The sequence below is a fragment of the Quercus robur genome, chromosome 8, assembly GCF_932294415.1.
Source record: "Quercus robur chromosome 8, dhQueRobu3.1, whole genome shotgun sequence".
Lineage (NCBI taxonomy): Eukaryota > Viridiplantae > Streptophyta > Magnoliopsida > Fagales > Fagaceae > Quercus > Quercus robur.
This window is the reverse complement of record NC_065541.1, coordinates 30,892,572-30,964,660: the sequence shown is the minus strand read 5'-3', so window position 1 is coordinate 30,964,660 and position 72,089 is coordinate 30,892,572. Positions and strand designations below refer to the sequence as shown.

General features: G+C 36.8%; 1 protein-coding gene across 3 annotated transcripts; it reads right to left on the bottom strand.

The window, feature by feature from the left end:
* Positions 1-31,365: 31,365 nt before the first annotated feature.
* LOC126695189 (desmethyl-deoxy-podophyllotoxin synthase-like) lies at positions 31,366-35,973 on the bottom strand. Of its 3 annotated transcripts, none has more exons than XM_050391854.1 (3): positions 35,869-35,973; positions 32,259-35,579; positions 31,366-32,182 (listed from the first exon to the last, which is right to left on the bottom strand). In XM_050391854.1, the coding sequence occupies exons 2-3, from the start codon at positions 33,174-33,176 to the stop codon at positions 31,565-31,567; spliced, it is 1,536 nt and encodes a 511-aa protein (XP_050247811.1). In that variant the 5' UTR covers positions 33,177-35,579; positions 35,869-35,973; the 3' UTR covers positions 31,366-31,564. The 3 variants fall into 3 exon arrangements, with proteins under 3 accessions (XP_050247811.1, XP_050247812.1, XP_050247810.1); XM_050391855.1 differs by having other exon boundaries at positions 32,259-33,092; positions 34,816-35,967; XM_050391853.1 differs by having other exon boundaries at positions 32,259-35,967.
* Between the last annotated feature and the right edge of the window lie 36,116 nt (positions 35,974-72,089).

The window sequence follows — 72,089 nt, the reverse complement described above, 5'->3', positions numbered from 1 at the left end:
ATAAAATGATCATTTTTTAAGTTAAGGGTACAACATGCTTACTAGTGTTAAATAAAGATTAAATATTTTACCAAAATAAAATAAAAAAATAAAGATTAAATAATAATGGTTATGAACTATGAACCTTATCAACTTCACATAATACTCCACCTTGACTAGATGAAATTTTGCTCTTGATCGTTGGATCAACTTTGATGGTCAAAGTATGTTCATCAATGATTGTTTATTACTTGATTAATTGTACATTACTATTCATTTGTTTTAGGTCACCATTCTGGAAAAATTATTAACAAGAATAGAGGATACAAGTACAAAAAATCTTACTTTATCTTGAAGTACCTACCTACAGTAAAACCTACTTATCAATAAGGAAACTTAGCTTCAATTCCCAATTGGATTACTTCTTGTAGGAAACTTTTTTGCACAAATCTTCAATTCGTGACTAACACCACAGCAATCGCTTGATAGATGTAGTTTTTGCAAAGTTCTTTAATACATTCTTGATGAAGTAGTAGCAAGCTTGGTAAAAAGAAAAGAAAAGAAAAAAAAACCCTAGGCACATAGTATGCGTGTAGCTCTTTGTGTAATTGATGACGGCCATAAAATATTGTTTTTATATGTTTTGGAATCCTAGTGCACGAATTCCAAGACAGCCCAATTTATTATGAACTAAAACTGAAATTATTGTTTAATTTTCCCATAACTCGATAAATTGAAAGATGTCAAGATAGGTATCGAAATTCATTTATTCTCGATAGATCAATAGGTATCAAAGTCTTGTTTTTGGCAGGTTTTCTGAGCAATTTCTTTTGCAATCTTGAGCCTTTGAATCATACCACTTTTTTGTTGTTCTTAAATACTAAACTCAAATACATATAAAATGTGTTTTATCACATGTTTGCCAATTTACAAAAATATGACCCTAACAATGATGCTTGATGTTATGGTGGGGATGTTAAGTTGGAGCAATTGAGTGACTTGCATGGTGTTATAAGGTAACTACATTAATATTGAGAGTGTTGATTACTTTATGTATATTTTTATGATTATTGAAAACACAGTTGTCAAAATGTGAATCGTATCATGACCTTTTTTTTTTTTTGGTATCGAATTGTAACGTGTATCATAAGATACACAAAAACCTAATAAAATTATTTAAGAAAAAAGTATAGATATACATATATAAAAGTTATATTTATTATAAATCCAAAATATATTCAACTAACAACCAATTTAATCATTGCTTATGTAATAATTGTGTAGGCCCAACCCAAAGTACTTAGTGGCCTTTGAGGTTGGGCTCCCAATTTATTTGTTTAGAGTGGGTAAACAATTCCCTACTATGGGTAAATCCCTTTAAGGCTAACCTAACAGCCCAAATGAAAGAGTTTGTGACCTAACTTGATTCTTTCCCCCTCTGTGTGTTTCCCGTGGAGTCTCAGGGCTATGTACCGAGCTTCCTTCTCTTTAACTATTTCTCTCTTTTTTGCTCTCGCATATCACTCTCTCTCTTCCCCTAGATTTTCCAACCCCCTTTCACACCATCTATTCCCCTTTTTATAGTCTTCCTTTAGTGGGTTTGTCATCATGAGTTGCGGTTTTTCCCAAAAAGGTAGGCCCCATTTTGACCTATATTCTTGATCGGATGGTACCCGTTGCACATTTCTGAATTGACCACATTAGAACTTGTGCCAACCTCCAAATCTATGCTAGGCAGGCGAATATCCCTAAGGCAATATGTAATGTTCACGGTGATGCCTTGGGTTGGTTTGTACTATACCATGCTTGGACCCTCCATCACTTGTTCAATACGACTGGGGTGGGCCTGACTTATGTGGGCCTTGGCCTTGGGCAGGTATTTGATTTATGGATCGTAAAATAGCCCCCCACGATTTCATCTTTCGGCACGGAATATTAGATTAGGGCCATTTTTCCTTTGCTGAAGCTGGGTGATGTTCCGAGCTGCCGTTTGATTTATTGGCTTTAACAGCCTGCATTGATGTGACCATTGTCCCCCCGGGGACATCAAGCATTAGGCAATTAATGCCTCAGACTTGGTAACTGACGCACCAAACATGCGTTACGATAGCTATCTTGATAGATTGTTGACGATTCAGGGACGTTTCAATTACCAAGGCGCATGTGTGAAGGTAGTTTTGGGTAGTTATCGATCCCTTCGCCTATGCATTTAATACTCATTACCCTATATATATGTGCCGATCCCTCAAACGAAGTTTTTTATTTACATTCTCACAATCCTTAGAGTTTTCTTCAGACCAAGGAGTCCTTCTATCTAAGAATAGACGCTTCTGCCAAGAAAGCAACCTTCCAATAAGTTCTTTTTCCTATGTCTTCCCTCATTTTCACTTTCGTTTATTTTAGGATGGGTTTCTCCCAATTAGTAGATATTGAGGCGAGTGTAGCAGCCTTTAAGGTTCAATTCAATTTTCCTTAGGATGTAGATATAGCGTATTGTCCTGAGGACAATATTGAAGACGAAAGGATGTCGAAGGTGATTTTTATTCCCTTTATGGCAATCCCCAAGGGTGGGGTTAGGTTCCCCTTAGATCCCTTTCTCCTTAGGACCCTTAGTTTTTATAGTATTTGTCCCAACCAGGGTCTTCCCAATTTTTATAGGATGGTAAGTTGTGTTAGCTGACTACATAGACTGTACAACTTGAACCTTACCCACCATGACATAATTTTTTTGTACAATTGTTGTGATAGTCTTTATAACGGGTATTACCTTAAGGTTTGAGACCCTCGGTTTAGGATGATATCCTGTCTCCCGAACTCCAATAGAAATTCCCAAGGGGAATTTCTAAAAGTGAGTGGAAACTAGCTGGCCGATGAGCTAACTTACCCAGTGTCACCTCGAAATGTAGGTCGGTATCCCCTAAAAACTTGTTCGGCTTACTTAACCATTACCCCTTTATCTCTCTCTCTCTCTCTTTTAATTTTTTTTTTTGAATTTCAAAACACACACCTTTTTTTATTTGCTAAGTGCAGTTTCTCGGTTGTTGTTTTACAGATTCCAAACGTATCAAATCGAACATTGCCTTGGTGGAAGTTCAGGATCTTAATTTTGTTCTTTGCTTGAAGATATTTGTACATTACGACAGTCAACTCCAGGCATCACACCTCATTTTAGGCTGCACTCCTTCGTACACTAGCTACCAAACTCCAGGGCTAGCCTTACTTGCATCAAACCCACTGTTAACCTACAAAGATGTCCAAATACCGGGTTTCCTCCCTAACATTTTGGCAAATGAAGCTCGGAAAAAGGGATCTCACCAAGCAAGGGATAGTTCAAAAGAACTAGTTATGGACGGTTCAAGTGACATCGTTTTTCATGGGTGACTACAACATATTCCTATGAATGATCTCAAAGAAGAAGAAGAAGATATGGTTCGTTGGTGCAACGTTAAGATCAGGCACTACTTCCTTGAGGGCAACCAGCGGCAGGCAACTACAAGAGGCAGAGGACATCGAGTGGCTCGAGGAGCCAGACCGAACCCCCATCCTAACAACAAACTCCTTTTGCTACCCCGGCCACAGCAGAGCCACCTGTTCTCCTTACAGTTGGAGTGGCTCCAAGAATAGAGGGTCGTCCTGCCACAATAGCGGTCGGTAGGTCTTCTTCCACTCATACTTCTCGGGACTAGCAACACACCTTCAAGCTGGGTAAAGGTCCCATTCCCTTGAATGTGCATCTGGGAATATGGAGGCTGGTTTCCTTGTCGACAGCCCGACAGCCTTGGCAAGGCCTTACTCCTACCTGATGACATGCGCTTTTGGAAGGACTGCAAGGACAAGGATGTCTTTTTGAACCTCAAGTGGCACTCCATTGCGGTAAACATCCCCTATCTTTACTACTGTATTATAAGTGTAACTTCGACTGTGTTTTGCCCAGTACTTAGTTTTTTCAATTTTCTTTCTCCTAGGCGCATAGATGACCCATATCCTAGAGGGTCGGTTGAAGAATGCCACGGAGGAGACTGAAGGGGAGAAAGCTCTAAAGCAGGTGGCAGAGTCCACCATTGAGGAGAAAAACCTAGTGGTGGCCAAGGCAGAAAGGAGGGCCACAGTTGTCGAGAAGGACAGGGACTCCTTCCAACACAAAGTTGATGTCTTGGAGGGAAAGCTTGAACATTTTGATACTCAAATAGCCCAGGCCTTGAGCATAATTTCGGCTAGAGATAAGGAACTAGAAGTGATGAACACAAGGAAATCAATAAGACTGAATGTCTCGGGCGTTGATGATCTCTGTGTTACTTGGAATATCCTAAAAAAATGAACAAAAATCAGAGGAGACCAGGGAAGACCAGCCAAGAATCCTTTGATGGTAAAGTTAGTATTTTCAGAATTCCAATTTGTATGGAAATGTCTCAATGCCTTACCTTCTCGTAGAAGAGCCCTTATATAGTGCTTGTCTGAGGCAGTTACTTCTCTTACCGTTGTGGAGTTCGGAAGACTCGGAGGTAACTTCCATAACCGTCATGGAAGTTACCTTATTTGGCCTTTGTTTTCCACAACTGCTTACTAGAGAAGCGGTTTTGTAGCTTGACAGGAAAACAAAGGTCGTCTTGAGTACGTATTCAAGGATCACGTTCAGGATGCAAGGTGCTCGTCCAACCTACTTCACGGATGGACGAGCTTATCCTTGGATGAACATGATCTAAGCAATTCAACTCTTCCTTAGGATGAGCCATATGGACGAGTTTCAAGTGTTGGTCTATTTCATAACACCATCAGTTGCCCCCTCGTCCATATGGATCGTCTAAGGGAATGTGTAACTTGGCATCATTTCCCTAGACATACGCATTTAAAGTCTACAATTAGATGTGCCACGTGCCGTTATTTTATTGGTGATCCATCTCGTCGATTTATTTTTTTGAGGGGTAAGCCAAGTGTCATATCCTGGTTGGTTGTGTCGTTTCGAATACCCAGGTCAGATGTCTATAAATAGTGGAATTCCTCCTCTACCCTTTACATTTATGAAATTTCCCTTCGTCTAGAGTCTCGTCTAGAAGTCTTTCCGCGTCCATAGTCCTCCCTCGTCTAAAGCCAGGTATTCTCTTCCTTCTCGTCTTTAGGTTTTTGGTTTCCAAAAAATGTCTGAAACTGTTATTTCTTTGTCTAGCAATAGTACAGAGAAAGCTATAGACAAGTATTATGATACAACCAGTGATAGTGGTTCTAGTAATAGTAGCCATAGTAGTGAGGAGAGTTCTACGGACGAGGGGTATACCTCTAGTGTCCCTGGGCTTCCTTTAGAAGTTATCCAAGATTAACTTAGGAAAGCTTCTGATTCCCAAGCTGGCACCTCGTCCAATGTCCCTCCGTCTAGTCCTTTGGACGAAGAGGAGACCGTCTATAGTTGTGCAGTAGGTATTCATTCCAAAACGAGTGAGCAAAGGCTTAACAATCTTAGGACATGGTACCAGATCCCAGATGAGCTTAGCTTAGGTTGCCTGTCCGTGGAGAATGGTGCTGCAATCCCCGTTTTAGGGTAGGCGTCAATGAGGCTTATTTCTTGGGGGTTTTAGGTTACCATTGAACGCATTTGCTAGAGAGTTATTGGTTAGGTTAGGTTTAGGTATATGCCAATTCAACCCTAATGCGTGGAGATTAGTTTTCTCTATGCAAATTATGTGGAAAGAAGTATTTGGAGGGGACTGTCCTCCTATTGCGGACGAGTTCCTCTTTCGTTACAAACCTTCATAAATAAATCAATTCCTTGGCTTTACCAATTCACAGCTAAGGGTAAAGATTGTAGATTAATCAAGTCCCTGGCCTCGTCTAACAGGAATTGGAAGACAAAGTTTATCTTTGTCTCTGGTTTTTGGGCAGGGAACCCTGTGGACGTTGGCAGGAACCTTTTTGCCCCTTATTCTGGGGACATAGGGAGCCTTCATCCTGAAGGTACGTCCCTCCCCTTTTTCACCTTTCTCTTTCTTTTATCTTATTTTTTATTTGTTTTTAACCTTTGTTTATTATCTGCTTTACAGGTGTTAAACGACCTTCCTTAAGTAAATTTCACCGTGACCGCGTCCACAGGGCTCATCTTTACGTTGATAGGGATTTTCAATCTTTGGTTACCCTACGACATCTTGCTAAGTGGGGACTTGGTCCTGAACCTTCAGACGAGGCTATTGCCCACGAAGTCACAGGCTATTGAACATCCTGTCATACTTCCTGATCTATTTATAATTCATCACTTATTGTTATTGTTTTTTGCTTTAGGAATGTCAACAATGAAAGAAAACAAGGAGAAATAAGTTGTAGGTGAAGAGAATCATCTTGAGACTCAATCTCAAGCTCGTCCTTTGGTTGGGGACAAAAAGAGATCTTTGTCTAAAAATCTGGATTTGGGAAATCTCCCCAACTGACAAGGCAAAAAGGCCAAGCATGGGTCGTCCCAAACAGTCAAGCCCAACCTTCCCTCGTCTCAACTGCCCGTCAAAATAACGTGGACTCGTCCACTCCAATTGAGACCACTCCACCCAAGACGACTATGCCTGCCACATCCCAGCCTTCCCAACGGGTCCCTTCAAATATTATTGAAAATGAAGACCTGGCTTGGGAGCATTTTCAAAAAGCTGTTTTAGACGAGGACATAAATACTTGCTATGACATGTCCTTAAAGGATTTTGAACATTCTGGTGTTCATGATCTTTTTAAGGTAAGTAATCACATTTTTTCCTTGTCTTTGCTAAAAGATATAATTATATGTATTTTCATCTATCTTTCATTTTCATTCATCCATTTTTCATCTCTATCTTCTTCTTTTTTTTTTTTTAGGCTATGTCAAAATTTATTGCAGCATCCAGGCAGGACATAGGATTGGACAAGACGAGGGTCTTGTTAGAGACGAAGATTCAGGAGGTGAAAGAAGAATCTAAGAAGTGGGCTGGGGTAGCTGCCAAGGCTAAGGAGAAGACAACGGAGCTACAAAACTTGATTGAGGAATTAAAAACTGATGTAGTGGAAAAAGATACTCGTCTTGATCATCTACAAAAAAAGAACAACGAGCTGAGTACTCTTCTTTCCAAGGCTAAAGAAGATGCAGTGACTGAGTTCACGGCATCCAAGTAATACACTGATCTTCTGGACTCCAATTATGCAGCAGGGTTTGAGGATTTTAGAATGGATGTTGTGGAAAACTTCCCTGAAGTGGACTTTAGCTCCATTAAACTCAACCTGACTGCTACTACCAGTTCTCTCCTTCAAACTAGCTCCAAGAATGTTAATGTGGAAGACGATGCTACTACCCAACCACTTCAGGATGACCCCAATTCCAATGCCCCTTCTTCATAAAGACGAGACCTTTGTATTTAGATTATCCTTAGTATTTCTATTTTTTTTTTTTTTTTTGGTTTGATCCATTGTTTTGGATCTTTTTATTGTAACCCAAGTACATTTTATATTGTCCATGCTTTTAGGATGGGCTTCTAAACAATTGCCTTTTGGGCTTTTTATTTTAGCAAGGGTTTTTTGGATTATGAATGTTTGTTTCCTTTCTATCATTGTGTGGACAATTTTTTTATTTTTATTTTAACAATTGATTTCATTCTTGACTCGTCCATGATAAAAGTTGTATTCATTCATCCTTTTGAATTTTGTGAGTTATTTTATAAGTATAGCTCGTCTTTGGGGATGGCAACACTTTTTCCCTCAACTTTATTCGTCCTGAGACTTGGTAGCTGGTTTTACATTCCATCCATAAGCCTAACTTTTTTCTCATCCTAATAATTGGATTGTTATAGTTGGCGTCCGGTTTGACATGAGATATTCATGTATGCATTTCCTCGTCCATGGGTAGGACTAATGTATTAAGGGCTTTACTTCGTCCATTATCTGGATGAATATGCCTTATTTTTCCTTGCTTTACCTTTGGGAAAGCTTATAGACGTTACATCTCCGCGTCTAGAGATTTTACTTGTCTTGGGCTTTTAGCCTTCTTGTTGATTATTTTGAATAAAAACAATATAAATACTAAAAATATACACAACATTATGTATATAGCATAAACATTGTTCATAGGTGAGGCATGTGCTTAGAAGCTAATGCCTTTAGGGAATTAATAAATACAACTCCATAACCTCGTCCATTGCTCATGACACAATTTTAAAGACTAGTATAATTTTAGGAAATTAACACATGCACAAAGCTTATATTTAAACAGACTTCGAAACAAACTTTTAGCTGCTCATCCTAGGTAATGCTCGTCCAGGCTGGGACTTTACTGGTAATACCTTCTCAGGTGTTCAACATGCCAAGGGTGTTCCAACTTCCTCCCGTCCAAAGTTTCCAAGTAGTAGGATCCTTGCCTTTTGCAATTGATGACTTTGTAAGGTCTTTCCCAATTAGGTCTCAGTTTCCCATGAGCCGAGTTCTTGGTTGCTAAAGAAACCTTTTTCAAGACGAGGTCTCCTATGTTGAATCACCTTAGCTTCACCATTGCATCATACTGCCTAGCCAGTAGGTTTTTGTACCTTGCCATCCTATATTCTGCGTCCGTCCTTACCTCATCTATTAGATCGATGTTTAAACAGAGTTGCTCCTTGTTATCCTTATCCTACTACATCATCACCCTGTGGTTGGCCATGTACACTTCTGCAGGTATGACTGCTTCGTTTCCATACGCTAGCTTGAAAGGAGTTTCCCATGTAGGGGTTCTCACTGTCGTCCTGTACGCCCATAGAACACCTGATAGCTCATCTGGCCATACTCCCTTTGCCCCCTCAAGTCGAGTCTTGATGATTTTCAACAAGGATCAATTTGCAACTTCGGCCTGACCGTTTGCTTGGGGATGGGCGGGCGAGGAATAATGATTTTGAATTCCGAAGTGTTCACAGAAGTCCCTGAAAAGTGCATTGTCAAATTGTCATCCGTTGTCAGACACTAATACCCTAGGCACCCCAAACCTACACACAATATTCTTCCAGACGAAGCTCTTGACATTTTGTTGCGTGATACTTGCTAAGGGTTCTGCTTCTACCCACTTGGTGAAATAATCAATACCCACTACCAGAAATTTCATCTGCCTCGTCTCAAGTGGAAAGGGACACAAGATGTCTAACCCCCATTGTGCAAAAGGCCATGGGGCCATCATTGGGGTGAGATATTCTGATGGTTGTTTGGGAACGTTACTAAACCATTGGCATTGATCGCAGATCTTGACATATGCCTTGGCATCAGCTTGCATATTGGGCTAATAGTAGCCTGCGCGGACGACTTTGTGGACAAGTGATTTAGCTCCTGAGTGGTTGCCACATGCTCCTTCATGAACCTCCCTCAATACATAGTTGGCCTCGTCCAGAGCTAAACACCTCATATAAGGTTGTGAAAAACCCATTTTCTATAGTACCTCGTTTATGAGGACGTATCTGGCAGATCTGACTCTAAGCTTCCTGGCCTCGTCTTTTCCTTCTGGAAGCTTTCCATCCTTCAAGTATGATACTATTGGAGTCATCCAATTTTCTTCACCCTCTATCTGCTGCACCTCTGGAAAGTCTATGCTGGGCAGGTATTGAATTTCATCAAACTCATCCATTACTTCGCTTGCTGAGGCTTTTTTTGCTAAAGTATCTGCATCCATATTTTCTTCTCTTGGGATCTGAATGAAATCAGCTTCCTTAAACTTCTTTACAAGGTGTACCACCTTATTAAGGTACTTCTTCATTCGTTCTTCTTTGGCTTCACATGTCCCATTTACTTGGCCTGTGACTAGCTGAGAGTCTCCCAGGTTGAGTATCGATTCTGCTTCCACAGATTTAGCCAACTCCAACCCTTTAAGAAGGGCTTCATACTTAGCTTCATTGTTGGTTGTTTGATACTGCAGATGAACCTTGTGCTTCAATTTATCTCCCTTCGGGGATAGTAAAACAACTCCTATTCCTCCTGCATGCTGTGTAGATGATCCATCCACATGGACGATCTATTTCTTTCTATTCTCCACCTTGCTTAAGTCTTCATAACTCAGAGTGAACTCTACAATGAAATCTGTCAGGGCTTGAGCTTTTATTGCAAGCCTTGGTTGATATCTGATGTCAAATTCACTAAGCTCGACAGCCTATTGGATCAGTCGTCCTGCAGCTTCTAGCTTGTTCATTGCTTTCTTGAGCAGATGATCGGTCATGACATTGATGGCATGAGCTTGGAAGTAATGCCTTAGCTTCCTGGAAGTCATTATCAATGCAAAAGCCAGCTTCTTTATTAGCAGATATCATCCTTCTACTCCCCTTAGTGCTCTGCTTGAATAGTATACGGGCTTTTGCACTCTTCCTTCCTCCCTTATCAATGCTGAACTAACAGCATGTGGGGTAACTGCTAAGTACAAATACAACTCCTCTCCCAGCACGAATGGACTTAGTAAAGAAGCCGTAGTGAGGTAGATTTTCAAGTCTTGAAAGGCTTTTTGACACTTGTCCATCCATTCAAATGCCTTTTTAAGTACCTTAAAAAATGGCAAACATTTATCAGTAGCTTTAGAGACAAACCTGTTGAGGGTAGCAACTCGTTCTGTAAGAGACTATACTTCTTTGATATTTCGTGGAGGTTCCATGTTCGGTATCGCTTGAATCTTGTCTGGATTTGCTTCAATCCCCCTATATGAAACCACAAACCCCAGGAATTTCCCGAATGACACTCCAAAAGCACACTTGCTGGGGTTCAACCTCATGTTATACTGCATAGGTGTGTCAAACATTTCCTGCAAGTCGTTCAGATGCTTTCCCTCATCCTGACTTTTCACCAGCATGTCATCTACGTAAACTTCTACATTCCGCCCAATTTGTGAACGAAACATATGGTTAACCAACCTCTGATATGTTGCCCTAGTGTTCTTCAAACCGAAGGGTATCACCTTATAATAGAATAAGCCTTGAGTTGTAACAAAGGATGTCTTTTCTTGATCTGTGTCGTCCATCCTTATCTGATTGTATCCGGAGAAAGCATCCATAAAGCTAAGCAGCTTGTGACCTGCAGTGGAATCTAACAATTGGTCAATGCGTGGCAATGGGTAGCTGTCCTTAGGGCAAGCCCTATTCAAATCGATGAAGTCTACACACATTCTCCACTTACCGTTTTCCTTCTTGACCATTACTACATTGGCCAACCAGTCTGGATAATAAACTTCTCAAATGAACTTCGCTACGGTCAACTTCTGCACCTCCTTTTTAATAGCATTGTCTCTCTTAGGAGCAAACACCCTTTTCTTCTGTTGTATAGGCTTAGAGGAAGGATACACATTTAGATGGTGGATAATGACACTAGGGTCTATACCCAGCATGTCCTCATGACTCCAAGCAAACACATCAATATTTTTCCTCAGGAAACGAACGAGATCCTTCTTAATCTTCTCTTCTAAATCTGCTCCAACTGAACCTTTCAGGGTTTTTCTCGTCTAAAGAAATATCTTCCAACACTTCAATGGGTTCAGCCACCATTCTCTTTTCTTCAATATTCATCGTCTGAACTTGCTCGTCCATGGCCAACATGGCCAGGTAGCATTCTCTTGCTGCCAGCTGATCTCCCTGTACTTGTCCTATCCTATGCTCCGTTGGAAATTTGACTGACAGGTGGTAAGTAGATGTAACTTCTTTCCAACTATTTAAAGTTGGTCTTCCAATTATGGAATTGTAGGAGGATGAACAATCTACCACCAAGAAATTCATGTCCCTGGCTACCTGTTGTGGGTATGCCCCCACCACGACAAGTAATGTAACAGTGCCTACAGGCTGTACCTTCATTCCATCGAATCTTACCAAGGGTGAGTTTACTGGACGAAGTTGGTCTCATCCGAGCCTCATTTGCTGAAAGGCAGGGTAATATAAAATATCTACTAAACTTCCATTGTCCACCAACACCCTTCTAGTTGTACAATTGGCAATAAGTAAAGTAATAACGATGGCATCATCATAGGGGTGGTGAACTCTTTTAGAGTCCGCGTCCGTGAATGTGATTGCTTGCTCGTCTAAGGTCATCATCCTTGGAGATCGTCCAGAGAGTTGAACACTTTGCACTACTTTCAGATATGTCTTCCTGGACTTGGACGACTAACTGGCTGAGCTTCCTCCTATAATAACTCTTATCTCTCCAAGCGGGGGGCGCGATGACTCTTCTACCTTCCCTTTCAACTTCTCATCCTTATGCTCTCATCCAAGGATATTTCTCAACTTTCCTTATCTTATAAGATTTTCAATCTGCTATTTTGGATCTTAACATTCGTCCGTGTCGTGCCCATGGTCTCTATGGAAGTAGCAATACTTGTTTCTATTGCGCTTATTGGGATCTCCCTTCATTTTCTCCGGCCATTTCAAGGAAGGATCGTCCTTGATTTGCATAAGGACCTGCTCGAGTGGTATGTTCAGTGGCGTGTATTGTTGACTTCGTTCTGAAGGACTAGCCGTCTTACCATCTCGGTCTTTTTTATCTTCCGCCTGTCCCTTATTTGGACGAGGGCCTTGCTCGGAGTGGCGCATGGGGTTTGCTTCCATTCTTTCAGCTCTCTTCCTCTTCTTGGCTATGATTGCGTCTTCTGCATTCATAAAATTCTAGGCTAAATGGACGAGTTCAGCCATGGATTGAGGCTCCTTCTCATAAACCTTGTGGATGAATAAATCAGAATTAGCCCCGTTGTGAAAAGCTGCCAATAGTAGCTTATCATCTACCTCATCCACCGTCAAGACTTCCCTGTTGAAACGAGTAATAAAGGACTGCAGGCTTTCATTCTCCCCCTGTTCTATGGTCAACAGGCTGGACAAAGAACGCTTGTGTCACTGTCCCCTAATGAAGTTATTAACGAACAACTTGCTCAATTCTTCGAAAGAACTTACCGAATTCGGGGTTATTTTACTGAACCACACTCGTGCCGGACTTTTGAGGGTGGTAGGGAAGGCTCTACACATAATTTCATCTGGGACCTCCTGAAGGTGCATTGTAGTCTTAAAAGTAGCAATGTGATCAAACGGGTCACGCGCTCCATCATACGAATCGAAGGAAGGCATCTTGAATTTTGGAGGCAAAGGGTGACCATTGATGGAAGCCGTGAAAGGGGAATCTGTTCAATGAACTAGATCCTCTACAGGATTTGTTCTTCTCATGTTCTCCCTCATCTCATCCATAACCTTCCTTATCTGGTCGATCTCTCTCTCCAAGTGTGGCACCCTTCTTGATGTGGTGCCCCTTGATTGACTTTTAGGCACAGCATTTCTTCCATCTCCCTGGCTCTGGTCTTGTTCTTTCTCATATGCCTTATGCCGTTGCCTCCTAAGATTAATCTCCTTTGTTAGTTCTTGGTTCTGGCAAGTTAACTCTATCATAGCGGCTACCATGGATTACACATGTTGAACTGAGGATGGTTGCATGGCAGGCGTAGATTGACGATCGTGATGGGGATGGCTAGAAGCATCCCTACTTTCTTGATGGCCTGGGCTAGTAGACCTCGATCTAGTCCGAACCATTGTAGCCTTTTTGTCAGAGAAAGGAATTGTAGAACTCAGATAAAATCTAATAAAACTTTCCCACAGGCGGTGCCAACTGATGAACACAAGGAAATCAATAAGGCTGAATGTCTTGGGCGTTAATGATCTCTGTGTTACTTGGAATATCCTGAAAAGATGAACACAAAATCAGAGGAGATCGGGGAAGACCGTCCAAGAATCCTCCGATGGTAAAGTTAGTATTTTCAAGAATTCTAATTTGTATGGAAATGTCTCAATGCCTTACCTTCTTGTAGAAGAGCTCTTATATAGTGCTTGTTTGAGGTAGTTACTTCTCCTATCGTTGTGGAGTTCGGAAGACTCAGAGGTAACTTCCATAACCGCCGTGGAACTTACCTTATTTGGCCTCTGTTTTCCACAACCGCTTATTGGAGAAGCGGTTTTGTAGCCTGACAGGAAAACAAAGGTCATCTTGAGTACGTATTCAAGGATCACGTTCAGGATGCAATGTGCTCATCCAACCTACTTCACAGACGGACAAGCTTATCCTTGGATGAACATGATCTAAGCAATTCAACTCTTCCTTAGGACAAGCCATATGGATGAGTTTAAGGAGTTGGCCTATTTCATAACACCATCAAGAAGTGCTCAAGGCCAATCTAGAGGAGGATGAGCAAAAGTTTTACAATGAGGGGTTTGATGATGCCAAATGCTTTGGTCGGAAGGTGATTTTTGACACCTGGTGGAAGGGCTTCCTGGAAGGGTGGATGGCCGCCGTCGATGCCTTAGACCTACCCTCCTCCTTTTCCTTCAGGGACCCAGGCCAGGTTCCTTTACTTGAAGATCCTGTGGAGGCTCCCGTTGAAGAAACCTTTATGATGGAGGAGGACAGCTCGACTATGTGGGAACTGGTTGAGTAGATAGAGGCCCACACCGAGTTGATTGACTTAGACAATCTGGCTTCTCCTAACACTTCCGAGGTCCCCGAAGTTGCAGGGCCTCAACCTAACCCAGTTCCCCTAGCCGTTGAAAAATTATAGCCTATCGCCCCCAATGAGCCAGACACCATGCAAGTTTAACCACGTTTCCCTACTTTTAGTTTTATTCATTTTTAAAAAATAAAAATAAAAAATGTATGATTGGCATAGCGTTTGCCTGCCTTTTTTTGAGGACCATACTTTATTTCATTTGAGCTTGGATTTTTCAGACATTTTTATTGTTGTACTCGTTTTAGTTTGGTTTTAGTCTATTTTATTTATGCATTGTTTCTTGTTAATTCCCTTTTGTTCTTGGGCCGCCCTATGGGGCCTCAAATTGATTTTACCTTTTAACATGACGATTTGTTATCCTAAGTGTTTCTAAAAGGGGTATTAATTTGTGCCGAGATAGAGCCTTTACGTTCCTCGATGCGGTTTGTGCTTTATAGATAGGTTTTCATCTAGTCAGTGACCTCAGGCCAAGGCTAGGCTTTTGCCCTTGGATAAATTCGTTAAGGTTTCGACCTAGTCGGTGACTAGGGTCAAGCCGAGGCTAGGCTTTTGTCCTTAGATAAGTTCGTTAAGGTTTTCACCTAGTCAGTTACCGAGGTTAGGCCGAGGCTAGGCTTTTGTCCTTAGTCCCTTTAGAGTAAAGTCGTGTAATGTAGTCAAAAGAATACATGCCATAGTAAAGGGAAAAACAATCATTTCTATTCCATTTTTTTTAGACAGTTACAACATAAGACACTCATCATAACAGTTGCACCTAATGGTAGTTCTTTTTCAAATTGCTCACATTCCAAGGTCGGAGGAGTGGTCTTTCCTCCATGTCTTCCAAGTAATACGCTTCAACTCCCACCATTGCAATGACTTGGTAAGGGCCTTCCCAGTTTGAGGCCAGCTTTCCAGCACCTAAATCCCTCATATTTCCCATCGCCTTCTGTAATACTAGATGCCTTGCAACGAACTCTTTTGGTCTTATGCCTCAGTCATACCTTTGAGCCAGTTTTTGCTGGTAGTTAGCCAACCTGATCAAAACCATCTCTAGTCACTCTTCCAAAACGTCCAACTGCATGGCCATGCTAGCATCATTACTCTTCGAGGTGAAATTTGAAACCCTCATACTAGATAATCCTATCTCTACGGGAATAATCGCCTCGGTTCTATAAGTAATTGAAAAATGTGTTTCACCTATAAACCTCCTAGGCATTGTGCGGTAAGCCCATAGCACATTCAAGAGCTCTTCAACCCATCCACCTTTAGCCCTTTCTAGCCTCTTCTTCAATTCGACAACTATTGCTTTATTCATTACCTCTGCTTGCCCATTGCTTTAAGGGTACACGAGGGTTGAATATTTGTTCTTGACCCCGATCTCACTACAATATTTTCAGAATGTCTTGCTGTCTAACTGTAACCCATTATCCGAAATCAGTATTTCTGGGAACCTAAACCTTGTAATAATGTTCTTCCAAAAAAATTTCTTTGCATCCACATCTCAAATATTTGCCAAGGCTTCAGCTTCGACCCATTTCATAAAATAATCTGTAGCAACTATGAAAAACCTTCTATTACCAGTGTTCCGAGGAAAAAGCCCCACAATGTCTAAACTCCACTGAGTGAAGGGCCATGGCAAGAAATCGGGTTCAGGGTCCTTCTTGGTTGATGGATATTCAAGGAGTGCTTTTGATGTTGATTTCACTTCTTTACATACTCGGCAACATCCCTTTGCATGTTTAACCACTAGAAACCTCGTGTCATTGCTCAATGCGCCAATGACCTCCTTCCAGTATGACTCCCACAGATTCCTTCATGCAACTCAATTAAGAGACTGTCCACCTTCTCGGGGTGGAGACATAACAAATACGGTCCCCCAAATGACCATTGGTACAACCTCTTGTCTCTACACAACCAAAACCTAGCTGAAATTCTTTGTATCTTTTCGGCCACTTTTGCTTCGTTTGGCAAAATGTTGTTCGTTATGAACGCTACAATTGGATCCATCCAACTTGGGCTGGGCACTCATAATACAGACACATTTAGCTGACGTTCTTTACTCTACTACTTCAGTACCTCCACTAAAATTATCCGTGGAACAAATAGTCCATGGATGAGTCTAGGGTGGCCAAAGAATCTGCATGACTGTTCTTTCCCCTTAAAATCTATGACACCTTCACTTTTTGAAAGCTAGCCAGTAATGCGCCCACCATCTTCAAATACTCGGCCATCCAAGGATCTCTAACCTCAAACTTCCTTCCACCTGACTTACCACCAAGTGTGAATTTGAAAAAAATCTCAACCACTTTTGCATATATCTTTTTAGCTACTTTAAGCCCCACTATCAGCACCTCATATTCGGTTTCGTTGTTGGAAACCCTAAAACCCAACCTCAACAAGCACTCTAACCTTACACCTTCAGGTGATATGAGCACAATACCTATTCCGACCCCTTGGGCATTAGACGCCCTGTCTACGTATACTTGCCAAGGCCTTAACAAGACTTGACAAACCCAATCCGCACTACTCATCACAGGGGTAAACTAGGCCACAGAATTCACCAATACCTGTCTTTTAATAGCATTCCTCGTTTTGTAGCTCACATCAAATGACCTAAGCCTCATTCCTCATTTTCCTATCCTTCTTGTGAAATCAGATCTCCTTAACGGTGATTGTAAGGGGTGCTTGGTTAACACATAAATCGTGTGAACTTGAAAGTAGTGAGGCAACTCCATCGTCGCATGGACCAGAGCCAAGCCAACTTTTCCAACGGCAAGTATCACGTTTCCGAATCCACCAGGGTCTTGCTGATATAATATACCGATCACTACACCCCCTTTTGAATTTTCAGCAACACCACGCTTACCGCATGGTCAGAGACTGCCAGGTATATATACAGATCTTCCCCAGGCTCAGGACTGGATAAGATAGGCGGGCTCATCAAACAACACTTCAAATCCTGAAATGCTTCCTCGCACTCCACGGTCCACTAAAACACTTTCCACTTTTTCAGTAATTGAAAGAATGGTCTGCATCTGTATGCCAACCTTGAGACAAATCAGTTCAATGCTGTAATCATCCCTGTGAGTCTTTGCACATCCTTTAGGTTGCTCGGCGGAACTAGCTATTGTATGGCCCTAATCTGGTCTGGATTCACCTCAATGCCTCGATTAGTGATCATGTACCCTAAGAACTTTTTGGCACCTACCAAATGCACATTTGTTGGCGTTAAGGTAGAGCTTGTGTCACCTAAGGATCTCGAAGTTTTCGTTTAAGTCTGTCACGTGCCTTTCCTCCTTCCTACTGATGACCACCATGTCGTCAATATAAACTTCCATTGTGCTCCCAATTTTATTCCTGAACATTCTTGTCACCATCCGTTAGTAGGTGGCCCCCGCATTTTTCAACCCAAAGGGCATCACCATGTAATGATAATTTCCCTCAGGGGTTATGAAAGATGTCTTCTTTTAGTCCACAAGGTCTAAAGCAATGATGGTATTCCTGAAAAGCGTCTAAGAAGCTCATCCTTGAGTGCCCAAAAGTGGTGTCAACTAATTGGTTGATCTTCGAGACAGGGAAAGGGTCCTTTGGGCATGCTCAGTTCAGATCGATAAAATCCACATAAACTCTCCACTTCTCGTTCTTGTTCTTCACTACCACCGTATTTGACAACCATTCTAGGAAGAACACCTCTTTAATAGCCCCAACTTATTTTAGCTTTTCTACTTCTTCCTTCATGGCCTCCACATGCTGCTTAACAAACCTTCTTGAATTTTGCTTTTTGGGCGGGGACAGGGGGTCCACATTCAATTTATGTGTGATGAAGTCTAGATCAACATCAGGCACCTCGTATGAACTCCCCGCGAAAATATCCAAATTCTGCACCAAGGCCAGAAGTACGGCAACTTGGTCCCCCGATGGTAGACTCTTTCCAATCTAAAAATATATTATGGGAAGATTCTAATTTGGATCAACTCTTCTGCACTATTAGCCCTGGTGTCCATTGCGGGATTCTAGTAATTACTATAACGATTCTGGCTCCACTTGCTTCTTCAGTTTGATTTCATGGTTGATCACAGTGACCAAGCATTGTCATGCAACTTGTTGATCTCCTCTGACCACAGAGATTCCATCCTCAGTAGGGAACTTAACCTTCATGTGTAGTGTGAACGGCATTGCTCCTATGGCATGAATCCATGATCAACCCAGAATTGCCATATAAGGAGAGAAAGTATTGACCACAATGAAACTTATCATCACTTCCTTCCCTTCAATCATAACAAGGAGCGATATCTGCCCCTCGGGCATCACTACTTTTCCGTCAAACCCCACCAAGGGCATGTCATATTTGATCAAATTTTCTAGCTTCAAACTCAAGCCCTAATAAAGGTCGGGATACATTATCTCAACCCCACTCCCTTAATCTATTAATACCCTTTAAACCAAAAAACCCCCAATCCTTGATGCCACGACTAGAGTGTCATCGTATGGTTGGGATGTCTGCTCCAAGCCATCATCCCCAAAAATGATCAGCTCTTTGCTTGGCCTTAGCCTCTTCTCTGGCCGATTGCCAGCTTCCAACCCTTGTTGCGGAGTAATACTCAGAACCCCTTTTCGATGGCTCGTACTTGTGCCGATGGAGGCTGCATGAATGATTTCAATAATTCTCAAGGGCGGAGGGAGTACATTCCCTTGGTCCCCTAACGCTTACCCCACCGTGTTACCACCTTGTCTGACCATAAACTCCTTTAAATGCCCTGCCTTGACAAGTTGCTTCAAATGATCCTTGAACACTCTACACTATTCGGTGGTGTGCCCTTTCTCTCAATGATAGGTGCAATACAGGCTATGATTGCTCCTAGATAGGTCCCCTCCCATCTTACTCGGCCATTAAAAGTATGGTCATTTTTTATCCACTCAAGAATCTTAAGAACTGGTTCCTTAAATGCCACATTTACACCTCCTATTCGAACCTCGGTCTTTGGTGCCTTGGATTCCCTCCTTGGCCTCTACTAAAAGCCTCTTGGTTGCGGGTCTCTATTATACTAGGAGATAGCCGGAGCCTTTCCCTTACTCTGTTGCTGGTCATCTTCCAGCCTTTTATGTTCCTCAATCCTCCTTATGAGTTAATGCATGTTCTTGGGAGGTCGTATAGTCAGGGAATCCTTTAATTTCGATTCTTGGGGGAGCCCCAGTCTAAATGTGCTCATTGTAACCTGCTCATTCCCCCCTATCTCATTATATAACTCCCAATACCAGTTGGCATAAGATCGGAGAGTCTCCTTACTACCCATCCTCATAAACAACAATGCGTCAATGGGTTGGGGGATCAGACTACAGGTGATAAATCGAGCCCCGAATGATTGAATCAATTATTTGAAGTTGTGTATGGACCCTTTCCTTAAACTGTTGAATTACCTTATCGTCGTGGGCCTAAGGCTGGACGGGAACACTTTGCACATCAATATGTCATTTCGGGAATATAAGGACATCAGCTGGATATAATGGCTCATGTGTTCCACTGGGTCGGTTTTGTTGTCTTAGCAGGTAAATGGTGGACAATTGAAACGCCTCGACAGATCAGTATGTTCTATCTCGTTAGAGAATGGTGATTGAGTAGCTCTTCGAAGTGCCCGGCTCATGGCATCTAGGGCTGTATTGGGGTACCTGTGCCTGTCCCTTTTCGGCGTGTCAGAATGACGCCCTATACTTTCATTGGACCTGTCTCTCAATTTTCGTGAATGACTTCGGTGGGAAGACCCAGCCATGCTGCCTCTAGTATAGTCGAGATCTCTAGAATATCCCTCACGATCCCTCCTTCGATGTCGGCCCCTGATCTCTATTTCCAACTCTCTAACCTACTTCCGCAGGTTTTCTATCTCCTGGTCTCATTCACTATGGTACAAATGCTCGGGAATGTAAAAGACCAATCTTTCTCCCTATGAAGATCCCTCATCCGAATCGAGCCTTATCTCATGCTCATCTTGCATGCGGTCTCGCTCCCTTTTTCATTCCCTTTCTAATCTCCTTTGGCCAGAGATGAGACCTTTGAACATTGCATCCAGAGCCAACCGATCTCTTTCCTGCATGTGGCTCCTCCATCCTAGGCAGTGATAAACTAGCTTTGGATCTTTAGTCAAGTAGGAGATCGCCACAGACGGGGCTAATTGTGTTGCCCTGCCCAAAGTACTCAATGGCCTTTGAGGTTGGACTCCCAATTTATTTTTTTGGAGTGGGTAAAGAGTTTCCTACTATAGGTAAATCCCTTTGAAGCTAACCTAACAGCCCAAATGAAGGAGTTTGTGACCCAACTTGAATCTTATTCCCCTTTGTGTGTTTCCCATGGAGTCTCGGGGCTATGTACTGAGCTTCCTTCTCTTTACCTATTTCTCTCTTTTTTGATCTCACGTATCACTCTCTCTTTCTCTCCCCAGATTTGCCAACCCCCTCTCACACCATCTCTCCCCCTTTTTATAGCCTTCCCTTAGTGGGTTTGTTATCATGAGTTGTGGTTTTCCCAAAAAGGTGGGCCCTATTCTGACCTATATTCCTGATCAGATGGGACTCGTTGCACATTTGTGAATTGAGCCCATTGGAACTTGTGTGAACCTCCAAATCTATGCTTGGCTGGCAGATATCCCCAAGGCATTATGTAATGTTCTCGTTGATGCCTTGGGTTGGTTCGTACTATACCATGCTCGGACCCTCCATCACTTGTTTGGTATGACTGGGGTGGGCTTGACTTACGTGGGCCTTAGCCTTAGGCCGGTATTTGATTTATGGACCGTACAATAATATTTAAAAAATTTGACTAATTAAATCAAATTAACATATGTTTATAACACACACATTCAAATTGAACTTAAAAGTATTAATATATGATATATGAGTCATAATAATAATTTCTTTTCATCATCTTACCTAATCAACTCCATCTAAGTCAATGTTATCATCACGTTTATCATATTGCAAAATTATTTCTTCATTGACATTTTCTTTATTGTCATCAACATTTACTATATTTTTTCTTGTTCTTTTATTCTAGTAATTTTTTCTTTATATTTCTTCTTGACATTCTAGCTTCTTACACTTATAAAAATAATAACAAAAATAAAAATAATCATATTTTCATTTAATACATTATGCATAGCATAGAAAACAAATTTGCAAACGTGAAAGTATAGTATCAAGTGTGTAGTCCAAATTTTGTAGGAGAATGAGAAGAGGGGAAAAAAGAACCTCATGGACATTTTTTTTATTAGACTGAATTAAACATCTCAATAATTTTGTTTGTTTTTTTTTTTTTTTGTTTTTTGTTTTAAGTCTAACTTGTTTAAATGAAATAAAACCACAAATTTTAACCCAAAAAAAAAAAAAAAACTCATTTTAAATTCTCATATCTAAGTATCGTACGATTTATAAGTACTTACAATACGCCCTTATAATACAGAACTTTTTATACATGATATGATACATATAATATATCGTATGATACAACTATGATTGAAATATATATAATTATATATAATGCTTTGTGTATAAGGTCCTTTGGGTATGTGTTGCTTGGTTAATTGGGTGGTTTATTTGTGTTTACAACCTTATTGCAGAAATTGCTTTATGAGAAATTTTTTAGGATAACCAAAATGTGATGGATTGTTTATGGCTTGAATAATCATCTTCTAATATAGTTTGGTTATCTTAAATTCATAGTTCAGGACAAGTACTTGTGTAGAAAAAAAAAAAAAAAAAAAAAAAAGAAGAAGAAGAAGAAGAAGATTGTCAACTATATATGTATTTTTTGGTTTTTTATTCTCTTCTCCAATATTTATGGAGAAAAAAATGGTTATTATCTATATGTGTGTGTGTAATGGTAGCTTCTCCCCTTTAGGGGCAACGAGGAGGGTTAAGAGAAACGTTTTGGCACAATTCAGATTATATGAGAGGATAATGTAATTCACTGGGTGCACTGACTAATTTCACGAAGTGAGGTTGTAATTTCAAAATTGATTAGGTTTGTGTAACTTACCAATAAAAAGAAAATGTTCTTGTATTTGTATATGTATCTATTCAAATCTCTTTGCAATAAAAAGAAAATTGAAAAATTCATTGCTTCTAAGTTGGCTAACATTTTTCCCCAACCAAAAAGATTGGTAATGATTTTTTATCCAATTTTTGAATTGGATGAATTGACTACTTGTAGTAGATTGGCTGATGTGTAATTAACTAAAACAGTTTAAATTGCTCACATACTTGAATTGGAGAATACAATGCATGCAAAATTCAAGATCATGTGCTCTAATATTACTATATATATATATTTTTTTTTGAGAACGAATATTCTAGTTATTTGATTTAGATCATATAGTAAAATTTATGATACTTAATGCTGCGGAGGGTTGTTGAGTTACACATAAATGTGCATAATAACACTTGAAATTATATTTCTCTTTCTGAAACTCAAATTTTAGGAGTTGTGGTGACTTAATGCAATGATGTTATTAGTTCAATGTATTGTTAAAAATGTTTCGTATATTATTATCATAATTAATGTTTTTGTTATTCGGTCTTAATGTTGCTTTTTTTTTTTACATTTCTGCCGATATGAGATTGGTGGCATAAAGATTTTTTTTTTTCTTTTGAACTGCTTGAACTCATTTTTATTTCTGTATTGTTATAAGATAGTTTTCTTACTTTATGTAATTTTTGTACTTGTGTTGTGAAGAAGTTACTTGTATTTGTAAATATTATAAATGTCTTTTATTTACTTTTGGGTTGTATGGATGGTTTGTTTCTGGATGTGTTCTCTAAAATGAACAAGGTACAAAATAATGTTGTAATGACAGTTAATGTACTGAAACAAATAAAAGAAAAAAGCATAAATCAACTAGAAAACAATTGGCAACAATATTTTTCGTCACCTAATAAGTTTAGATATGAAAATAAAAAACAATTGGCTACGAAACCTTTTGTCACCTAATAAGTTAAAATTTTAAAAATAAAAATAATTGGCAACTCAATTTTTTCCCTCCTATTAGGCTAAAATTAAAAAGTTAAAAGTATAAAAGAATTGGTGATGAAACATTTCGTATCCTAGTCTATTAGAACAAAAATAAACAATAAAAAAAATAAATAATGCTCTATTTGTTTTAGCATTAACGTTTTCTAGAAAATTGATCATTTTCCAAAAGACATTTTCTAGTGTTTTGTATGCTCAAATTTTTTATAACATTTTTATATAATTTAAAATATGTATAACATGTGTATTGTGTATACTCAACTAATGTAATCAATATAAACAGTTAAAAAAAAATAAAAATAAAAAAGTATTGTGGGGCCCAATAATTTATGGGCCAGGCCCACTTGCTCATGGGGAGTCCAAAGGCCCAAGCCGAAGAAGGTTATGGCCCAAGCTCAAAAATATAAGGCTCAAAATGGCCCGGAGATGCAGTCGAGGACAGTTTAGTCCTCGGCAGACCCAAGGCTCCATTGAGAAGAGGGGTAAAAAAGGTATAGGAACAAACTTGAAAGAAAGCCTAAAATATCTCGGGAGAGCTGCCCTTACTACCCTTCCCAGATAAGACTCTGCACCTAACAAAACCGGATTCTTCGGCTTTTTCGACCATCCCCAACGATTCTGGGATTAGACTGACGGGACAAATATCAGTCTTGGACAGGTTGACCCTATGGGGAAACCAAGTACACAAAGAAAAAACTATAAGTTTTGGACAGAACCAAGGCCTTGCATGGTCCTCGGACTCAAGCCTATGGGGAAACCAAGTACACAAAGAAAAAACCATAAGTTTTGGACAGAACCAAGGCCTTGCATGGTCCTCGGACTCAAGCCTATGGGGAAACCAAGTACACAAAGAAAAAACCATAAGTTTTGGACAGAACCAAGGCCTTGCTTGGTCCTCGGACTCAAGCCTATGGGGAAACCAAGTACACAAAGAAAAAACTATAAGTTTTGGACAGAACCAAGGCCTTGCATGGTCCTTGGACTCAAGCCTATGGGGAAACCAAGTACACAGAAAAAACTATAAGTTTTGGACAGAACCAAGGCCTTGCATGGTCCTCGAACTCAAGCCTATGTGGAAACCAAGTACACAAAGAAAAAATTATAAGTTTTGGACAGAACCAAGGCCTTGCATGGTCCTCGGACTCAAGCCTATGGGGAAACCAAGTACACAAAGAAAAAACCATAAGTTTTGGACAGAACCAAGGCCTTGCATAGTCCTCGGACTCAAGCCTATGGGGAAGCCTATGGGGAAACCAAGTACACAAAGAAAAAACCATAAGTTTTGGACAGAACCAAGGCCTTGCATGGTCCTCGGACTCAAGCCTATGGGGAAACCAAGTACACAAAGAAAAAACTATAAGTTTTGGACAGAACCAAGGCCTTGCATGGTCCTCGGACTCAAGCCTATGGGGAAACCAAGTACACAGAAAAAAACTATAAGTTTTGGACAGAACCAAGGCCTTGCATGGTCCTCGGACTCAAGCCTATGGGGAAACCAAGTACACAGAAAAAACTATAAGTTTTGTACAGAACCAAGGCCTTGCATGGTCCTCGGACTCAAGCCTATGGAGAAACCAAGTACACAAAGAAAAAATTATAAGTTTTGGACAGAACCAAGGCCTTGCATGGTCCTCGGACTCAAGCCTATGGGGAAACCAAGTACACAGAAAAAACTATAAGTTTTGGACAGAACCAAGGCCTTGCATGGTCCTCGGACTCAAGCCTATGGGGAAACCAGGTATACAAAGAAAAAACTATAAGTTTTGGACAGAACCAAGGCCTTGCATGGTCCTCGGACTCAAGCCTATGGGGAAACCAGCTACGTGGATGGGGAAAGTCCTCGGCTCAAATACTGTTAAAGGATAAGGCTAGTAAGAGTGATAAGAAGATGGCGAAACCCCCCACTGTTCAGTAGCCTAAGGAGGCTGTTCATTTTGCGGGTGATATGTCTTCGGATGGTTATTTCCTACACCGCATCGAGCACTCAGTTCTCGTCTCGGCTAGTTTTGGGGTAAGTATCGTTCTTCACAGGTCGGCATTGTTGTGCCAAACAACTCTATTAAAGTTATGGTTACACCTATTTCTTAGCAAGTATTTTGGTCCTAGTTGTCATTGATTCAAATGCTATATTTTTGTGCCGAACAGCACTTATAAATTCGTAAAAACGCCTTTCTCTTTGATAAGGAGTTAAGGACCCAAGTATTGTACTCTAAGGTTGGCAGTATTGTGCTCGGCCGATTTAGTAAGCTCATCATAATATCCTTTCTATTCCTGCCTCAGGGGAGTTTCAACCCTAAGAATCATTTGTTCGATTCAGTACTATTGAGCAGGATTATTTTTATAAACAGAGAGCAAGATCTTTTTATTAGCTGGAACTTTAGTCCTAGACGTCGGTCACGGTTTAAAAATAAAAAGAACTTACAAGACTGTATGTCTATGCATTGCGTTATCATTTTGGAAACATAGAGATATAACATGCAAAGTAAAATGGTAACAATTTTTATTAATATAAAGATATATTACAACGTACAAAAAGGGGCTTAAATAAGCCTATACAAAAGGTAAATTGCCGAAGTAACGATAACACCAGTAATACAGATAAGTAAACCGTCAGGTGTCTTTTAAACTCGTCTTCAAAGTCTCTCCAATCTCTGCCTCAGTATCACCCATATTGAGAGAAGAACCTTCTTTAGAAAAAGATGAAGGAGAGGGAAGAAGAAGATGAAGGAGAAGGAAGAAGATGATGAAGGAGAAGGAAGAAGAAGATGGAGGACACGAATGAGGAAGATGGAGGAGATGAATGAAAAGAAGGAGGAGAAGAAGAGAGAAGAGATGAAAAGGAAGAAAAAGGAGCAAAAGAGGGAGAAGGAAAAGCACCAGGAGGGATCTGGTGGTGGAAAGAAGAAGAAAGAGAGGCAAAAGGAGGCGCCAGTGAACGAAGAGAGGAAGAAGCAGGGTCACTTAGTCCCTGCCCCAGTCCTGACTCCTAACACACTGGTGCCATGTTAGATATGCTCATGAGAGAGCGGGTGATACTGATAATGGGTGTCCACAACTCAGTCACGCCGAAAGTGGGTCGTGACGAGTCCCTGCTTCGGATTTTGGCTGAAAGGAAGGTGAGACAAATCTTGAGTCTCCGCCATCCTTGCCCTGACCGAGCCATTTCGAGCTTTATTATAACATGGTGTTTTTGGGAGGGGAATGGCTTCTTCATTGCTTATTACTATGGTGAACGTATTATCGGATGAGGTATAACCAGAGGGAAAAAGTGAACTCTGGGAGGAATCTAAGGGATTCAGGTATGAGAGAACCAACTCTTGTCTTTTCTCTTTATATGAGGGACGAAGAGGAGGGTACTTAATGTGTTCACATCTCCAAGGAAATCCACCAACCAGAATATGCCCGTTCCGCTCCCCCACGCCATCAATAACCATTAAATCTGAGAGGTCTCGTGAAGGGAAGATATTAAAGACACGCTTCGGATAACCAAACGGCATAAGCGCATCGTGAACAAATTAAGAGTAACATCTCGTAGACCGGTACACTTCCTGGGCAGGTGAAGAGTCGCCAGCGTCAGTCAAAGGCTAAATTAAATGAGCCATAATAAAGGCTCGGTATTACCAAAACCCCCCTCTCCAACCAGGAGGTCGGACAGTAGGGTTTTGAGGGGCTATTGTAGGGCCCAATAATTTATGGGCCAGGCCCACTTGCTCATGGGGAGTCCAAAGGCCCAAGCCGAAGAAGGTTATGGCCCAAGCTCAAAAATATAAGGCTCAAAATGGCCCGGAGATGCAGTCGAGGACAGTTTAGTCCTCGGCAGACCCAAGGCTCCATTGAGAAGAGGGGTAAAAAAGGTATAGGAACAAACTTGAAAGAAAGCCTAAAATATCTCGGGAGAGCTGCTCTTACTACCCTTCCCAGATAAGACTCTGCACCTAACAGAACCGGATTCTTCGGCTTTTTCGACCATGCCCAACGATTCTGGGATTAGACTGACGGGACAAATATCAGTCTTGGACAGGTTGACCCTACATGTGGACGAAGGATAGCGAACGTAGGCCAGTATAAAAGAAAAGGTAAGTAATATGGAGAGGGGGATGGCCAAAAAAGCAGAGTCTCCCATCCCACCTCCAGGAGAAAGACTCCAGGGGTGAAAACATTTTAACGATGCATGCACGTTGCAAAAAATCCACCGCCGGGTAACCAGGGGAAGAGCCCAATGCTCCTCGGACAAAGTCTGAGGAGTCCAATCCCTCAGGTTACGAAGCTGTAGAGCATGGATGTTCAGATTGAACCCCCTTTCTTACATGAGCTCGCCTAAACTCAGGACCGGACCGTCGCCCCGTGATCAAAGGCAAGCCTTTTAAACCCACTCTCTACAAATCATATTGTGAGGGATCTTTCATGTGTGAGCCCAACGTTATTCTTGGGCCGTTAAATAATCGTGTCCCTACAAGTATGAATTTGGTTTTCAATAAAATTTTGACAACTAATACAATTAAAATTAGTTTTCCAATTTTCATAATCTCTACCACTCATCTTGCTCATATATTATGAATGGTAACATACACACACATATATATCAACCATACTTCTCATAATTCAAAATAACCATAAGTTCCATTTTAAATAGTTCAAAATGCCACATAGGCTAAATAGTTCAACTTGCAAAATAGTCTAATACAAAGTGTTTGATAAATACCAAAATGCCAAATTGTCCAAACACTTGATTTATATATGCTTTTAAGTTTTAAGAAGCCGAGCACTGGATTTAATGTTTTCAAATTTTCTATCAAGAAGCATTCTATAGTCAAAGACTCAAGGTTTCTAATTTTAATTTTTTTTCTTCTTCTTCTCAGCAAATAGTTAGTTGATTACTTTATTTATGTGGCAAATCAATAAGAGTGGACCCATAAGAGACTGCAAGGACCGCCCTTTACTGACACCAACCAATAATTCCAATCCACGGTGGTCTGTTTTCCAGCGAGCTATCACAAGTCACAACAGTTGGAGGGAAACTTGCGAAGCTTGAAATATTGGCTTCAACTACTGTTGCACAATTCATAAGACAGTTGGGCTTCTCTCCAATGAAAAATATTTCTGTTTTACTTGATGAGGTTTGACAAGTTTGCCAATCTATGGGAAGAGAAGAGAGAAGAGACTAGAGATAGAAAAAATATTGTTTCCTGCGACTAAAAGAATAAGAGTTGTAAGCCATGCAAGATAGAGATTGTTTTTCAAAAAAAATTTATAAAAACAACCTATAGAAAATAAGCCTTATTTTTATTAGGGTTTTCTGTTGACTAAAAGATAGTTTTCCATTTATCAATTTTTTTTATGTTACCAAACACTGGAAAATATGAAAAACTAAATTTACAGAAGGTATTCTTGCGAAACAAACAGAGTGTAAATAAAATTAGTGACAATTTGTTTATCACATAATAGGTTGGAATAAAAAATTTATTAAAAAAAAAAACTCTTTTTCTAGGGTGAAAAAAAAAACAAAAAAACAAAAACAAAAACAAAACTTTAGCGACAAAATTATCTTGTCACTAAATACGGCATTTATTGAGGAAAATATTAGGTGACAAAAGCATATGATTTTTTTTTCAAAAACAATTAAATGATTTGGCAACAAAAGTTTTTGTCGCTAAAACATTTGGCAACGAAAGGTTTTCCCGTTAGTATATGTCTTAGGCGACCAAATTGAGAGGTTTAATGATGAAATGTTTCGTACCATAGGCATTGTTCAGTGTATATTGTTTATTGAAATTTAAGCAAAAACATTTTATAGGGCATTTATTTATTTAATAGCTATACATTTTTCATCATTTAATTAAATGTTCACTTCTAAAACATGTTCTACTGTTTACTGACTACTATTTTTACCATTGATAAATGTTTTGCAAAATTAAATATTTTACTTATTGTGGGGTCAAAAACACAAACTACTAAAAACGGTATGTAGAACTCCTTATCAACACAACTAATTTCTATACAAAGGGGGGTAAAACTCCACAATAGGAAGATTGAACAGATGATTGACGGCACTAATGAATGAAAAAAAAGACTTTGATTAAGAAAAACCAATTCCCAAGATACAAAGAGTGAAGCAAAGAAAAATACAAGTTCTTGCTTTCTCTCTCTTCTGCTCTAATTTTTCTAAATTTCCTTTTCTATTGGCTCCCCCCTTTATCCCTCCTCCGATCCACTTTTCTAGCTATTTCTCTCTTAGCTAGATTTGTGGGGATACTTGTCCCATCAGACTCCTCTCTTGCCATTTCTTGATCATGAAGACAGACTTTTGAGGTGTCTTCACTGTTTAGCCCAGTCATTCAATATTTAATGAAACTGACATTAAGTAGGAATAGCTAATTAATGTGGAGGTGACTGCTACATTAGACTTTGTGTTGTCTTCTTCGTGTTCCTCAAGAAAGAGGGAGGGGGGAAGGGGGGGGGGGGGGGAGACCAAAGTTGCATCTTCGGTGAATCCGTTGATCTCTTTTCAATTAGGTCATTGTATCTCAGGGTAAACTAGTTCCTCAGATTACCTTGGCAGTTGATTTAGAGGAGCTATCTTCTCTTGGGCTTGGGCTTTTCTAAGTTGGGACATGGACCAAGGTGTTATTTCGGGAATGTCTCTTTGGCCTTTCCTCTTCAACCCAAAGTCCACGGGGGGCTATGTTCCAATCCCCCACACTTATTATAATATGTATTTTACTTGAGAATATCATGTAATGTAGTCTCTTATTGAGCTTTTAGCTCACCCCACTCCCCACCCTTCTTAAGAAGTTAGTGCCTCAAAATTTTCAAGTTTTAAATTGTTGTCATGTTCATATTAAGCTAAGTTTAGTGCTTTCTGGCAAGGCATGGGTTTGGGTTCATGGACTGGAGAACAAAAATAAAAGATAAAAATTCAGTGTAAAACTTAGAATGTTTTTTTTTTTTTTTTTTTTAAAGCAAAGACTTATTTTTTATTTTTTAAAGCAATTAATGTTAGATTTGGGCTAATGTATTATTTATGGTATAGACAAATAATAATACAAAACTATTCCACTGCTTCACTGTGTTTGATGATTAATTGCAAGTCTCTCTTCCACTGCTTCCATCATAGAAAGATTCCCCTGTCCCGCTGGGGTTGATAACAATTGTGTTAATTTGGATGTGTCTGGTGCTCTTCGTGAAGAAATCAAAGATCAAAAAGAGGCACAAAAAAAAAAATGGTGATTTAAGCGAGAATTGAAAGAGTGAAAGAAAAAGTGAAATTAGGAAAGCAGAGAGACTTGGAGAAAATTATATAACTGTGTGATTGTATAAACACTCGATTCCTAATTTCTCAAATACAGATTAAATATATCTCGTCTAACTGCTTCACAGAATTTCTTGGATCTGTAACAAATTCTGGTGACAATACGGAAAAACATCGTTTGGTCTTTTACTATAGCTGCGTTTGGTTTGGTTTGGTGGTCTCTTCTCACTCTCACTCTCACGTTTGCGTGTTTCTGTTTTTATTAATAATGGCTCGTGAGTGAATCAGTCAGACAATGAAACCACACCATTTGATTTTGATTTGAGTCAGTCACTTCAAACAAAACGTGGTTCTTGTGGGAATCATCCGGTTTAAGTTTAACAGCAGAAAATTTTATTAACTTTCTTTCCTTTTTAATTTTTTTTTTTTTTTAATTCATGTCTTTAGCAATCTTAGGTTGCAGAAATGTGTTAATCCTTAGGATTTTGTTTATTGAAAATGTATAGAACACTAAGAAAATCATGAATTGAAAGATTATATTAATGATTAAGAATTTATGTTGCCAGTGCCATCACGGTGACTATGGAAGGGGGGGGGGGGGTTCAAAATTGAGCTTTATACTTAGTTTAATCTTATTAGAGAAAAAGGAGAGTGATGTTCATCATACAAGCAGAGGCTCAGTGAGTTTGAATACCTGTCTTAAGGGGACTAGCTCAAATTCATTGAAATATTGTATCTTAACACACAAACTAACAATATTCAAATGAAGATAAACTCTTCAAAATTCATTTTTTATAATATACCACCCAAACTAACATATTCTCATAATGATCAACAGACACACTTACAACTAGGACAATTTCAGATACCCTTAATTGATTTAATTAAGGAAAGGAATACGAGAGGAGGCGATTAAATACAAATCATTCCTTCTCCTACAAGTTGATCCAAAATTTTCAGTCATGTCAAGTTCTTCAGGTTTGATCTCATTTGGTAGTTTCCAGTCAAAGTGATACAGTAACTGGGCGATTGCAAGTTCAATCATTGCAATACCAAATGTTATGCCTGGACACATCCTCCTTCCAGCCCCAAATGGAAGGAATTCAAAGTTAGTCCCTTTAAATTCAACAAATGAACCACAGAACCTCTCTGGCTGAAAGCATTCAGCATTGACCCAATAATCTGGATCTCTCCCTATTGCCCACGCATTGATCAAAACCTTGGTTTTAGTTGGTATGTCATATCCACTGATTTCACATCTTTCTCTACACTCTCTTGAGATTAAGGTAGCAGGAGGATGTAATCGTAAAGTTTCTTTGACAACTAATTTTACATAATCTAACTTCTGGATGTCTCCATCTTCAATTTTCCTCTTTCCTTCTAAAACCTTGCGCACTTCAGCTTGTGCCTTCTCCATTACCTGTGGGTTTCTTAGCAACTCTGACATTACCCATTCTAAGGTTGTTGCTGTAGTTTCACCCCCTGCAAGGTAGATGTCCTGAAAAAGTAGAATTATATAAATCATATTAGTAGTTGAAAAAAACTGAGTACTACAAAAGTTTGTTGAGTCATACCAAAGTGACAGCTTTGATGTGCTTGGTTGTGACCTCAAATTTCAGCTCCCTCGACTCCTGAAGTTTTAGAAGCACATCAAGAAGATCTTCCTTGCGTGAAAAGTCATTGGTGGTGCTAGTGGTTATTATGTTCATCTTATGATCATCAATTATATCTTGAAGAATTTTGTCCATGTCTTGGTGTAGTCTCTCCAAGGAAGTCTTCATCCCATTAAATATAGCAATAAATTTAAGTGAAGGGAACAAATCTGGCACGTTAAAACCTGAACTAAGCATAACTATCTCCTTAACCAGAGATATGAACTCATCTTGACCTTTGTACTTTTCTCCAAATGCTGCTCTAGAAGTTACACTATTTGTCATGGAGAATAAATTCTTGCTGAGATTGATGGGAAGTCCATTGGACGAATAAATAGTTCCGATAAGATTCCATACCTCTTCTTCTCTTATTGATCTAAATGACTGGACACGTTGAGCATTTAGGAGTTCCAACACACAGATCTTTCTCATCTGTCTCCAGCAATCGCCATAGGGAGAGGCAATAATACCTGAATGGTCATATGAGAGAAACTCACCCACAAAAAAGTTTGGCCTTTGAGCAAAACTAAGTTCATGTGTTTTCAACACCTCTCTAGCTAATTTTGGTGATGAAATGATCACAGCCAAAACCTCACCCAACTTGAGCTGCATAACTGGTCCATGTTTCTTTACTAAATCTCTCAAGGAAGAATGAGGTAGTGAGCCTGAGCTTATCAACTGATGCAAGTTCCCTATAAGAGGAAGCTTCCACGGCCCTGGTGGCAACTTCAGGATGGCACCTTGGGCTTTATATCCCTTCAAATACACCATCAGTATCAAAAGAATGAAGAAACAATTAAGGAGTGGAGAAAAAGATGGCAACCAGAACATTATGGACATTGGCTCTGACAGTAAGGCTTAGGATTTTTATCCAAAGGTTTCAATTCTTAAAAATTTGTGAACAATAGAAGATATGTTTCTGGTGAATTTAAGTACTTGTTTTGCAGAAATATAACACGCACACACAGGTTCTAAGTATCTAATAATGTCATCCCAGAATTTTTAGCCTTTTAAAAGTGATTTCATATCATATAAAAGTAGAGCACAATTGATTCCAGCAACCTAATTATCAATCAACTAATCAGATTCAAAATTCCTTCAAGGAATTTAACTCTGTGTCATTCTCCACTCGGCTGTAGTAGTTCAACTGTTGCTATACAGTTCTCTCCACCTCATGGTCTTGACAATCTTCTTCTCAACCTCTGTCAGCAGTTGGTCAGAACCCAGCTCTCAAAACACCTCTACCCTACCCACCATCCCTTGTCATTCAATTTCTGCGCCCCGTGTATTTCCTTCCCATTACCTCACAAATCTCCTGTTCTCTCCCTCACCAGTTTCCCTTTTCCTTACACCCTGTCACTTTCCCCCATGAGCCTTAATCCTGGTCAATGAACCACATAAATCTCTCTCCAGCTAATTGAGCTCAAACAACAGATAATTTTAACAGTTTAATCCAAGGCCATATATTCTATCTTATTCATGTCTTTTCTTCTTTTTCTTCTTCCTCATCTGTGCTGAATATGGCTTTTCTTACTACTAGATCTTATCATTATCTAAAAAGAAAGAAACCTTTTTTTGATAGGTCTATAAAGAAATAAACCTCCTAGATGAGTGGCACTCCTATGGCTTAAAGCATGGTGAGAGGTATATCCCATCATACCTTCACTGCTGAGTGCTCAAGGATGGTTGACCTTAGAATTCAGATTTGGACTTTTATTTCTTCTATATTTATCTCATGGAACTGGAAATAGGATACAAAAACCATAGCTCTACAATAGAAAAGAGGGTTTACACAAGGCAATTGTTAAAACAAGTGAACACAATATCTAGGTATGCAACAAACAGCAATAGTGCAGCAGTGCTACTTCACTAGTAGGAAATTGATCTTTAGAACTATAATGACAGCAGTCAAAACCAGAGAGTCAGGCAAGCTTTCATAAACTGGTAACCAGACCTAACTCATAAAAAAGAAAATTTTTATAGTATAGCTCTGACAATTGTGGTTAACATGCCAAGTGTACAACATACCATCTATCTTCACCCCCTAGTAAGTTATCCAAACTACTTCATCAAACCAGTCCAGTTCCAATGCACCAATTATAATGGCATCGCAGGTTCTAATCATGGTATAACTGATACAACATAGGCACAACCGTGTACAAAGATTTGTTTAAATGAAAATCAGCCTCTCCAAAAATAGGGAATAAGGTTGCCTACCAACCACCTCTCCCAAACCTAGAAAAGTGCAAGTCTTATGAACTAAGTCCGACCTATAATTTCTATTACACTATTGAGAAAGGATGAAGTTCAGTGAAGTTGAAATTAAACCAGTCTAGTTTTGACATGTTTCAACCACAAGAGATATGGCTCGTCTGCTCACTAGTCACAAGACTTTATCAACAGAACAGCTAGCAGAATCCTGACAAAATTATAAGAAAATTAAATTGCAAATATATAGAGAGGTGTGGAGAAAATCTACATCAATTAATGGCAATGGCAGCATCTAGGGCATCAAGCAGATTCCCCATCTGAACAAAACATTGCAAGACAATCAATATTAAAGATCCCATTCTCAGCAAAATTTTCCCCTCCACAACTATTAGTTAGAGATGACTGATGAGAGATCAAATCCAGATTAAATAAGACCTCTATTATTAAATTTAAGCAAAGCAAGAACCTATAATTAAAAACAAATTAGAGGACAAACGCCAAATGCAGGATAATGTTTTGATGGTAACTTTCCTTGTGCTCATACCAGCTCCACCTCCACTTTTACCACCCAAAGAGAGAACGTTGAAGAGCAGACAACTCCTCCTCACCCCCTCTACCTTGACTGAGTAAGGTATAGAAATTAGTAGACAGACAACAAAACAAGTATTCACAAAACACAGGAGGAAAATGCTTTATTAGTGTAGTAGATAAGTGTCAATTGAAACAAACAGAAGATCCAGCATCTTGAACCATGAAATATCTCCACACTGGAAACAACATTTGTGCCTCCGATCCGAACCCATTTGCCTGATAGTGAAATACATACAAACATGCAGAGAAGTTCAGTTTGTCTGGTGGCAATGCTGATGTAAAAGAAATTAATTTCCATGATGTTGTAAACTAATAAGCAATTCAAATTAGACTTATAATTCACTTTCTAACTAAACCCAATTGGGTTTGGCCATATGAATCCTTTTTCCAGTATGAAATGATTTTCTCCCAGAGAGAGAGAGAGTCCCACCATTCCTGCACCTACATACATACATAGATTCATGAAAACACTAGGAGAAATAAAGCATATAATTAATTAGAACTTGTTCGTATTGTAATTGGGAAAAAAAAAAACACAAAAAAAAAAAAAAAAAAAAAAAACGCAAAATGCAGTGTTAAAACAGAATACCGCCATCAACAATAGTTCAGTTCATAATTATTAATTATAACCCCATCCCCATGTTTCATTAAGGAGAACGAAAACCCTTATTCATAATATATTGGCAGCAAAAACAAATAAATAAATAAACAAACCCAATTTCTAACTCACTTCCGTTAAAACTCTGGAATTACATGATGATCTTTCTAAATAAAAAAGGGCAGCCATAATGTGCTCCTTACGAACATCATTTCTACCACCAGCCTCACCCGAATTATAGATTGTGTTTTTTAATGTAAAAATGTAGTTATACATATACATGCGTTCGCTTAAATGTTTTACTTTATACCGTGCTCCCTTTTTTGTTAGGTGCGATACCGTCACAATCACTAAAATATCACATTTTGATAACACTATTATCATATTGTGTAATAATAACATTATATGTGACTGTATTTTTGTGATATTTAATAGTTCTTTTATTTTTTCTCACATTTGATTGTACCATTTTCACATTGTGCAGTGTCAATATCACATAAGATTGTACTTTTGTCACATTTGGTAGTTCTCTTATTTTTTTTCTCACATTTGATAGTACTATACTTATATTATGCAGTACCAACATCATATGTGATTGTACTTTTGTCACATTTGGTAGTTCCTTTATTTTTTCTCACATTTGATAGTACTATCTTCACATTGTGCAATATCAACCTCACATGTGACTTTACTTTTGTCATATTCAATGGTTTCCTTATTTTTTTTCTCACATTTGATGGTACCATACTCACATTATATAATACCGAAATCACGTGTGACTGTTCTTTTGTCACATTCGATGGTTCCCTTATTTTTTTCTCACATTTAATGGTACCATCCTCACATTGTACAGTACCAATATCATATGTGACTGTACTTTTGTCCCATTCGGCTATTCCCTTATTTTTTTTTCTCACATTTGATGATACTACCCCCACATTGTGTAATATTAACATCACATGTGACTATACTTTTGTCACATTTGGTAGTTCTCTTTTTTTTTTTTTTTTTTTTTTTTTTTTTTTTTTTTTTTTTCTTTTTTCTTTTTTCTTACATTTGATGGTACCATCCTCATATTGTGTAGTACCAACATTACATGTAACTGTACTTTTGTCAATTCGGTGGTTCCTTTTTTTTTTTTTCTCATATTTGATGGTACCATTCTCACATTGTGTAGTACCAACATCACATGTGACTGTACTTTTGTCACATTCAATGGTTCCCCTTTTTTTTTATTACCTTTGATGGTATCATCCTCACATTGTGCAGTATCAACATCACATATGACTGTACTTTTGTCACACTTGGTGATTCTATTTTTTTTTTCTCACATTTGATAGTACCATCCTCACATTGTGTAGTACTAACATCACATGTGACTGTACTTTTGTCACATTTGGTAACTTCCTTATTTTTTCTCACATTTGATGATATCATCCTTTTATTGTGTAGTACCAACATTACATGTAACTGTACTTTTGTCACATTCGGTGGTTCTCTTATTTTTTTTTTCCACATTTGATGATACCATCCTCACATTGTGTAGTATTAACATCACATGTAACTATACTTTTGTCATATTTGGTAGTTCTCTTATTTTTTTTCACATTTGATGGTACTATCCTTACATTGTGCAGTACCAACATCACATATGACTGTACTTTTGTCACATTCGGTGGTTCATTTTATTTTTTCTCACATTCGATGGTACCATTCTCACATTATGCAGTATCAACATCACATGTGACTATACTTTTGTCACATTCAATGGTTCCCTTTTTTTTTTTCTCACATTTGATGGTACCATTCTTATATTGTGCAGTACCAACATCACATGTGATTGTACTTTTGTCACATTCAATGGTTTTTTTTTTTTAGTTCTATCATCACATTAAAGCATACCAACATTACATATGGGTGTAGCCAACACAACCCAACCCAACCCCACTGAATTATCTAATAATCGTCGAATATATATGACAAAAATACTTCTAAAATATCTAAAATACCCTTAAGTATACTAAAATTACCAAAACGCATCCTAACACTTTAAAATTACCAAAATAACCCCGAAACTCTCAAAAATTATTTAGATATCCTTAAAACCTAGAAAATGACCAAAATAACCTTAAAACCTAAAAAATAATCAACATACCCTTAAATATTAAAAAAAAAGACCTAAATGACCATGAAACCTAAAAAATGACTGAAATGATCTTGTAACTTGAAAAGTGACAGTAATGCCCTTAGAACCTAAAAAAGACTGTAATGCACCTTAAACCTAAAATATGACCGAAATACCCATAGAACCTTAAAAATTACCAAAATGATCTTGAAACCTTAAAAAATTTTGAAATACCATTGAAACCTATAAAATGACCAAAATACCTCGTAAAACTTGAAAATGACAAAAATACCTCTGAAACCCTCAACAATTATCGAAATACCCTTAGAACCTAAAAAATGATCAAAATACCCTTAAAACCTAAAAAATGACGGAATGACTCTAAAACCTAAAAAATGACTGAAATTTCCCTAAAACATAAAAAATGATTGAAATAACCAAAAAAAAAAAAACTTTAAAAATGACCAAATATACCCCCATAACACTTGAAAATGACCAAAATACCTTTGAAACCCTTTAAAATTACCAAAAGACAATTAGAACCTAAAAAATAACTGAATGGCACTGAAACCTAAAAAATGACCGAAATGACCCCGTAACCTAAAAAATTACTTAAAAACGCTTAGAACCTAAAAAATGACCATAATGCCCCTAAAACCTAGAAACTTACTGAAATAGTTTCACATGTGACCATACTTTTGTCACATTCGGTGGTACCCTAATTTTCCATAATTTTTTTCTTACATTTGACAGTTTCATCGTCACAATGGGTAGTATCGACATCACATTTGACCGTATTTTTGTCACATTCCATGAGAGCATTATTTTTTTTCACATTTGACAGTTCCATCGTCACATTAGGCAGTTTCAACATCACATTTGATAGTACTTTTGTCATATTCGAAAAAAATTTCTCACATTTGACAGTTCCATCATCACATTAGGCAATACCAATATTACATCTGACCGTACTTTTGTCACATTTGGTGGTACTCTAATTTTTTTTTCTTACATTTGACAGTTCCATCGTCACATTGGACAATACTAACATCAAATCTAATTGTACTTTTGTCATATTTTGTGATTTCATTATTTTCTTCTCACATTTGGTGGTTCTAACATTACATTGGGTAGTACCAAATCACATATGATCATACTTTCATTATATTCAATAGTTCTATTATTTTTTAGCCACATTAGGCAGTACCAACATCACATATGACTGTACTTTTATTGATTCATAACAATCTTGGTAATGATTAAAATGTTAACAATGAATTTTTCCAAGAAAGTTATAAACTTGAAAATTAACAAAAATACCCTGGAAATTAAGGATTTCAAAAAATAGTCCTAAAAATATATAAAATTACTAAAATATCCCAAATCCTCAAATATTACCAAAATACCTTCATTAACCTATAAAATGACTAAAATACATTTTTAAACTTTCAAAATTAATAATAAAAAACATTGAAAATGAATAAAGTAGCGCTAAAAATACCTAGAATTATTAAAATACTAAATATTTTGAAAATTACTATAATAGCATCAAAACCACTCAATTTGGCCATGTTAGAGTGATATCTTGGATTTTTTTTAGTGATTGTAAAGATTTTCGGTCATTTTAGAGGTTTTCAAGACAACTTGGTGATTTTTGACATGTCATTGGTATTTTAATCAAACACATCTCAGCTTTTTTGGTGCCTTTATGGTGTTAAATTTTCTCAATGAAAAAAAAAAGGTGACCCAAAGAAAACATTATTTGTTAGGAAACATTTGCTCCTCTAAAATCTAAATGATTCCAAAGAAGCTATATATAGACCATACAATGCTGTAATTGTGAACTCTAAAGAAGAAGAAAAAATTGAAACTTAAAAAAATTTAGGCCTCAGTGTGTTTTCTTGAAGAACTTGAAATTGAAACCTAAAACAAATTTAGGCCTCAGAGCGTGTTCTTGAAGAACTTGATATCCCAAATATGAAGGGAGAGAGAGTGTAAATTTAAGAAGCAAATAAATTATGCATTCTAATGAAAATAGCTAATGATATTCTCGTCAAGAAATAGCAAAATAAAGCAACCAAGCAAAAGCAAAAACACACCAAACCAGCCGTAAGCTATGAATACATTTCAAAATAATTTTAGATTTCAAAGTCTGCCAAAATGCAATGTTATCAATAGTTAACAATTACATTCAATATTTCTACAACAATTTTCTCATCAACTACTTGGTAATTTTGCAAATAAAGATCATAGTTGTAGCCAATTAGCTCAAACAGTTGCTCATAATCTATAGAAACTAATAATGCACTGAGATTTGGTATGAAGGAAGCTCTCCATTACCAAATTTAGCTCCAGTAAATTGATAAAGCAAAGGAAAAAAGATTAAAAATTTTCAAATAATGTGAATACGGATAGAATCAACTAATAATGCAAACCTAAAAGGAAAAACAATTGGTTGGATTTGTTGCTCATACAAAAGCTTGATGATTGTTTCGGCATGGAAAATTGTTTTGAACCTATAATTAGGCCAAGTACTAATGAATAACCAGCATTAGCAATTTAGTATTCTCTTGAGAACTTAGCAAACACTATGTCAAAAGAGAAACAAAGTAAGTGACTTTAGGATATAATTTAAAACATAATATTCAGAAGTATTATTTAGTTTCTCTCTGTATTATCTATACTACTATTTAACAGGCTTCCTCTGTTTGGACCGGATTTTTTTGTTGTTCCAAAATACCCCTATTTCCTTAGGTTTAAGTAGAGACAAAACTAAAGGATAATTTGGTAAAATTACGTCTTTTGACTCTTGTAAAAACATTGCCTATAAAATAGGACCACTTCCTCTTGGTTTTCAAATTCAAGCTAAACTTCAAATTCTTTTCTTTTTTACAATTTCAAAAAAAAAAATAATCTTAAATTTTAGGATTTTAGAATCCTATGCTATGATAGACTAATAACTAGCACGGTTTTTCAATTTTTTTTTTTTTTTTTTTTTTAAACACACGTTTTAGGTTCCCCCTAAAAGTTAGCCTATTAGTATTTTTTTTTTTTTTTTTTTTTGGAGGAACTGGCTATTAGTATTTAGAAAAGCAATTATCTCCATGATTTTATAATTTTATTTTTAAAGAAAAGAAAAGAAAAAGAAGAAAAATCCACCTTTTGGGTTTTTCTCCTAAAAATTCGCATACATTATCTCTATTTAGATATACTCCACACACTTTTTACATATCCTATGCATATCCTAAATTAAATAACTAAATTAAAAAAAAAAAAAAATCAAATCCCATGTTCACCCATCTTCCTAAAATTTAGCATAGCTCTTCAAATCCCAGGTACACGTTCTCCTATTTGAATTCAATTTTTTTTTCTTGATTTCAATTGAAGCTTTACTCTTAACTTCTAATCATTATCCTTTATTTTTATTAAAAAAAAATTTAATTGTTCAAAATTCTTTCTTATTCCTTAACTAACCATTGATATTCCCAAGAAAAAAAAAAAAAAAAAAAAAAAAAAAAAAAAAAAAAAACCCTTCCACCCATTATCATTAAGCAGTTATAATGTTCTCCCTCCATCCCTATCCTCCATAGCAACAACTATTTTTGTATGTAGCCTTGATTATGAACGTTGTTTTATGTTTTCAGGATAAAAGTTTGCAATGGATAGGGGATGTGAAGTCCGTGCTACAAATGATATGCCACCATTTTGAAGTTCCTTCATGGCTTCATGTTGACAACCTGGCTGCTAAAGTTCATTATGGAGTCTACATTCCTAACAGAGCAACATCACCTCTAGAGGTAATTATTTCATGTTTTCTGGATCTAAATATATGTTAAAATGTATTGTGGGAGTTGGATTTGGGAAGTGCTTTCCTAAGTTTAGTAACCCCAGAATCACATGTTTAATTTTTTAGTGCATTCTATGTAAGAGATCAAAAAATTAAAAAATTTACCCAAAAAATAGAACTCAGAGGCTAGTTTCTATTATTATTGTGTTTGCACCAACACCATGTTTTGCAGAAGATTTTCTTTTTGTTCTTGGGCAGCTTCCACTATCTGTCTTCACATCTTTCACGTTAGCCCTACTATTGAGTCTAGTCCATACCCTTTTTTAGAACCCTCCTTTTTACCACACTCCAAATTAACCCCAGTAGATGGAACTCCCATTTTACTTTTAAATTTACTTTTACCCTTAACTGCCTGAGCCACATCACAAGCTACCCAACCCATATCAAAACTTCTTTCAGATACAACTTCCTTGGAACAAACCAAATCTTCCCCCACTAGCCCCAAAACATTACGTGGCTCCTTAGATTTCTTGACACAAATCTAAGCATCATGTGAATCCTGAGTAGATAGTGCATCTAAAGTAGACGTGCTCTTAATGTTAATCATATCCCCTTTACCTTTTGAAGCCAACTTATCCCTTAATTCTCTGTTTGCAAGTGTCATGTGGGTCATTGATGCACTCAAATTCCCACTATCATCTTTAACACTCTCCAGCCCACTTGAATTTAAATTTGAGTACACGTAGTCCACAATTAAATCCCTATCAACATCCCGCAGTTTTTTCTCAAAATCCATAACTGGCACCTCCATATTTTTAGCTTCCACAATTTCCGTTGTTCCTTGCTGAAACTGCTCCCCCAAAATCTCCAACCGTCCACTCAGTTTTTCAACTTCCACTGGAGACAGTTCCATCACCTTCACAGTATCAGCGGAGCCACTTGTTTTAGTCTCGGCAACACTCCCAGACACAGGCCTCATACTAGAAACAGTCTCTTCATGCGAAAAAATTGAAATTCTTGTTGAACTTGGACCACCCAGGTATCGTTGAGTGCCATTATCTCCAAAGCATCTGACATCCACAACAGTTTTTGTCACGCACGAACCCAACCATAAAGATAGGCATGTGACAATGCCAGCATGCTTATAAAGTAATCACCCTACAAGTATGTAAGGCCTTTTTAGCACTAAAAATTATCCTTAAAAATTTCATCAATAAATTCAAAATACCTCAAAAATTTCTTTATGAATAAATCTCCAATAATTTAAAATGAACAAAATCCAAACCTCATGTATATAATGCCAATTGACCAAAAGATATAAGACCATTAATTACAAGACCATCTAATCCCAAACTTACTAAGCTTCTTCATGCTCACAACACAACAGCAAAACTCCCAAAACTTGCTATTCTTCACAATCTGAAACTGGAAGGGAAAAAGGGGGTGAGTTGACAATTCAATAAGTAACCAAAGTCCTAATAAGTTCTATCAAGTAATAGATTTGTAAAGTATAAAATGTAATATGTGTTTTCAAAAGTTATAATATACTATGTGTTTTCAAAATAACTGAAGAAGTTTCATAGTCTTAAAATAATAAGTTGCACATAGGTCACATACTTTAATCTTACAAATATATCATAGATGGTTTAGAAAATAGTTTGTTTTCCATATATCAAAAGCTATAACTTACAATAGGTTCCAAAAACACATAAGCAGTTTTATTGACTCAAAATAGTTCAAATACTCAAACATTTCCAAAATCACATATGTAGTTTTAAGAACTCAAAATAGTCAAATATTCAAACGTAATTCATATTCTTAACAATCTTATGACTATGGTCACGCTATATCCTCGTGACTAGGCATCATAGTACTAATGAATAACCCCCATTGGTTTGGATATCAGAATCAATTCATAGTCAGATTGTCCATAATCATATATATGAAATCATAGTTTCTAACAAAAATATATTTTATTCAAATATATATATATATATATAATCATATATTCAATATTCAAATATATTTGTGATATTTCTATATTCTTTACTTTAAATCAATATAGCTAAAAAAAACAATTAAATAAAATAAATCTTATATTCAATGCTCATATATATTTGTGAAAATTCTTTATTCTTTACTTTGAATTAGTATAGTTAAAAACAATTAAATAAAATACATCATATATTCAGTAATCAGATATATTTGTGATAATCCTTTACTTGAAATTAGTAATACAATAAAAATAAAATTGTAACAACTGTAAAAAAAATTTCAGTAGTTAAAATATGCAAAATAAAATCAATTAGGATAAGGTTACTTACCTCAGCTAGCTCACTACAAAAAAACTTCTCCCTAACATTTTCTCTAAAATCCTTAGATATCACCTAAACAATTTACAAGCGTCATTTACTCAATAATCAAATAATTTAAGAAAGACTTATAAAGGTACCCGGTCAGAAAAGAAACTACTAAAATATCCAACAAATGTCCACTGTTATCTCACACCAAAATTCTACATATTCATAATATATATTTCATTCACTTCCTATTGCTAATAGTTCCCTAGGAATAAAGCCTATATAATACGCTATACACATAGCCATATATGGTTAAAAGTCAATCTGAAAAGGACACCACCAAGATCTATCTTCTATACGTGTGCTCTCTCTTCTTCTTGTTTTCTTTTTTCTTTTTTAAATTTATTTGTCAGAGACTTCAAGTCCACACCATGACTTTTCCTATTCACCAAATCTACATTTTGGTACAACTTCTTAAGGCAAAAACTCGTGCAGAACCAGACTCAACATGCCTCACCTTTTGCAACTTCCATCTACACTTACACGCATGACACAACAGGGTGCATAAGGGAAAAAAAAAATTCACAATACCATGGCAGAAAAATCTGCAGGTACAATGTCCAATTTACCAAAAAAATAAATCTAAACTTTTATACGTTTGCATCATTATAACTCTTGAATATTTAAATAGTTTCACTACTAGCCAGAATACTCACATAAAAAAAAATAAAAAATAAAAAACTCTAATTCTTAGGTTCTTACCTCAAGTGTGTAGTCAAACCTTTTCTACTTGAGTATTTTGGGTAGTCTCCTCTATCAAAATATCTCTCTATATACATTTACTTAATAAGCTTATATATAGCTAGGGTTTCAACCTTATTTTCTAAAAACTCCCTTATAATTATAAATTATAAAATTAACCCCACAAAAGATTTACTTAAATACCCTTCCTTTTAATCCTTTTTTTGGGGGGGGGGGGGGGGTATTACAGTTTTCCTGGATGGATTAAATTGTGTTGCCTGAATCCATTGGCCAAATTGCTGGTCATCAACTTTCAAGGATCCCTTGCTTCTCAACCAGAGAGAACAATGACCACCCGAATTCTCATGAAATTCCCACCAACCATATTTGATGTTTTTTCAAATTTATTAACCTTCCCCCAAAGAATCACCGATTTCCATTGCAACCTCAGGTGTCAACCAACTGAGTGGCATATTATGAATTTGAATGCATAACATGGACTTCGAAAAGTCCACTTCCTCCATAGGTGATATCTCATCATATCTTTGCAGAACAACCAAATGTCTATCAAAAGACTAAGGCTCTCCCATTAAGACCTTTTCTATATCAAATTCAAGTTCAAAAGTAAACAGAAGATGATTGTCACCCGCATCTCTAATATGGAAATCATTCCTTGTACACCATAAAGGTCTAAATGTTTTTGCCACTACATCAATACCAACACTCCTTTTGGTAAGAAACTTCACTGCAAAAACATACTTCAGAATTTGCTTATTTTTTGCTAAAGCCAATTTCTTACCCTCCTTATTAGAGAGGGAAAGTTTTTTCCAATGTGAACCAAGATCATCCATAACCTAGACTAATTGTTTCCCAAACCCCACTAAAGCAACCCCTAAACTCACCAGTGAACTAAAATCTACAAGAAAAAACAAACATCTTCACAAAGTTTGGAAGGAAACTGACTACAATAGTATACGAAGTTAGAGAAAACTAACTACTAAGGTCGAGAACTATAGATTTCAAAACCTAATATTTTTGTATTCTATATAACACAATATTTTAAGTGATACACTTTAAAAGAGGTTTGGATACTAGTTCAACTTCGAATGCGACAAATACCAGTTGTACTGGTCTATACTGTATGATAGGTATTTGCAACAAAAGGTTGCATTTGTTTAGTCTGGCAATGATGTCGCGGAAGCCTGAAGAAAATACACATGATACTCTCTTGATAGAATAAAAACTAAACTATTAGTTTCTGGTAGTAAACGTCAAATCCACGAAGGGTTTCCCTGAATCCACAAGGAAATAAATTGGAATCCACTGGAGAAAGAATTTGACAAAAGTATGTGTTTATTGATAATAGTCTAATTTGCCTCTAATGACTACAAAATATATAAATACTGAGAAATACATCTAAAACCCTAATTCACATTAATTACAAATTAGGTGACAAAATACCAAAATTTACCAAAAGTGGAAAAATTGAGTTAAATGCAGAATCATAAACTATTGACCTGAAGGGTCATCCCAAAACAAGCGAGGCCTTATTCTGACTTTTGAGATAAAAATTATTAAGGAAACAAAAATACTATAAACGGCAAAATCGCAGTTTTCAAGGCCTAAATGAAGGAATTTGCCATTTATAGGGGGACCTTGTGGCGATGCAATGACTATTGCTTAGAAGGCCATTTCGCTTCAGCCTACCAAATTTCATGCAATTCTGACTCTGAGGCCCATGATTTCTACTAGTGCCTTTTTGCCTTACGCATTGTTTTCAGGCGTGCGCAAGAGTCCAAGAAGGCCATGACAACCTATTCTACATCAATCTCCCCTACTTGAAAAGAACTCGACCCTGAGTTCCCATTACCTGGCACATCAAGAGGATAGTAATCATATAAGTCAGCAACATAGAAAGTGGAAGAAATATTCATGTCTGTTGGAAGAGCAACTACACAATCATTGTTGGTGATCTTCTTTGTAATCTAGAATGGCCTATATTTCTTGCCCTTCAACTTATTGTAGGTACCAGCAGGAAACCTCTCCTTTTTAAGGTAGACCAGTACTAAACCCCCAACACTGAAGATCTTCTCACACCTCTTCTTATCAACAGCTTCCTTGTACTTGGCATTTGTAGTTTCAAGTTTTTGCCTCACCTCCTCTTGCATGGCCTGAATACGGTCAACCATATTCTCTGTAGCTTAACTCACCCCTGGAAGCTCAGGTAAAGGTACCAAGTCCAAAGCATGTTTTGGGGGCACGCAGTAGATGATGGCAAATAGAGACTTACCAATGCTTTTGCTAACTGAGTTGTTGTAAGCAAACTCTGCCTAGGACAGTGCTAGATCCCACTACTTGGGCTTCCCTCCTGATATACACTAGATCAGATTCCCCAAAGTGTGGTTAACCACTTCTGTCTGGCCATCAGTCTGAGGATGACTGGTGCTGCTGTAACTTAATGAAGTGTCAAAATGTTTCCTCAAGGTCCACCAAAAATGACTGATAAAGTTGGTATCACGGTCAAAGTAAGGTTTTCAGACCCGGACCCTTCATTGAACCGTAAAAAAGAGAGGTTCAAGATTTTTGAGGTCGAACCGAGGTCGAACCGTGATGACGTCATAATTAATTTAATAATTATTTTAATATAAATAAATATATTAAATTAGTATAAATAGAAAATTTAACTAAAATAATCCAATTAAATATAAATATCTATATTTCAAATATATATTTTCATATCATAACTTTTACAAGACAAATAAGAAATATCAAATCCTAAACAAATTTAAATATAATATCTATTTATTTATTTATATATTGATTAGTTAAACTTGTAATAATAATAATAATAATAAAGACACTCAAATAAAATAAAATAAATTATTTAATAATTTTAAATTGAAATTGTGGGGGCCAATTCATTAGAAAGTATTATTAAAAGCAGTATTTACTGGGCCCCTAGCCCTGTCTGAGGACGTTAGACCATCCGAGGAGGCCCAAATAAGGCTATAAGGGGAATAAAGTTAAGAAAGGAATAGAGGTAATGTGAGATGGGTTCAATAAGCGTCCGAGGATAAAAATCTCCTCGGCATCGTGTGTCCGAGGTAAATCTGAGTGCCATACCGTCACAAACTTACTTCAAAGTTACACCATAACTAAAGGTTGGGCATTGGACCAGAGATAAGAAAAGAAAGGTAGACAAATATCTTCAAAAGCTGCTACCTCCACATTAAATGTCTTTCAACCAACTTTTTGGCCGCATTAATGAAGAAATGATGCTTGAACAGTGATCAAGCAGCCTTACAGCCACTGGTTGATGGTTTTAGGAGATGTTGAATGGGACAGGAAGGAGTCCCCCAAATCTAACCTACACGTGTGTGGTAAGGATGATACGAAGGTTGCAATATATAACCCGAAAGAATGCACTGAGAGGGGCATTGGATCTTCTATACAATTAAGGTCTTGAAGAAAATCATATAAAACAAAGAGCTTAGTTTGTTCCTAGGATAAAAATTTAATAATCATATTCATATCAAACCATCTTGAATCGTGAAGTCTGATTGTCTTTCTTCTGGGATAAATCTAGTTCTTTTATCCACGCTTTATAAATTTATTGTTTGGGCCGTTAGAGTTTGAGTCCAATCCAGTTTTGGGATCAACACAATTTCAATCCCTACAGAAATGATTATTTAAAAATTATTATATATTTAACTGTAAATATTAATTAAAATTAGAACAATAATAGTACCATAACATTTTATACAAATTTTGTTACAATTTACCACGTGACGAGATGTGAGTGGTAGAGATGTAGACCCATAGTTTTTTTTTTCATTACTCACACTTTGCCATGTGTCAAATTATAGCAAAAAATTGTGTAAAATATTGTGATACTACATTACTCTTAAGAGAATAATGCTAGAGATACAAATTATTTTACAAATTACTGATGTGGTGAGTGATTATTGGTAAATAAAATGTGATATTAATGGTGGGCCTAGATACAAACCAATAAGAGGCCGGCCACATCAACATTTTGTGCTTTTTTTAGAAAAACATTTTGTAAAAATGTTGTAAAATAATTTGTGTATAGAGCATTACTCTTCTTAAAAATACTTAAAATATTTAATGCACCTACCAATGCATTGTCACGTCATGTTGGATAGCTGAAGAAAAGATCTAAATCTCATGGCTAAAATTTTTTTGCTTTTATTAAAAAATTAAAACCATTCATTATTCCAATGTTAGCCACGTGAAGGACTTGGGAATTCGAAAGGAGTAACAAAAGTAAGAAAAGAAAGAAAGAGAACACATTGAAGCAGCAGCAGCAGAAGACGGAAAAGAGGAAATTATAGAATGATCTCCTTCAATGGAGAAAAAAAAAAAAAAAAAAAAAAAAAAAAAAAAAAAAAAAAAAAAAAAAAAAAAAAAAAAAAAAAAAAAAAAAAAGAAGAAGAAGAAGAAGCAGCAGCAGAACTGTAGAAGACGAAGGCGTGATCGGTGTTCTTTTTTTTTTTTCTTTTTTTTTTGAGGAACTTGTCTTCTTTTTCTCTGGTTCTTTTTTTTTCCTAACAAATCCCTTTGTTCAAGATCTGAAATTATCAGATCTCCTTCCGATCTTTGTTCTTCTTTGTGTTCTTTCATTTCTTTTTCATTTCTTCTAGATCTAATCATAACTTCATATCGGTGTATTGGCCAAAATTCACAGGAAAAGCTGAAACAAAAAGAAACCGTCCGAACCTCAAAAACCGGTCACGGTTCTGAGAACCGTACGGTCTGACCACGGTTCGCACGGGTCCCTGCTTTTTTCACATAGAACGGTTCTTGAAGCTAAAAAAACTGCAAAATTGAGAGGTCACGGTTTTTCCAGTCGGACCATACGGTCCGGTCCAAGTTTCAAAACCTTGGGTCAGAGGTGATGGACTTTGGCACTCAACGCAAACGCACAACTTCTTTAAAGAATAGATTGGCCACTCGAGTAGCATTTGAAGTCTTCTTTCATGCTATGAAATGGGAAATCTTCGAGTATCTATCAACCACAACAAAAACAGAATCCATACCTAGTATAAAATCCATAGACAGATCCTCCCATAGTGCTTGTGGAACTGGTAAAGGCATGTATAAACCAGTATTCTAAGATTATCCTTTAGCAGTTTGGCAGACTAGATACTTCCTCACATGATTGCCAACATCCCTCTTGAGTTATGGCCAATAATACCTCTCCTCCACCAGTGCTATAGTCTTGTCTCTACCCATGTGTCCACCCAAACCTCCACCATGTATCTCCCTAATAATATGATCCCTCAATGAACTTTTAGGGATGCATAATTGATTACCCAGAAAGAGGAAACCATCCTAGATTAGATGTACATACTATTGATAGCAGTATGAGTTTGTTAACACTTATCTCAAATATCACCAAAACCCTCATCATTTTCGTACAGCTCCTTAAGGCAATCAAACTCTACAACTTCAATACGTAGTGTGATCAATGTGAAATGGAAGCACTGTATATAAGCTACCCACCGAGCATGCATCTGGTTAATGCTAGCTTGACTGTTGATGCGCTTCAATGCCTGATGATTTGTATATAATACAAACTCCATTTGAATTGGATAGTGCTCCCAATGCTTAAGAGTTCGTACTATTGCAAAGAACTCCATTTCATAGGCCGACCATTTACTTCAAGTTTCACAAACTTTCTCATTGAAGAATGCTATTGGTCTGTTGTCTTGTGAAAGAACAGCGTCTATCCCGACCACAGATACATCACACTCCACCTAAAACACCTTATTGAAGTTGGGCAATGCCAAAACTATGCCAAAACTAGAGCGATGCTTAACTTCTTCTTGATCAAGGCAAAGCTCTGTTCTGCCTCATTTCCCTTATGAGAACCTCTGCTTCTTCAGACACTCAGTGATAGGGGCTACTATGCTACTAAAATCTCGAACAAACCTTCAATAGAAGGTTGCCAACCCATGGAAGCTTCGCACATCACTCATTGTCTTTGGGGTTGGCCATTCTCTAACAGAATGAAGCTTGTCCTCATCAACATGAATCCCATCCACATTGACCACATACCCTAAGAACAGCAATATATCAGTTAAGAAGCTGCACTTCTTCAAGTTGATATACAACTCATTAGCCTAATTCATAAGCCTCATTAAAGTGCTGAGAGCATTGGACAATTCAAAAGGCATCACCATCCACTCATATAACCCCTCCTTTGTCTTGAAAGTTGTCTTCCACTCATCTCCAAGTCGAATCCGAATTTAATGATACCCACTCTTGAGATCCAGCTTAGTGTAACACTTGGACCCACTCAGCATATCAAACATGTCATCTAGTCGGGGAATAGGAAATCAATACCTGACTGTGATATTGTTGATGGCTCGACTATCCATACACATACGCTAGCTCCCATCCTTCTTCGGTGTTAATAATGCCAATACTACACATGGACTCATACTCTCCCTGATCTGCCCCTTGCTCAGAAGCTCATCCACCTGCCCTTGTAGAATCTGACCCTTCTGAGGATTCATCCTATAATGTAGCAGATTTGGTAGACTAGCTCCAGGAGCTAAATCAATGCAATGCTAGATGTTGCGCATTGGTGGTAAACCTGCATGTAACTCCTCTGGAAACAGCTCTTCAAACTCCTTAATCAATGGTTGAATTGCCTCAGGTATCTCAACAACCTTCTTTGACTCTCCATTCGTCGCCACTATCACATAAACTTGTTTCAGTTCCTTACACTCTCTGTCAAACTCATCGTCATTGTTGACTATGAGAAGTGATGGCTTCCCCTCCACTTTAGAAGTTTTGGGTACACTACCTTCCTTAATAGGACCAAAGATAATTTTTCTACCATTCTTAAAGAACACATACACATTATCCTTACACCTATGAATAGCATCTACATCATACTACGAGGGTCTACCCAATATTAAATAAAATGCATCCATTTCAACAACATCACAAATGACTTCATCTACATAACATTTACCCATAGAGAAAGTAACATGACATTGTTGAGTAACAAGAGTTTCCGTACCTTTCTTGATCCAACCTATTTTGTATGGAGAGGGATGTTTTTATGTCTTTAGCCCCAACTTGGTAACCAAACTCTTTGACGCAATGTTCTCTACATTGCCATTGTTAATGATCAAGTCACAGACCCTCTTATTGATGGTGCAACATGCCCGAAAGATCTCATTCCGCTAATCACTGTGATCCACCCTTGGTTTGAGCAACAACCTCTGAATCACTAAAGACCTCCCTTGTGGCTTGCCTTCCTCATCTCTCGGAATCTCATTAGGATCATAGGCATATGGATCAACATCATTATACACCTCGTCACCCTCCTATTCCCCTTCTGCCTCACTCTCTTCTGCCATCACCAGATTCACTCCGGCTTGCTTAGGGCATGTACTAGATCGATATCCTAGTTCTCCACACTTGTAGCACTTATTCCTAGTTGGCCTAGCATAGGGATTGGCGTTTTCTATCGGTTGGGCTGTAGAACTGATTACTGCCATTATGGACTGGTTGACACCACTATTCTCCCTAACCACAGGTTGTGATCGTGGTATAAACATAGGTTGTTTACCTTTGTTGGTAGTGGAACTGGATGACTCTGAACTACGATTGGGAAACTTCAAACCTACCTGAGATGCTGATATTCTATTTTCTTGGATAGGGTTACAGCCTCATTTATAGTATATAGGGTTTGTAAGGATACCTGATCTCAAATAGAAACTTGCAACCTATGCACAAATCTAGATATCTGTTGATCTTCAGTTTCCTCCAAATCATTGTGATTTGCCAACCTGTCAAACTCCTCCATGTACTCATTAACTGTCCGAGTACCCTACCAATCCTAGTACAATCTGAACAACTCTTGCTAGTAATCTAGTGGTAAGAACTGATCTGCCATCAGCCTCTTCATCCTTCACCATGATCATATTTAAAGCTTTCTCTCATGGGTCCGATTTAACTGAACACGATCCCACCAAGCAGATGCTCCTCCATTTAACTTGTATGCCATTAAACACACCTATTTATCATCTGGAGTACCCATATAATCAAAAGACTTTTCAACCTCACTAACCCAATCCATATACTCTTCAACGACGACATTACCATTAAAGGATGGTAACTCTACTTTCATACGATAGTCCCTCTGTTCCTGATATTCACGGCCATTATCCCTCGCAAGACCACGCTAATTCCCAAGGACTCCTTAGCGTACTCTTCATCCTCACTATTCTACTCATTGTAGTCTTGCCACCTATTCCGATTTGGACCACGATGGAAAGGGCCACATGCTGGAATATGACGTTGCACTTTGTTATCATGATTAGGATTTCGGGTAAGTAGGGTGGCAAGCGCTTCTTGAATCCAGTCCAGATTCTATTGGGTCAAATCATGAAATGGTTCATTCTCATCACGAAAATCAAGGAACTCAACCCTAGTAAGGACTACATTGTTGACGTCGTTGCCGTCGTAGTTGTTATGGTGGTCATCGTCTCGCCGGTTGGCCATCAGACTAGGATATGTCAAGGCTTTGATACCAACTGATGTCACGGAAACCTGAAGAAAGTACACACAATGCTCTCTTGATGGAACAAAAACTAAACTATTAGTTTCTAGTAGTAAACCTTGAATCTACAAGGGGTTTCCCTAAATCCACAAGAAGATAAACTGGAATCCACCAGAGAAAAAATTTGACAAAAGTTTGTGTTTATTGATAATAGTCTAATTTGCCTCTGACGACTACAAAACATATAAATACTGAGAAAAACGTCTGAAACCCTAATTCGCATTAATTACGTGATTATGTGACAAAATACCGAAATTTACCAAAAGTGGCAAAATTAAGTTAATGTAGAATCATAAACTACTGACTTTAAGGGTCGTCCCAAAACAAGTAGGACCTTATTCTAACTTTTGAGTAAAAAGTTATTAAGAAAACAAAAATTACTGTAACAGCAAAATCGCAGTTTTCGAGGCCTAAATGAAGGAATTCGCTATTTTCAGGGGGTACCTTGTAACAAAGTGATGACTATTGTTCAGAAGGTCATTTCGCTTTAGCCTGCCAAATTTCATGCAATTCCGACTCCAAAACCCATGATTTCTACTAGTGTCTTTTTTGTCTTACGCGCGTGAAAGTCTAGGAAGGCCATGGCAGTCTGTTCTACATCAAGCAATAATGATTGAATGCCATAAACACTTATTTGTATTGGAAATCTACACAGATAAGATCGTATACTTGGTCACACGATGCTATGAAGGGTCCCACTCTATTGTTAGCTTCAATTTTTGCAACTACTTCTACTATAGTAAGAATGGGCATTCACATCACGTGGAAGCAAGGTGGTCACCTTTATTTGAATACCCACCTATTGCTTTGATTGTTATTAATTTTGTACTACAAGCTACGACGTTATTTTATAGAACAATCTAGAGAAAGTTATAGTTGATTCTACACCAGTCAATTAGGCTATACGATCTTTGCTTGTTTTCGTAGATGAAACAACTTCCCTTGTCAAAATATATCTTCCTCAGGAAATGTTTTAATAAAGCAATCCCGATGAAGAAATATTTGATTATTTCACAGAGAAAAGTGAAAAGATTTCATATTCTGTTAGTGACTGTTGAGTTAAAGCACATTAAAGATGTGGAACAATTAAACGAAATAATCACCCATTTCTCTCTCTCTCTCTAATGTGTGTGCTTATTTCTATAAATAAATAAAAAATGAAATAATCCAAAATTGAACCCATACAGATACAATTCATGGTCCTTTTGTTCAATTTTCATTTTTATGACTGTTCCTCCCCCACCCCCCCCCCCCCCCCCCCCCCCCTCCCCCCCCTCTTCCAAATACTTAATTCGAGTTTTGTCTAAAACATGTTATGACATATGACAACAAATCTCTCTCTCTCTCTCTCTTTACATATAAAGTAGAATACGATGATGACTTGATGAGTGATGACACACATAACCCCAACACCAAAAGTAACATGGAATTGTAGCACCATCCTTTTTTAATTTCTCTCATTTTCTCTTTCCCTCCCTTAATCTGTAAATGAGTGCCTATGAGTTTCATGAAATAATTTTGGAAAACTTGGGAATGGTGCATCAATTAGGTTTGTTTAGATAAAGGGAGGAATCATTGATGTTTCTACAAAATTAATTCCAAGCCAAAAATAGAATGTTCAACTAGAAGGCCCAAAATCAATTGAAATGGTTGGTTGGTTTTGTTGGGAATGGTTCAGTATTTAAACTGAGATAGAATAAGAGCTTGATTATAACAATTTGGGCACTAAAATGGGAAATTCTTGCCATACCAACCGGTATGAATTAAGAAACGGATTTTAAAACATTGATTATGAGTGGTACCTTGAATAACATTTGAGAAAAAAAAAATCTCATTTCTCTTGTTTTTGTGAGTTCAAGCAAATCTTTTGACAATTTTGTGCTTAGAGCCCTTCAACGCAATCCTCTTTCCAACAACATAAGATTTGCCCAAATCCGACATTGTTTAACCGTAGTTAAACTAGTGTTGCATTTTTCCAACATTTAACTAAATATGACTAAATATTTATTCTAAAAACTTCATTCTTTTTTGACAATTTATTTGAAAAAACGTATTTAAAAACTTTATCATTTTTTTAAAAAAACCACTTTGAGAATTTCTTTGGAAAGAAAAATCCATTTTAGTATCTAAAAGATTTTGTAAACTTCTTTTTTCTTTTTTGAAAACTTATTTGAGAATTTATTTGAAAAGTACTTTGAAACCTTCACTTTTTTATTTTTGGTTAACATTATATATTTTTTAATAGTAGTTATGGACACCCAAAAATAAATAAATAAAAGGGAGAAAAATGCTTTTTGAAGGCCTTTGTTTTTCATTTATCGCACATTGGGTCTTTGGTGACATAACTCTTTGTATGCACATGTTTCTAAGGTGAGGTGTGTGTGAGTATCTTTTTTCTTATTTTATTTTAGGAGCCGCCATCAACCATTAGTTTTGTATTGGGTGTGATTGGTCACCTGTTTGTCTAATTCTTTTTTAAGGGTTTGTTAATAAAGGTAAACCAAAAGCCTCAAACCAAAGATTTTGAACTCAGAAGTTTAGTTACGTATGGGGAAGGTATTAGGCATCCCATACCACCTATCTAAAAGATAGTACCCCATTTGAATCTTTATTTAGAAACAAAGAATGTGAAGTATTTATTTCTAAGGATTTTACCTTTTGGCAATGTAACATGTATGTTCCCACGGATACAATCCATCCCATAGCCACAAACATAACCAAGAATTAAAGGAAAATTTTGCAAAAAATTGAAAGACGAGAAACCCAAACTCACAAAAATTTTCCAATTATGTACCAGAAAATTCTTATAATCCCACCAAGATGTACTTAATGGTTAAAAGAACAAACCCAGTCTTTCAAAAAAAATATATATATATAATGTAAAATAGCACTGCCACAAGCCCACAGCCCCATTAGCGTCAGCCTTTTGACCCACAATTTCTCTTAGGCATAGCGTCTATTCTCATTATCACTATAAAGTATAGTTTCAAATCGATCTTTTGGAAATATATTCCTCCAACTGACCATATGATGATTGAAGAAGTTATTTATGTATAAATTTAGTCAAATGACTTTTTTAATAAGTCATATAACTTGTTTAAATAATACACAGAGAATACTACAAATCGTCATATAGTAGGTTATAAAAGATTCCTCCAAACTAATTTGAAGCTAAAATTTTTGTCCATAATCATTATACATAAAAAAATAAAAAAAATAAAAAGACATTTTAGGGATTAAAATGATAAAAAAAAAAAATTAGAGGACAAAAATGATAATCCACTAAATTTAAAGTGTAATTTATTTTTCCTGTAACATTTTAAAATATTAGATATATTTAATTAAATATTTTAAAATTTTCTCCCAAGAATTCAATTATGGTCCTCCTCTAAAAGAATTTTCTTTTTTAACATATAAATTTTTTTAAATTGTTGCTTTATGGTTTTGAACTAAGACCGTTTAAAAAAAAAAAACCCTAATCAACAAAAAAAATAAAGGAAAAATCAAGAAGGGGCTAAGGGCTTTTAAATAAGAATACTGTGTGTGTGCTCAATAGTTTTTTATGGGCATAGTACTTAGTATATGTGAATCACATATTTGTTTTTCTACTCATAATCGTTTTCTTCTAAATTGTGCCATGCGGTTGGTAAGTATTAGATTAACAACCTACCTATGATAAGTGGTTATGCTCTCTCATAGTTTTACCTTGCAATCTCTAAAACATCTACTTTCAAGATTTCAAATAACGATAATACCTATTTGCCTAACATTGATACATATTTTTAAAGATAATTAAGTGTAAATTTTAGGACCAAGTGTTCATCAATATCAAATCATATTCTATTGCGAAGCATAAATAGCATCTCCTACCTTATTCCTTGTTCCATATCTCCAACGTCCATGGAATCTTTCAAGTACCTCACTGCCTTTTCTAACATAACCATTTAGATCTCCAATAATTTTTTTCCCCAATTGGTAAAGGTGAGTCGGAAGTTTGTTAAAAACTTGTGAATGGAATATTGTGATAATTGAATTTCTTATATTTATGTAATGTCATGATTGATCACTACTTATTGAATTACATAAATTAATACAATGTTTTATTAAATTTCACATTTTTCAAGAATCAGGATAGATGTTTTTTCTTAATTTAGAAGATTATGAGCAAGTATGAGAAAAATTCAGCCAAGTGCCTATATGAGGGCATTACTTTCTTATTTAATTGTCATGCTTTCTTCAACAAAATTTTGACAATTTGGTAGTGGAGCTTTTGCTGATATAATGAATTTCTTCTCTGCCCATTGATTTAGTGCCTTTCCCATAGCTTCCATTAAAATCCTATGTTATTTGCATGCCACCAAAAGTTTCACAATGTCAAATTTTGTGAGCTCCCACTAATAAAGGCTAGAAAAGAAATAAAGATTGCACAAAATCATCAACGCGATCTATTTTTTCATTTTATGCAAAAATAAAATTTACATCAGCTAACTTTGTCCAAAATTCATTTTGACCCTTCAGGTTTGAAGTTTGTCATTTTAGTCCAGCAATCTTGTCCAAAAATCATCTTAATCCTTTAGGAACATAGTTCTTTGTGTTAAAAGTACTTGTCTAAAATAATCAATTTCAAACTTAAAAAAGTAAAATGATTTTTGGATTAAATTAATAGATGTGAATTGCAATTTTTCCTTCATTTTAAATATTACATAATTCACGCACTAATTAATAATTATTTTTCTTTCCCTTTAGTTTTCAAGGACAATGATTTTGTCTCCTAGCCACTATTTTCTTCACTGACAAATTCTAGTGGAATTCACACTACAAGTACACTATCTTATGAGATGTTCACAACAAAATCCTTCTCTTTTTTTTTTCTTTTTTTTTTTTTTTTTGGAGGAAGGACAACAAAATCCATCTAGATTTGTTTGGTGCTCTGCCTTAATTCCTCAACCAAATTTTTTTTTTTTTTTTGAAAGGATTCATGCACTTTTAGTTAGCTACCTCTTTACTCAAATTAACATAAATTCATGTTTTTCAACCAAATATATATATATATATATATATATATACACATATATACATATCATAAAAATAATCAGACACTATAATATCAAAGAAATTGTTAAAAATATATCAAAATATTACGATAAGGAGTATAATTAATATAATTTATTAGGATATTAACATAAGTGAACAATTGATTTTTTAGAGCACTATGTGTTATTTCCATGATTTTGTCATATCATGAATTAAAATGGTTTTAAGGTTACCATCTTTTTTCATTTTTATATAAGAGAGTAATGTCACAATTTTTCAGTCATACTATCTCACTCCTTGTCTATGAGATAATCAAAAACCCTATGAATTGATAGTATTGTCTATGAAACTTGGGATTTTCGAGTCTATGGCACATCCTTCAAGTCAATCAAACCCGCCATCCTTCGAGTCCATCAAACAAGTCTCTAGCATTTAATTGAACAAAAATGTTTAAAGCATGCATATCACATCCTATATGACTAACAATGACATTAAATCACCATTCTTACCAGAGCTCCAAAAATCATAAGAGCTTGTAGAGCAAATGATAAAATTTACCATTAACAAATATAAGAGTAAGTGCAAGTAGATGGTAGTATAAAAACAACAACAACAACCAAAAAAAAAAAACCAAAGATGTTAAAATTCTCAAAATTAAGGGTCCGTTTGGTAATATTGTTCTAGTATCGTTGTTTGTATTTTTTGGAAATACATATAATGTTTAAAAACTGAAAACTATTTTTTAAGTTGTGGTACCAAACACCCCCTAAAGCACTACCTTTCATCATTTACAAAGCAAATTCAAAATTTTTTACATATAATTAACTGTTAAATTACCAACTGTCCCAAAAACTTAAACTCTCTCTTAATAAATGGGGCTCAACACATGGAACTTGTAACATTTTAAATAGGACGTAAATAAGAGACAGAGATAGAACACAGGATCTGCACTGATACCTTGATAAAATGTCAATTCTTCGAAAAACTTAAGCTATTAGGAAAACAGTGAATTCAATCACTTAACCATAATTCTAACATTGGCTGACAAACGAGACAAGAAAGTTTACTCACTTGTTTTCCTATAAAAAATAACCAAACCAATTTAAGAAATCCAACTTTGCTCCAACAAAGGCCTTAAATAGCAACCTAGAACCAAAATCTATAAAATTAAATTGAACAAGGAATAAAATCATGTTAGATTGAACAGTGTGTTGAACTTGAAAGACTCATTAGCAAAATGAGAAATCAAGAAAATAAATAAATCAATCCAGAAAGCACCTTCAATAAGAATCTATAAAATAAATCGAACAAGGAAATATATAATATCATGTTCAAAGGAATAAAATATTTGAGAGAAATTTACAAGAAAAAGTGAAGTAAAAATGAATAAGGATCTGTATGGTAGGAGGTATTAATTAGATCACACTAATAAGATAACTACTGCACACCAATATTTAGATCACAAAGCAAAAACCTCTTGGCAACAATATTTAGATCACAATCCCTGTTAAAATAACTACTGCACACCAATAAGATACATTACCACATTCAAATTAGATATGAGCTTTCCAACACAGAATGACTAAAACAATACAATAGGACAAAGGGTAAGAGAAAAACTGTAATTTATAATCCTCTTGGATACGAAGCCTAAGAAAAGCAAACACTGCCCCAAGTTTTTGTAAGAAATAAAATGAGTAGAAAGTGTACATATAATGATGGGATTGTAAGAGTAACAAAAACAGAAAGAGAGAGAGAGCAAATCACCAAATCAAACTCTGCCACCTGCCCGCCAAGCACCAAAAGAAAATTAAGTCTGCTATCAACATGTCATGATTGAGAATTTAAAACGCACCCAGAATTGCAAAATTTTCAAAACAATGAACCTAAGAACTCTTCTCTAAAAGTAAATCCATTCCTCCCTAGCATTTAAACCAATGATGTTTAAAGCATACAACTCGTTTCTTATATGGCTGCCAAATGACAAAATTGATGATCAAGTATTCTAAAAAGTTGTGATAAGTACAAGTAGATGGCAGTAGAGAAAAAAGCAACCAAAAAAAAAAAAAAAAACAAGCCAAGTAGTGCTGGAATTACAAAAAACCAAACAAATAGAGTCAGAAACACACCCAATCAAAGCATCAATTTGTGTTTACAAAGCCACAAATTTTTTCAACCCATAATTTTTTTTTGATAAGTGACACTAAAAAAAATTTACCGGACTTATAGAAGTGAACCAAATCAATCTAGAAAAGCCAACTTCATTAAAAAAAAAAAAAAAACACCTTGAAAGAGCTGTCGAAGACCAAAATCTATCAAAAAGATTGAACACAGAATAGTTTAGTATCACATACGAGGAAACAATTAATTAAAAGACATAAGTGAATAAGTGGAATCAAGACAAAATAACAACAGCATTCTTATCGTTACAGTCAACACAGTCCAAGTTTGAGAACCACAAAATGAACATCACCAATTTATAAAAAAGCATACGTAACACATTGCTCCATGTATGAGTCCAAAAAAGCAAAATCTTCATACTAATAATGATGCAGGGCATTTCAAGTTTTTGCATTCTAATCCTCTTGTAACTAGTTAGTTAGTTAGCTAGATTATTACTTAAGCAATTAGCCAATAGGATTTAGACACTTGTCCAGCATCTAGAAGGCTGCCAATGCCAAACAACTAGTATAAGTACCAGATTGTAGTTACTTTGTGATTAGTTTTAAATGCAATTATATAGATTAGCCTAGTGCCATTTTTAAGAGATGGATTTCTCTTGAGAAGGTTTTGTCACACCTTGCTCCTTGTTCTAACCAACTCTCATTTCCCTTAATTAATTCTAAGACTAAACAGCAGCCCCTTAAAATCCCTGCACCAAATTGGTATTAGAGCTTGAGATCCTTAGGATTTAAGTTCTTGTATTGTTTCCCATTTTCTGTCATCAAGAATCTGTCAAGATCCTATCTTGATTTCATTCCCCGTCTTAATACCTTACCTTTATCAAAATAGAAGCCTTCAATTGTGCTAGCAAGATTCTGCAGCAGTGAAAGATGGTGTTTGAGAAGGAAAGGAAGGACAAAGGGATGAAAGCAGTGGTTCAAGAGGCAGCCTTGGAGACTCATGCAGCCAATGATCTAGAAGTTTTGGAGTAGCACCTCGCCTTAGACTATGAAGTGGAAGTATTGAGGAGGAAAATCCATGCCTTGACTGAGCAGGGTCGAAGAGATGAAATACAGCAGCCAAACAACCATGATCATCATGGAAGTGAGGCATCAAATGAAGGAAGCTATAAGTATCCTTTTGCTTACAACTGAAGGATAACACATGAGATGCAAATTCGTATTCTACAGCCAAGGGATAATGAGCAAAAGTGGGGATCCGACTTCAAGATTGAGTTACCTGAGTTCTATGGTAGCTTGAATCATGAAGAAATCGTGGACTGGCTTAACCAAGTGGAAAGAAGCTTCGATTTCCATGAGGTACCAGACTACAAGAAGGTGAAATTGGTAGCAAATAAACTCAAGGGCAGTGCATTTGTTTGGTGGAAGCAATTGCAGGTCCAATGAGTGAGAATGGGAAAAGGAAAGGTTCAAGAATGGTTCAAAATGAAGCGACAATTACAAACAAAATTTCTGCCTTTTAACTACATGCAAACTATCTTCCAAAATTTGCACAGGAAGTCATTGAAATATGAAGCCTTAAGAAACCAAGTACCAACAAGTGCAAGTCCTTGGCAGCTTTCTTGGCCAACCAAGAATGATTATTGACAGACAAAGAAGGACAAGGGAAATGTAGCAAAGTGTTTTTCTGTTAATGCAGTACCCGGTTTATCAAATGCAGCCATTAAATGCAAGCATAACACAAGCAATGGAATTTTCAAATGTAACAATTGTGGAGGACAAGTCTATGAAGCCCATAACAAGTGTAAGTTAGCCATGCAGTCAGAAGGAAAATCCTTTATGGTGGAAGGGAATGAAGAATAAGGTATAACTCTGATCTTTGATAATACCTTGCAAGCACCAAAGGAAGATATGCTAATGAATGCACCTGTGTATGATTAATATGAATAAGAAGAAGAAGAAGTGAGTGATAGCATATTTCTGATTGAAAACAATAAAGAGAAGGAATGCATTCAAGAACCCGTGTATGATCAATTAGAGTTTCAAGAGGGTGCTTAGGGTTCTTATCAATCATTAGCTTTCAAGATTGTGTTCTTTATGATAAGAAGACCATGAATGTTTGTCTCTTTTAGTGGAAGGCCATGTCAACATGATAGGCAAACTATCCATGGTAGAAGGTGTAGCATACACATTATGTACAAGATGGTACAACCCTACTATTTGCAACCAAAGAAGAGGAAAGTAAACCCAAGCCAATGATCAAGTGAAGGTCAGTTCAGTTGTGTGGGACTTCGCTGTGCAGAAGCGGTAGCCTTTGGCGTGCTGCCAACAGCAGCAAACTCATTATACAAGGAAACTGCATCATCCTAAAATGGCTAGAAATTCATACAAAACTTGTGGCAACCAAGAGCACTTAAGGTCAAGTGCTTCTTAAGAGGGAGAGCCCTAATGCAGAGCATTTCAAGTTGTTGCATCCTAACCCTCTTGTAACTAGTTAGTTAGTTAGTTAGATGATTACTTAAGCATTAGCCAGTAGGATTTAGACACTAGTCAAGCATTTATAAGGCTGCCAATACCAAACAACTAGTATAAGTACCAGATTGTAGTTACTTTGTGATTAGCTTTTAATGCAATTACATAGATTAGCCTAGTGCTATTTTCAAGAGATGGATTTCCCTTAAGAAGGTTTTGTCTCACCTTGTTCCTTGTTCTAAGCAACTCTCATTTCCCTTAATTAATTCTAAACCTAAATAGCAGCCACCTTGGAATCCCTGGATCAAATAAAGACTTGATTGGACATTGACACTATCAGCCCACCAACCTTCCACTGAAAGCAAGAAAACATCAGCAGAAACAAGACAAGAAGACAAATGTACAGGAGGAGAGTGCGACCCTCAGTGGCGCAAGTTTTGAATCTGCCACATGTAGCAAACTGAAAATACACAAATACCCAGCTACACAGTTCAGGAAAAGTTCGGGATAGTATCATGAAAAGCCAAGTTTGTTGCAACAAACTCCTTAAAAAGTAGCCAGCTAAAAACATGACGAGCACGAAGAAATTAATTAAATTAAAATCACACAAATGCAGCCTAAACTCATAATTAGCAGCTAAATGACAAAAAGGGATAGAAAAGTTTATATACTTGTGCTCCTATGAAATAGAATCAAGACAATTTAGGGAGGACAATTATGCTGCAACAAAGGCCTTAAATAGCAGCCTAGCACCAAAATCCATAAAAAAAAATTGAACAAGGAATAGTATCAAGCAAAATAAAATAGTCTGCTGACTCGTAAGAAAAAAGTGAAATTAAGAGAAGAGAAGATTTTTCTTATTGTTGCAGCCAACATAGTGCAAACACTGTTGCAAAGTCCAAATTTCTCCTCCTGTAAACATATCAACACTAAAAACAATCAAGCATTGTCCCCACAAAACAAACATTAGAATCTTATAAAAAAGCAAATGTTGCTTAGTGTATTTGAGTCCTAAATAGCAAAAAACTACAGACTAACAACAAACTACATAGAATATTGACAATATCTGCTCACTTTCAATGACTACAAAATCAATGACCAACAATCTAAGATTACGAATTATGCTAAAAATCCAGAGAAATAAGTTAAAGCCAATAGAAATTTTAAACATTGACTCACTGAGGCTAAAACTAAACTAATAATCTGCCTAAAAGCCAAAAACAAAACCTAGGAAAAGCAATGAAAGACCCAAGTATTAGAAAGAACTAAAACACACAAAAAACTTTTTTTAAAATTCTGATTGTAAGAGAGAAAAATATGTTAGGAAAAAAGAGTTTATTACAAATCAAACTCCACAGCAAAGCAACACAAAAATCTTGCTTCCTGTAGACAGGCAGTAAGTAGCTAATCCAAAATGGCCATGAAAAGCAACAGAAGGTAACCAGGATAAAATAATATCAAGAAAAAATAACAAAATGAGACACTATCACAAATAAACAAGCACTACATGAAAGCGCAAACCCCCAGTGGCATTGGCATTCACTTCTCACATGAGCAAACTGAAAATAAAAAAATAAAAAAAATCCCAGCTACACAGTTCAGACTTAGAACAACTTCAATTTACAAAAAAATAAAAAAAAATAAAAAAAAAATAAACAACAAGACTACTCAAAAGCATTTTTCATTAAGAAGCAACAAAAACAAATCAACCACAGTTAAAGTACTACAAATGCATCACCTCTAGAATTCAAATTCAGATTAAAAAATATAACAAAAAAAGAATATAAATACACACATATATATGAAAAAATCAACAATCCCAAAGGGTAAATCAAGTACTTAAGGGAGTATTAAGATCAAACATAAATAAAATCTAAAAAAAAAGTAGCAATACAAATATTAAAATTCAATATAAAATTTTTAAGTCATAAAAACAAGAAAATTACCAACAAGTTGGGTAGTGCTGGAATTATTTAAGACCAGACAAATGGAGCCAGAAATACACACAATCCAGGCACCAATTAGTGTTTACAAAGTGAATTTTAAAATTTTATTCCCATAATTACACCCATCTAGAAATAGAAGACTGCTATTACAGGAGCGAACTAAATCATTCTAAAAAAACCCTTCTTCACTGCAACAGATGTCATATAAGAGCTGCTGAGAACCAAAATCAGTAAAATAAATCGAACAAAGAATAGTATAGTATCATATATGAGGAAACAGTTGATTAGAAGACTTGTAAGTGAAAAGGTGGAATCAAGACAATATGAGAAGAGTTTTCTTATAGCTGTAGTCAACACATCCCAAGTTTGAGAATCACAAACCCAAAATATGAACATCACCAACTTATAAAAAAGCATAAGTTAGTGCTCAATATATGAGTCCAGAAAAGCAAAATCTTCATACTAATAAAGACTTGATTGGACATTGACACTATTAGCCCACCCACTTTCTATGACTAGGAAAAAAATTGCAATGGAAATTTCAAAGCTTAGTCGAGTGAGTCAAGAATTTATGGTACACCTAGGACCTATAGTATAAGAAAACCATACTCTAGTAGTAAGATTAAAGGTCCTTTCTCGAGAGGAAAACTAGGTGGCGACTCCAAACCCCTTGTGTCCACAATGGCGACTTTACTGGGAATAGTGAGTTTAATTCCTATGTGTCTTGTTTCTTAACCTTAATAAAAATTATTTCAATACTTGTTTTGCACACACATCACTTGTTCGCTTTTGTCACTTAACCTTGGTTGGTGATGAGTGGGAAGATGGAAGGCTCTATTCGGGACCAAATTTTCTGAAGTTCATCCCACCAACTCACAATCAGTGCCATCACCAATAATGGGCTTTGAGTACGTTAAACGTTTGCTACCAATCCACTATGGGGTCCACTTAGGCCCTTGGTTGGAATCATAGTCCACCTAGTTGTAAGTGACCTACTTATTTATCCCTTTAGCCTTAGGGAGCCTACCCACACTAGAGAGATCCTAGACCCTATCACGAAGGATACCCTTTATATATCTCTTGTTTATTCAACCATATACCATGTGTTTACCTAATTCTAAAGGACAAATAAAAGATATTAAAAATGGAAGGGATGACCCTAAAGTTATGATATATCCTAAGATATTATGGGATAAAAGAAAAGAAGTTCTCACATATAAGAGGCTTGTCCCTAAATCCAAAGGTATATCTTAACTTGAAAGGTTCATAAGACCATAGCTTAATTGCTATCATAAGCCTAAGTGGAAAAGCCCTTTTGAAAAAGAGGACTTTGGGCCTAAGGTAATAAATACGCTATGGGTTTAGCATCCAGCATTCTTCGAAGCCAAAAATGAAACTCCCTAATCTTGGGTCTCTTTGTTGCATGCCTAGGCCCAAAATGATGAGATTTTCATAGACTTTGAGAGGAAAGCTACAATGTATTCTAGCTAGAGGGCTATTTCAAGAAAAAAAATGATGAAATGATGAATAAAAATGAAAAGCCCAAAGGTGATGAATGCATTGTAAGCCCATGTTTGAGATAAAAGGTTTAAAATTTCTAAGTGCATTCTAATGAAAGCCTAGGAGAGTAAGATGAGAGCTTTATTGTAAATGGATCAAAGCACAATGTAACAAGGGGCAAAAATCCATGAGAGGGAAGTGAGCGACATTGTAATTGGGCCTTCATTAAAATGAACTTAAGAATTTTCTAAGGACATATAAAAGTTAAAAGGAACCTATAATTGGGACATGAGCTTAATGAAAATGGGACTTCTTTCTAGACATCGCTCCAATCCAAGTCCAATGGAAGGCAAGACATTCAAAGGGATGGCTCCTCAAGAGGGAAAGATGGATGCCTCAAGTGAAAAGGTCCTCATGCAAAAGATGCTTGAGTGTGTGGAGGCGCAAGCTAAAGTCCTTAAAAAGATAATAGGCCAACTCTCTGAGATAGCAAAAGAAGAAGATGAAAAAGACAAGGCTAACCGTGAACAAAGCAAGTTGACTCAAGAGGACATTAACCGCATGATGGTAGAAGGGAAGGTCCGCCTACTATTACCTAACTTTATGCCATAACTAAAAAGTGCTCTTGGACTGTGGACTTTCAAGAGGGCCCATGTCAATGACTTCTTTGAGTCTGGAGATGTGGGATCGTGGGAAGACCATGATTGGCCAAAATGGACCTCGAAGGTGGGAACAACTCAAGTCGCCCCAACTCGCTTCATGCTTGAATGCAACATGGACCCTTCTTTTGACGACGACCAACACCTTGTGGTGAGTAAAGAAGAAGAAGGAGATGATGAAATGATTAGCTGTTGGTGTGGGGATGATGGCGACTGGTTCTTTGATGAGGTGGGTAGAGCCTTCCCTAATAAGGGTGAGGATCTGTACGACATAACCGAAGCTATGCATGTATGGGAGCCTATGAAGAAGGACAAGGAGGAGAGTGGCAAGCCTTGAAGAAGCAAGAAGACAGAATTCATCATGTCTATTATGGGGCCCATTAATAATTGGACTTGGGTCAGGTTTTCTAAAAACATGGGGAAAGCGTTTAGTAATGCAAGTTCCAATGTACTTTTCAATATTTTCAATAAGATGAATTTTGATTTGGCTTACTTTGATGTGTCCCATAACATTGAAATTCTACACTTAAATGATTCAAATGAATTTGGAAATAAAATTAATAAACAATTGGAAAAGAAAATTGAACCTATGGAACCAATTCTTGAAACTATTAATTTGGGCAATATTGAGAATCCACGCTTAATTAAAATTGGCTCAACTCTAAATGAGGCAGAAGGGAAAAGAGAAAAATAATAAAGATGGTTCGATGGGGAGTCAAAAAGAAAGAATGATTGAGCAAATGAGAAGCCACATGTAGCTCAGTTTGCACTTCATAATGTTATCTGAAGCAGAATCAACATCACGAGTACATCAAAAGATATTTAGAAATTAAAATGTGATTTACCATTTCAAGAGATAAGGACTGACACTAAAATGATCTATCATCACCTTGACATTACACGGATTAGAGAACCCACCCCCACATACTACCATATTTAACATCCACTACCCTTAACCACAAAGCATCCCTCTCACATTGCAAACCACCACAGCCATTTACCAAACAAAGCCTAATTAAACACGACCAAATCACAAATACCTAGACCCCAATTTTGAATTGGTTCACAAACCCTCCTCCAACCAACGAAGTGATACTTAAACTAAACTCACCTCCCATCCCTCCCCATCAGAAATCCCGCTGTAACTTCTCAATAAGCCAAGCCAAGCCAAGCGACACTCATTAGGATGGGAAACAGGGATAGATAATAAGTTGGTAGGTGCAGTTGGTTTACTTGTATTATCAATTATGTGAACTTTTTTATTTAGCACTCTTATTTGTTTGAATTACAATATGATTCATCCACAACCATACATATATAAACTCCAAAATTAACATAAAATTTTACAATCTCCCGTTTCCCATATTTCAAAAGTAGTTGATTTCAAACATTGTTGAACTGAACAATACACAAAATTTGTTTGAGAGCAGTGGCTAACCCTTTTGTTGGAGTCTCCAGCCAGCATCAGTGAAGCGATAGAGCGAACCGGGTTGCTGAAACCCTAGGTAGCGCTCTAGTCGGAGACGGGCTGGTCCCAGAGAAAGGCACGTCGTCTTGGGAGGCTTGGCAGATCCATAACATAGACACCATAAGATGCTATGAAAATTTCGCACAGCACACACAAAGCCACAAATCAAATCATCACCTGAGCAGAGCATTTGGATTCTTAGCAGATGATGTTTTCTCTACCCAATCAATCAATCCCATAATTTTCAAAACCCCAATATTTAAAATCCAAACGCTCGTATAACAATGAAAACAATAAACCCAAACACTACAAAAAATGGGAAATTTTAATAACCAGAAAATCACAAACCACAAACCCAGTACCCAAAACAGAAGAATTACGTATTGAAAATATTCCATCAACAAAAAACAGATCCATATTTCCATCCTCGTCCTCTTAAAGAAACTCCTATACAAAGATGAAGAATCAAATACTGGAAGACATATCATGAATCAAATAAAGATAACGAAGGCACTCCATGGAAATCAAAACCCTAACCCTAACATGGTGAGCGAGAGTGTTAGAAATCAAAAACAAAACCCACTGCCACAGAGGGAGAGAGATTTTTAAGACCGAAGAGAAGAGAATTAATTTGGGAGTGTGGAGAGAGAGAGAGAGAGGTTTTTGGGAAATAGAGCCGTTGGACTTGGAATGGGATGTAACCAAAAAAAAAAAAAAGACTTGGAATGGGAGTACGAGGATGTGGTTAGATACCGTTTATTTTGCTAAAATTAAAAATATATTGTTGAAAGTACTATAGATAAAGGTAAAAGTTGGTTGAAATAGTATAGTGGAGTCATGAATAGTACAAAAAAGTGCAGTGAGATCCATAAATAGTAACAGAAATAAGCTGAATAATAAAATAATTTTAATTTTTCATCCCAATCCAAATGCATAACGTGATGTAGAAATATGTGAATAGTTTATAGGCATAAATGCAATCCCTATATTTTGACCTTATTTCTATTTTGGTCCCTACGTTTTCATTTCACCATTTTTAGTCCTTAAACCAATTAACGCGTGCTATTTTCGTTCTTTCTGTCAGTCAACGGACGAAAATATCGTAGATGGCTAATGAAAGAATTAAAATATTATTAAAAATCCACCATGCACTCATCACCCAATCCACGTCAGATTATAATTAAAAAAATTAATTTCTCAATTTTAACAAAAGAAAAAATGAGTTAAAAATTATAATAATAATATAAATAAATAAATAAATAAAGAACAGACAAGAACATGAGAACAAGAACAGAAACCCAAATTCAATCACAAACACAATAAGAGAATTTCTTTTATATGGAAGTTTTTATTTGTTTTTCTTAGAAAACAAACACAAAAATAAACCCACACAGACCCAAAAAATTGAACCCACTCGGCTTAGACTCTTAAACTTATGTAAACTCTCTCTCCCTCTCTCTCTCTCTCTCTCTCTCTCTCTCTCTCTCTCTCTCTCTCTCAAAACTTTCTTTTCCTCTCTCACTAAGCTAGATCTCACGTTGTCTACCTCACCCTCTCAAAACCACACCCTAGGCAGCAGTGCCTAAGAGAGGAGGAAATGTTGCAACAAATCTGGCAATGAGTTTGGTCATTTTGGATCTAGTGTAGCTGTTTGTGTGGTGGCAGATTGACTTGGGTTGATTCAAGACAACGGTTTAGGGTGGGTGTGGCTGTTTGTGTGGTGGCAAATCGGCTTGTGGTGATTCTAGATGGCAGTCTAGGGTGGGTGTGGTTGTTTGTGTGGTAGCAGATCGGCTTAGGTTCGAATTTCTAGGAATGCAAAACTATTCCAAATGGTGGTCTATTATGTATGTTGATTTTTGGCTATGCATATTTGTGTTGCAAATCGTGTTTTGTATATGTAAATATGTATGTAACCGAATGGGTTTAGATCAATTTTTTGATTTGGATTTGATTGGAGTTGGGTTTAGATGGAATGGACTTCGATGGTGCTATCCAAATTTTTATTCTTTCATTTTCTTGGCAACCAAACAAAGGCTGAAAAAGAACTAAGAAATTTTTGTTTTTTATCTTCTTCTTTTTTCAATATGTAAATTTGAGAAATGATTTTGCTTGGGTTTGAGGATGGGGGCTTTGGAATTTATGATTTTTTTATGGTGTTTTTATGCTAAATTTTATAGGTTTATGAATTTGGTTGTTGGGTTTATGAATTTGATTTGCTGGAGGTTTCGTTGTTGATTGAAAGATGTGAAAATCTGGGTTTGAGTTGTCATTTTGTATATCTATGTTTTGTGTTTTGAGAAAATCTAAGAACATCTACTACTGGGTTTTGTGTTTGTGTTCTTGCTGGAGATCGATTTGTGTTTGTGTTTTTGTGTTTGGTTGACAAGAAAGGGCAAGAAAATGCAAGAAAATCTAGGCATGTGTTCTTATGTTAAAAATCTGGGTTTGTGTTCTTTGGTGTTCTAGTTGAAGATGAAAATAGATCTAAATTGATGTATTTTTGGATTTTAATTTTGTTTTTTTTTTAATCTATTAAAAACTTAAGAAGGTTAGAAATTTTTTTATTATTTTATCTGATGTGGCTTTTATGTATATATATATATATATATATATATATATAAATTATTGTGAAATAAAAGGGCGGGAAACCCATATGGCATGGGTGATGAGTGCCACGGTAGATTTTTAATAATATTTTAATTCCTCTATCAGCTACCTCAGATATTTCCGTCTGTTGACTGACGGAAATGATGAAAATAACACGCGTTAATTGGTTTAGGGACTAAAAGTGGTGAAATGAAAATATATGGACCAAAATAGAAATAGGGTCAAAATGTAAAGACTAAAAGTGCATTTACGCCTTATTTATAATAGAAAAAGTGGAGTTTTTAGGTTAGATTTGGCTTTAAACCCTATTAAGCTAGATGCTAATGCTTAAAACTGCCACTGACATCCCATTTTGGCTTTCAACAAAGTAATTAATTATACACTCCCTTTGCCATTTTACAATATATAGAAGTATTTCCTTAAACTTAACACAACCAGCTAGTCAAGTTATGTGCCAATGTTTATATACTTTGGTGAAGTTATGCTGGAGCATTAGCATTGGGGGGTGTAAACACCCCTAATTGCTATTTTACATCCTCATAAGCCAAAATGATGCTTCATCTGGGTTGGTATTTCGAAAAAAATTTGACAACTATGAATAGTAAGGTTGTAAACACACAATCTTACTATAACAGGTTGTTAGATTAAAAAAAAAAAAAAAAATTTCTTTCTCCATTCTCTCTCTTTCTATACATGTGGCTTTCTACAGTAAGGTTGTAAACACACAATCTTACTATAACAGGTTGTTGGATTAAAAAAAAAATTCTTTCTCCATTCTCTCTCTTTCTATACGTGTGGCTTTCTTCTCCCCCCCCCCCCCCCTCCCCCCTCTCTCACTTTATTTCTCAAACTTCCCTCTCTCATTTTCTCACTCACCATCTCCACCAACATTGACGGTTTGGTGGCGGCAAACGTGGTGGTCGGTGGGTATTTCTCGGACTTCCCTCTCTCTCTCTCTCTCTCTCTCTCTCTCTTTGATCTTGTGA

Bases quoted from the DNA above. Each gene is read 5' to 3' on its own strand.
- LOC126695189 (XM_050391854.1), bottom strand. From the start codon at position 33,176: ATGTCCATAATGTTCTGGTTGCCATCTTTTTCTCCACTCCTTAATTGT. The intron at 32,183-32,258 runs GTATGACTCAAC...CTACTTTTTCAG, and splicing joins ACATCAAAGCTGTCACTTTG to GACATCTACCTTGCAGGGGG.